Genomic DNA, 70,968 nt, shown 5'->3' with positions numbered 1-70,968 from the left:
ATTATTATTATTATTATTATTATTATTATTATTATTATTATTATACACACGTTTCCGTTCACAGAAATTGTTTCTGTTACATTTTTCATCATTATTCGTACTGTTACAATTTTACCTTCGTTACATGTTTTAATTTAGAGTTTGAGGACAGTTTTGAGCACCTGGATTTTACACACGATTATATAATTTACTGTGCGGGGTTACAATGAAATTTACTCTAAAAACACGTTTCACTTTGCACACGATAGCGGCTCATAAACCTCTCTGTATGGTTTCAGTAAGTGCTGAATTATGACCACGGAGAGCTCAGACTTCACGGAGTTGTGGTACTGTACTGTACTATGCTTTACTGTACTTCATTGCTACCGGACGAAAGCGCAAGATGGAAATTAAATACCTGCTTATTTAATTTAGTTTATGCTTTCATTTTCATGGTGTGTATATATATAATATATGTGTGTGTGTGTGTGTGTGTGTGTGTGTACAATAGTCACCTTGATGAATCAAGGTGTGTGGGCTGACAACACTTCACAGAGTTCAGTGGAAGTCGCTTTGGAGAAAAGTGTCTGCTAAATAAATAAACGTAAATAAATAAATCTAAATCTAATAGTCAGTGTGCCGATGTGCTGATATTTCTGCAGAAACATCGCCCATCCTGACCTGTTTCATCCTTTCAGTAGGAATAAACAAGCCGGTGACTTTACAGTACCGTACAAAGGCGTAAAAACAGAGTTTTTACACGTCAACTTCTTACCGCCCCCGTTCTGGTAGCAGATGTACGGGAACCTCCACACGTTTCCCAGGTCCACGGCGAAGCCGATGACGGACAGCAGGAAATCCATCTTTTTACTCCACTTGTCCCTGGAGTCCGTTTGCGTGGGAAGCGGCGCGGCGCTCGCGCTGAAGCTCGAGTTGCCCGGGGGCGCGTGGCTCTCCGTGGCGTTCGGCGGCTCCTGCTGGGACATCGCTGCTCCAGACTCGGCCAGCGCGTGGACACGGAGGGAGAGGGATAGAGGGAGGGAGGGAGGGATGGTGCTTTGGATGTGGACGGTCCTGCGTCCTCCCTTATGATGGGCAGTGGGGGGGAGGAAAGGGGGAGTGCACACACACTGAGCGCACGCTGAGAGAGCAGGTGCAGCACCTCGCTACCTGGTCTGGGAGTTGAACCCATGCACTGCCCTCCCTTCTTCTCTAGAACACAGTGAAACGCGGGCCACGTGCTCCGAACAGCAGCGCGTGCCCTCATCATAACCGTGACCCTCGATCTGTAAAAGCCTCCGTTGTTTATTCCTCCTCCAACACCCGTGTTCTTGTCCAAAGCACATTCTTAATTTGAAAAACGTTTTTTTTGTCAGCCAAGCAGTGCATAGTTTGCAAGAAAAGAATCAGAAAAACGTCTATATGAAGACCTGAAGAGGATGAGAGAAACCTGGAAAAATTAAACATCCTTTAACAAAATATTGTTTCTTTAAAAAACATTTGAAACTCAAGCCACCCTATCAAGACAGTAATAATGACTGAAGCAAAATTACATAACCGAAAAAAAATTACTACCACACACACACACATTTTCAGAGCCGCTCGTCCCATACGGGGTCGCGGGAACCGGAGCCAACCCGGTAACACAGGGCGTAAGGCCAGAGGGGGAGGGGACACACCCAGGATGGGATGCCAGTCCGTCGCAAGGCACCCCAAGCGGGACTCGAACCCCAGACCCACCAGAGAGGAGGACCCGGTCCAACCCACTGTGCCACCGCACCCCCAAATTACTACCAATTATTACCAAAAAAAAAAATCCAAACCTTTGGCAAGTGAATTTATTATTGGTGAATATGGTATGACATTCCTGCTCTGACCAAATAACAGAAAAATAAATTCCCACACCTGTGTCTGTGTATGAAATCTGTGATCTGAATCACCTCTCTCCGGTATTGTGCACAAACAGCGCAGGATAGCAGACTCCTTGGAGCACTCTCTCCAAAGGGCCAAAGCTTCATGCTGATAGCTGGAGTGTCCTAAGAGAAAAGGCCCACAGTCTGCCATGGTAACAGTTACTGGTGTAATGGCCTCCAAAGTCCAGCATTCCTTTGACAGCCATTCATCTCACACACACACACACACACACACACACACACACACACACACACACACACACACACACACACACACACACTTGTGCAGGGCATCGCAAGGAACTGAAGTCATGAGGAAAAGTGATTTGAAGGTGGCAGAACTGCACACGTCCTAAAATGGTTAGTAAAGTTCCAGCTTTTTCTTAGGAGGAGGCAAAAATATGAACTAAATAAATAAATGAATAAAATGTATATTGTAAATTTTTAGAATTCCAGTCTTTAGATGTTACATTTATGCTGTATTATTACCTTTTTTTTCCCTCTCAGTCCAGATATTTCATCTGTTCTTGATGAATTTGCATCTGAACAAGAGACCACTGAAACTCATTGAAGCACTTTCCACAGAATGTGTGTGGTTCCCATCAATTCAATTTCTGAGCTTTGGCTACATTTGGTTGTCCTAGGAGCATTTCCTTTTCATTATTAGTAATCATAATAAACTAGTATTTGGTATCTGAGCAGAACAAATAACCAAAAGCACACACTTTCAGAACCGCTCATCCCATACGGGGTCGCGGGGAACCAGAGCCTAACCGGTAACACAGGGTGTAAGGCCAGAGGGGGAGGGGACACACCCAGGACGGGACACCAGTCCGTCGCAAGGTACCCCAAGCGGGACTCGAACCCCAGACCCACTAGAGAGCAGGACAGTGGGCCAACCCACTGCGCCACCGCGCCCCCTATAACCAAAAGCTTCAGATGTAATTTGTTTCTGTTTTTTTTTCTGAGGTATTAGAATGATTGAGCTAATTAGTTGAGGGAGGGTTTAGAGTAAAAACACCCTGACAAAAAAACCTGCCAAGAACTGAGGTTGAGACCCATTCTGCATTAAGCATGGCTTTGCGATAGTGGCAGAAGCTGAAGCTCTACCATTTCACAGTTCCAAAGTTCAAGTTGGATGGAGGCAGTGTCTCGAGATCACTTGGCTTCCTGAGCCCTTCATAATGTAATTTTGGTGCAGCGAGTAGACAATAGTGCTGCTGAGGTCTAATTGTGCTCATTAGGAAATGTAATAAAATGAGCGGGTAATCGAATCCACCCTTTTAGCACAGACTGACTGAAAGAGTCTAACTGAATATACCAAACGGTCGTAATCCAGCAGGTCAATGTGTGGAGAGTGCAGGAAACAAGGTTAGGTGCGAAAGTGGATATGACAAGCGGGCAGGAAAAGCCATCCAGCCATGAACCTGTCACCTGAGACTGAGCCACTGCTCAAAGCCTCCTGAACGTGCCCTTCTTCATCCACCAGACAGCTGGCTTCCATCCTTGGCCTTCAAGGACCGCAAGGTCTATGCACTGTTAGGTTTTCAGCATCTCCCAGATTCTACCAAGAAGTTCTACCATCTGAATAGAAGATAACATCACCTGTCTTTTCACAGGAAAGTGATAGCTGTTGGCTGGAGCAATGTCTCAAGCAGAAAACAATACGCACCTCCGAATGCTGCTGAACATCACTTTCAACCCCACTAATTAATCAGTCGGGGAAACGCTAGAATATATGGAACATCTGAACGTCCAGTGGCCGTTACAACAAAAATTTGGGCATTATTGCTCTTAACCTGGAAATACTTCTTCAGCAAGCAACAGATCCTAAAGTGTGTCTTTCACTTTATCACTCTTCACTTTTAGCCCTCTGACCTGACGATAATGACGGGATGTATAAATAACATGAAGCAACGTCAATGCACTTGTTCTTACTTTTCCATCAAAAAAAAACTTTCTTAATATTTAAAGAAATTGTTCAGTTCTGAGTTGATGGGGTGTTTACATTTCAGAACAACGTTGACCATCTGTTAGTCTGGGCATCGACAAGTCATGAAAAAAAGAGCAGACCACTAATGCAGGGGTGGTGGCCTCGGGGAAAAAGGTGATCAGGCGGAGCAGTGCAGCTTCAGCAGTTCCCACAATGCAGTTCACCTCATGGGGATCTGCGGTCTTGTCAATCCAGAACAGAGACCACAGGCCAAAGAACATTGGAGTGACAGATCTCCGTGGCATCAACATACGGCCTGTGGAGCCTGTCCACTCGGATCACACAGCAGCGTAAGCACGCCCCGTTTTGTCCCACAGCGCTCAGAACTCAGCTTTTTTGCGTTGTTTAGCAAATTCCTCTTATATTGAAAGAAAAATGATAAAATGTTAAATGGTAAATCATTTTCTTAAAAGTCCATAGTTCCCTTCAGTGATTGGTTTAACCACACAGCAATGGATGTTGTGGCAAAAGTCCTGGGACATCAGGGACTCTGGACTTGCTCCTCATGGCACACCTAGAGAGTCTGCTATCATCTACAGCCAAAGGGTAGGGCGACTCAGAAGAGCCAGTGAAACTAAACCGCGGGGTTGAAGGTGATTTCTTTGGGGAGCTTCGGTATTCAGCGAAAGAATAGAGTTCTCACCACAAAACGTGGTAAAGTCCAGCATGAACCAAACCAACCAATCGATTCAGTCTGGCTAATGGAACTATTGCCCCACACTCACTTTTTCTCAGTTTCACAAAAGAACACTATTATTGGTAGTATTATTTTATTGAGAAAATTGTGGCTAGATATCGTACAAAAGGAAAGAGTTGAAACCTTCGTATCCATCTACCAGTTTCCCCACCCTATACATACAATACCTATGGGTTACTGTGTCTTCACACTCTTTCAGTTCAGTTGATTTCAGTTCAAGAATATGAAAAATTCATAAGAGGACAATAAAAGTATCAAACCATCTTCCCATATGTTGTATCACTTTGTTTCGCAATTTGAAGGTCAACATGAGAAGGAGTTTGAGTCCAGTGAGCCTGGTTGTCACATGATGCAGAAAAGAGGCTTCCAGGACATTTGGACGGCTATTTAATTTTCATAAAAATAGCTCGCTGAAAGCCTGATGCGAGTGTGCGAGGCAGTGAACAACTCCTTCTGTAAATTGTCTTTCTTGTAGCTATTTTGTTACCAAATATGTGGTGTAAATCCAATCAAATTTCAAGGTTTTCCTGAAAGAGCAGCTTCAGAAAAATCACTATCACTACCAAAGGGTAACAGGAATCCCCGCCAGCAGGTGGCATAGTGCTGCAAGCATCTATCCTTTGACTGAGGACCCAGGTTTAAATGCCACCTCTGGATGTTATCACCTTTGGGCAAGGTCCTTACCACAAATGGCTGCATGATAAGTTGCTAATACAGAGTTTCGTTTAAGCCTGATGACCCATCACATGTGGTGTCTTTAGCTAATTGCTTAACCAATGTAAAATTATGGATGAGTCAAAATTTTTTCTCTCTAAATGCTGGTCAAACAGAGGTACCTGTGGTGGGTGGTGATGCCAAAACTCTTGACACAATCTCTCCAACCTTTACCACAAATGTGGTGGGTGTCTTGTTGGATGGAAAGCTGTCATTTGTACCTCAAGTAAATGTACCTTCAATTTTCAGTTGGGAGTTTTTGTTCCTTTCCTCCGTGGCCAGTAGGCATACTTATAGTGCTATAAAAGTATTATATTATGATAGTCTGTAGTCAGCTGTTTCTTTGTTTGTCTGATGTGCTTGTTTTCCTTGCTTTATGTGTGAGAAGAGCGCTCCATAAAAATATTTTGAATTGAATTTTATGTAAAATTAGGGGGCTGCGGTGGCACGGCGGGTTTGGCTGGGTTGTGTTCTCTGGTGGATCTGGGGTTCAAGTCCTGCTTGTAGTGCCTTGCAATGGACTGGTGTCCCATCCTGGGTGTGTTCCCTCCCCCTCCAGCTTTGTGCCCGGTGTTGCCGGGTTAGGCTCCGGTTTGCCTTGAGAAAAGCAGTTTCAGCCAGTCTGTGTCTTTTTACGTAAAATTTGAGCACCCCTGGCCAAATTACATATTCAGTTAATTTTGTAAGTGAAAAGTAGTAAACAAGTGCTGCAGGAAACAGTGTTAAACATGTGCAGTTAATGCACAGTTGCTTTTCATCTCCTGAACTTCAAAACATGAGGGGGGGGTGGTAATTGTGGAATGTGAAAAAGTTTGGACACCTTGGTCAGTATTTAATAACACTCCTTCTGGAACATATCACAGCTTGTAAACACCTTTTGTATCCAGCTAAGAGTCTTTCCATTCTTCCTGGAGGGATTTTTTGCCCACTCTTCCTTGTAGATCACTTCTAATTCCAAGATATTCTAGGGCTGTTGAGGGAGGGTTTGGATCCAACATAATGGATCAGCCCCCATGTTTAATAGCTGGAAAGGTGTTTTTCCCCTCTGAAATGCTGCTCCTTTTCTCCAACCAACCATTTTTGATTGTTGCCATGTAGTTCAGTTTTTACTGAATCAGTGCACAGCACTTGATTCCAAAAGGCCTCTGTCTTTTCTACATGCTGTTGTGAATAACTCAGACACTGACTTTTGCAATAAGAGCCCAAGTAAGGCTTCCTTCTGATGACTCTTCAATGCAGATCATGTTTGCACCAGCAATGCTGCACTTATGGAATGGTGCACTACCACTCCTGTGTCAAACAGACCTTCTTGCAGGTCCTCTGCAGCCATATGAGGGTGTGCCTTTGCCTCTCTGTGTCTTTGCCTCTCATGCAATCAATCCTCTCAGAAAGTTTTCTTCATCTTCCAGATCTTGCCTTCACTTCCACAGTTCCCCTTAACTGCCATTTCTTGATGACATTACAGAGAGTGGAAATTGCAAGCTGGAAGCATTTGGCAATCTTTTTATAGCCTTCCCCTGCTTTGTAGGTATCAATTAGCTTCATATTGAGATCCTCAATCAGTTGCTGAGAGATGACCATGGTTGTCGAGTGACAGCCCAACGTTCGGAGTGTCAGGGAATTTTTTAAGCTCTGCAGTTGTCAACAGGTGACAATTCCTAATGGCTATTAAAGCCTAATGAGGTTATTATGGTCAGGGATCTTGCAGAAAAAAAGTCTTTATCACTGGACAAGTGCAAGGTTGTCTGAACTTTTGCACGTGCCACAAATACTATTTCCTGTATTCCTCTGTTTTAAAGTTTATAAAAAGTTAAAAAATAAAAACTTACTGTTCGAAAACCTTTGCAAATACGTCATTTTAAACACAGTTTCCTGCAGCAGTTGTTTGTACTTTTCACTTAGAAAATGAATTAAATAGGTCATTTGGCCAGGGTGCCCAAACTTTTGCATAAAACTGCAAATGGCTAAATCATTGTAAGAAGTTTACTGCAGTAAACCCCTTCGCAGAAGAGTGTCAGCTGAGTGAAAAGATGGGAAGATATGAAAGAGACTTCTTTAGGTACCACAGTCACCACGGGATCATACAATGAGAAAAACCACAGATGCATTACTGGAAAGCCACTGAGATATTTAATTGGCTGAACATTCCTATGAGATACAAGTTCATACATTTTTTAACTTGAAATGGAGCTGAAGGTGCATCTAAGACATTTGTGAAATCAACACTTTTAATATGTTGATGCTGTTCTGAATGTGGGACTGAACCTGAAGACACACAGTCTTTTGAGTGGTTTAGCTGAACAGGTATCAGAGAGCTCCTTTAGAGGTGATCCTCGAAGCCTCCAGAGCTCCAGGGTGGTGCGGCTGAGACGTGTTGAATAACCACTGGGAAAAGCAACATGCGTTAAGGAGGAAGGAGAACCACACTGGTTCACGCCAGGTGTGCGGACCTCTGTGCCACTGTCATCCCATGTTACCTGCCCACCTCTCGCCAGCTCATCCACCTGACAGCTCCACCCCTCGGGGCCATTGTAGTCCAAGTCTCCCCTTGCAGGAACCCAGAGGGCAACTTCCAGTTGGATCACCAGCGCTGAGCTGAACTGATCTTTGGGATTTCGGATTCCGAGTTACCCGCTATGCCCTCAGTGGTGTCACACTCAACATTGACCAGATTGTGCCATGTTTAGAACCCGCATCCTGGTCTACATTTAGCTGACACTTTTCTCAAAAGCAACTTAAAATGTTAACCCAACTACAGTGATTTACCCATTTATGCAGCTGGGTAATCTAGGGTTAGTACCTTACTCAGGGGTACTACAGCTGGAGGTAGGATTTGAACCTGCAGTCTTTAGGTCAAAAGGAACCAGCTCTAACCATTATACTACCAACTCTCCTAGATGAAACCAGAACACTTTTCAACCTAACATTCCCTTTTTATTCTCATATACATAGCCCTTACTTTGCTACATTTCCTATAGGTTATGGATCTCAGCAATTGGACAATTACTTATAACTCCCATAAGCCTTTGCAGCAGGCTCTCCTCCACCTGGCTGCAGACCTTCGAACACCAGCCATGCAGCACTACTGGGCACTAGAAGTGTTCATCACTCTGCAGTGTTGGTGAGGTGCACAAACAAAATATTCCTAATTTCACATTTCATGGTGTTGTTATTTGCAAGGAAGAGCACCGTAATGTAAATGAGATTTTTAAAGGGTTTCATAATTCAGTAGAACAGAAAAGTGTGTGACTGGGAATGTAATTAAAAAATGGGTGGCACGGTGGCCAAGCAAGAAGCATTGCTGTCTCACAGCGACTGGGTGGTGTGAGAGGACATGGGTTTGATCCCTGTTCAGTCTGTGTGGAGTTTGCATGTTCTCCCCATTGTCTGCATAGGCTTCCTCCAGGTGCTCTGGTTTCCTCCCACAGTCCAAAGACATGATGTTCAGGTTCACTCATAGTGAGTGACACAAAGAGAGTGTGTTCCACTGATGTATGGATGAGTGACCCAGTGTAAGTAGTGTATCTAGCAGTGTAAGTCACCTTGGTGAATAAAATGTTTGGGCTGATAACACTGCATAGAGTTCATTGGAAGTTGCTTTGGAGAAAAGCATCTGCTAAATAAATGTAAGTAAGCAGAACCATCACCTGCAAGCAGACTCTCTTTCCCAGTCTCTCTTCATCTGTTTTGCTACATTATATCACTATAAAAAATATAACAACATTACATTTAACACTAGTATCACACAAGTGTAAGATGAACACATGTAATTCATAGTGGGTTTCTTAATGTAGGAGCTCCTTCTCCCAAGGAGGATGAGTTTGCCCAAGGCTGGTAGTAGTGTCTTTCTTCATGTCACATAACTGCTTAAAAGGTCGAGGACGATGTCCTAAACATTAGAGCAACATCTATTAATGCAAAATAAGCCGAAAAGGTGTACAGTACAATGTAGGATAAACAAATACTTTACATCTATTGTGACAATGCTGCTCTCTTGTGGTGAAACCCCCCTTACGGCGGAACAAGTTAAAAAATCAGGAGATTAAAAACACGGACCAATGGATAATTCTCTGCTCTTATTTTTTTATTGTGTTACAAAGGTACAGAATGTCTCTTTATAAAAGAAAATAGGTCTTTAAGTTAAAATATAACAGCGGCCATGTGTTCTCGTGACATTATGGTTCCAAGTATTTTGGAAATACTTTTGGAAACAAAAGTATTAGCTTCCCAGTACGCACTGGTTTTGAAACGAATTTGAGCTGGTACGATTTAATGTTACCACAATTTTACTCTTTGTCCACTAGATGGCAAGAGAGACGGTGCATTCGCAGTCAGGGACGCAAAGGGACTACACTTTGCGTGCGATCCTCACGAGACGTCCCGTTCCGCCCACATGAACGTCGCTGGTGTCACACAGAATGAAATATTTTCAATTTTTTTGTGCATTGTGTTTAAGCCATGGTAAAAATATGTGAGCCATGGCAGCAATGAAGTTAACAGTTCCTCCAAGACTGAAATCATAAGGCTCTGAAAGAAACAGTATCAGTGGGAACAGCAAGACAAAGGCAGAAACACAGAGTTCATATCTTGTTTTCCACTTAAGAAGTCTGTTCGTAACTCGATTTCTTCCTCCAACTACTACGTCACAGTCAAAAAAATTGTTATAATACAGACGTCCCTTGATTTGTTTACATGCTATGTTCTATAAAAACCCCTTGATGAAGCTGTAACTGGTAAAAAATTTGGTGTAAGACTTTCATTATTATTATTATTATTATTATTATTATATTTTCATTAACCACTTGTCCTGTGCAGAGTCTATCCTAGAAACGTAGAAGTTGAGGATGGGAATATTATGGACATGAAGCCAGTCCAGTAAATAAGGCAAGACCTTCTTTCTAACTTTTTTTAAAACTTTAACCTACATTAAAATTAAAATGAACAAAAATAAAAATTTTCTGTCTCAATAAATTCAAACTTTCAGCTTCCTTTGTTATCCACACAATCAATTAGAGCTCGATCACAGATGTTCCCTAAATTATTGATGGGTTTGGGACTCTAAACATCTAAGATAGAACTGCAAGAAATAAAAAACAGCCAGAAAAGAAAAACCTTTAAGCTCGTATTAACTCTGAGCTATGTTGAAAAATCTCAAAAATATAAATATGTGGCAATGTTTGTCATCTCGTTACTGACCACCAGCACTCAGGAAGAGAGACAGAAGCTGTAAACACAACTGTAACAGCGTTTTATTCAGTTCCTCTTTCCAGGTCTTTTACTGCCATCTAACGGACAGACTCGGAAGCGCAGGTCGCGTCCACTCACCGACGGGCAGAAACTCCAGAACAATAGAACTATGAACAAAATAGACACAAAAATAATAAACTGAACATACGTCCGTATCTTAGAAAATTCATAACTTCATCATTTAAGACAAAGAGTCAGCGCATTTAGATATACAATATAAGATCAAACTTTAGCAAGAATTAATTTATGTCAGCAAAACACCAGCTCAAAGATATAAACTGGTGGTACAGTGAGTTATGGCGGTTTTATGGTGGCACAGCAAGTAGCGCTGCTGTCTCATAGCACCTGGGTGGTGTGAGAGGACGTGAGTTTGACCCCTGCTCAGTCTGTGTGGAGTTTGCATGTTCTCCCCGCGTCTGCGTGGGTTTCCTCTGGGTGCTCTGGTTTCCTCCCACAGTTCAAAGACATGCTCTTCAGGTTCACCCATAGTGTGTGTGAGAGAGAGTGTGTTCCACTGATGTATGGATGAGTGACCCATTGTAAGTAGTGTATCTAGCAGTGTAAGTCACCTTGGTGAATAAGGTGTGTGGGCTGGTAACACTACGACTACGAGTTCATTGGAAGTCATTTTGGAGAAAAGCGGCTGCTAAAAAAATAAATGTAAACAAACTAAATGGAACATATAATAAACTGGTTTATGATTGCAGTTGGTGTAAATATAACAACTAAATATATACATGGCTAAGAGAAACTACTCTGAAAAGCTGAAGAAACAGTTTTCAGCCAACGATCCTGCATCGGTGTGGAAAGGCATGAAAGACATCACAAATTACAAGACACCACCCCCCGGCACCGTGTCAACTCAACAACTGGCCGACGATTTGAATGAGTTTTATTGCAGGTTTGATAAACCCTGTCTCACACCCCACACCCATTCAGACCCTCTCTCCACGAATCAATTAACACCTCCAGTAACCCCCACCTTCCCCTCTCCTGCACCTTTGATCTGCGAAGAGGAGGTGCGTCGGGTCTTCGTCAAACAGAAGACAAGGAAAGCACCAGGCCCAGACGGCGTCTCACCGGCCTACCTAAAAACCTGTGCTGACCAGCTGGCCCCTATCTTCACAAAGATCTTCAACAGATCACTGGAGATGTGCGAAGTTCCTTCCTGCTTCAAACGCTCCACCATCATCCCCATCCCAAAGAAACCCAAAATCACAGGACTTAATGACTACAGACCTGTCGCCCTAACGTCTGTGCTCATGAAGTCACTTGAAAAACTGGTGTTGGACTACCTGAAAGACATCACTGGGCCCTTGCTGGACCCCCTGCAGTTTGCTTACTGAGCAAACAGGTCTGTGGATGATGCAGTCAACATGGGACTGCACTACATTCTACAACATCTGGACAAACCAGGGACTTATGCGAGAATCCTGTTCGTGGACTTCAGCTCAGCCTTCAACACCATCATCCCACACCTCCTCCTGTCCAAATTAACCCAACTCTCTGTGCCCACCTCCATCTGTCAGTGGATCACCAACTTTCTGACAGACAGGCAGCAGATAGTGAGGCTGGGAAAATTCTCATCCAATACTCACACAATCAGTACTGGAGCCCCCCAGGGATGTGTGCTCTCCCCACTGCTCTTCTCCCTGTACACCAACGACTGCACCGCAAAAGACCCCTCTGTCAAACTCCTGAAGTTTGCAGACGACACCACACTCATCGGCCTCATCCGGGATGGTGACGAGTCTGCTTACAGACAGGAGGTCCAAGAGCTGGCTGTCTGGTGCAGTCATAACAACCTGGAGCTGAACACGCTCAAAACAGTGGAGATGATCGTAGACTTCAGGAGAAACGCCTCAGCATTATCCCCACTCACCATCATGAACAGCACTGTGGCAACAGTGGAGTCATTCAGGTTCCTGGGCACTACCATCTCACAGGACCTGAAGTGGGAGCCCCACATAGACTCCATTGCGAAGACGGCCCAGCAGAGGTTGTACTTCCTTCGCCAGCTGAAGAAGTTCAACCTGCCACAGGAGCTACTGATGCAATTCTACTCCGCAGCCATCGAGTCCGTCCTCTGCACCTCTATAACTGTCTGGTTCGGCTCAGCTACGAAGTCAGACATCAGAAGACTGCAGCGGATAGTTCGGACTGCTGGAAGAATCATCGGCACATCCCCCCCAGCTCTCCAAGAACTGCACTCGTCCAGAGTCAGTAAAAGGGCTAGCAAAATCATTCTAGACCCCTCACATCCAGGCCACTTCCTCTTCGAACCCTTGCCATCTGGCCGGCGCTACAGAGCACTGAGCACCAGGACAGCCAGGCATAAGAAAAGTTTCTTTCCTCAGGCCATCTACCTCATGAACACCTAAATCTCTCCCCTAGAGAGTAAACCAGTGCAATACATAATGCTATTTATATTTATATTTATAACTATTTATCACATATCTCTTACTCACACTCCCTTGCATTTGTATCTAGTGACTATTTTTGTATATTGGGTACTTTATATTTTTAAATATTTTTTATCCCTTGCTCACATACTCTATCTTCTCACCTGTCTTGTCACTGTCATTCTGTCTGTGCTGTGGTAGTTCCTGTCACCAAGACAAATTCCTTGTATGTGCGAACATACTTGGCAATAAAGCTCGTTCTGATTCTGATTCTGATATTATCAAACTAATATCTAACAAGTAAAAAGGAAACAGTTCGCGCATTTGTTTGAAAGAGGGATAATTACGTTTCTCTCATATGCACTACTGTTTGCGACTTTGAATAGTATTCTAAGATATTCTTTAAAGGTATTTTTCATAATTTTCCCGTGTGTGTTCTTCTGCTCTGATTATAATAACTGCGCTGCAGGATGTGGCGACCGCAGAGCGCACCAGAAACTGCGCCTTCAGGATCTGCGCCATTAATTTATTGAATAGGCTCTGAGGGTTGCCTAGCAACACATCTGCTTCAAGACCGAATGTTTTTGTGTATTTCCAGCCGAATTTGTCTTTGGTTCTCGGGGTACAGCTGCACTAGGAGAGCAATTTGTCCAAGGCATCGTATGTATTATGAGGGGATGCAATTATGCTATATTCAAAAGACATGAGTTTTTATTAAAAACACTTCAAAAAGAAAATGATCCAGGTAACACAAACTGAGAGCATCGTTATTATAGACTAATAGCTGCGTTTAATAACATGGAGTCAACTTGAAACATTATTTGTATATTTCTCCCCACTGTACATGAAGTTAATTATTGAAGATTCAACGTTTGGAACACAAAATCGTAGCAGATACGTTTAACTGGCTTTTGTGTGTGTGTGTGTGTGTGTGTGTGTGTGTAAACAGCCGAGAGGTGTGGCGAAAACACCGTTATTTTGCTCCGTCCGTCCGTGTCGCTCGCGTTACCGCGCAAGTACCCAGGCGTTACTAACTGTCTTTATTTTGTGAGCGTCGTGTCGCGTTCATGACTCGAGGGACAAAACAGTCACGCGCAGTAACACAGATGCTGTGTATATTGTGGCACGCGTTACATGTTCAGTAACCTGTGAGACGGGGAAGGGGGGTGAGCCCGCGGTCGTGTGTTACCGTGTTACACTCACTCGTGTCCCTTTAAGGGCGGACCGGAGCGGCTGCGCGCGACGGCGCGAGCGCGGCAGTCGCTGCTGTCCGTGGGAGCCGCGAGGAGCCGAGCTCGAGCCTCCGAATCCATGGCAACCGCAATGGCAGGTGAGCGGGAAAAGAGCCCCATTTTTCTCGAATTATGTGCCTTCGCCGCGCGACCGCGAGCCGCGACAAGGAAGGGCAGACATTTCGCTAACCTAACGTGAATTATTATTATTTTTTTTGTCGCTCTTGCAGAAGCGGAGACGCGTCAGAAGCTGCTGCGCACCGTGAAGAAGGAGGTGGGTTCCGCTCCGCCCGGGCGCAGAAACGCGGTCCCCTCCACAAAACACACCCGCTCCCACAGCACACACCGCGAGACTCTTCAGTCCTTTCGTACCGCGCGGCTGCCCTCGCGGAGGTGTCCTGTGCAGACACAGCTTCGTGGCTGTGTGTGTGGCCCGAGCGAGCTTGTTGTTGTTGTTGGTAAACATTCACTGCGCCTACTTGGTAAGATAAGGCTTTAGGGTGATGTTGTGAGGCAATGAGAGAGAAAGAAAGAGAGAGGGCTCTTCGACGGCTGCGTTCTCTTTGTGTCACACAATCGTGCCATTGAACTGAATTGGCGGCACTCGCATGTCGCGTGTTGTGTCGCGAGCCTCCAGGAAGCGCACGGACGCGTCCCTAATAGCGGCGCGCGCACTCATCGAGACGGCGCCACCCGCAAATGCTGGAAGGCTCGTGTGAAAATAGCAGAGCGGAGGCCCGAACGTCCCAGCATCACCATCAGAACGTGTGAACATTAATTTATGTGCAGAAATTGTGTGGTGGCGCAGCAGTCACGGTGCACCAGGAGCTCTTCCAGGTTGGTATCGGCCAAAATGGAGAAAATAAATAGGGGTCCGGCTTCAGCGCGCTTACTTTCCCCGAGGCTGAGCCTTCCTCCCTGGATTGGAAGATGTTTTACCTCCGAAAGCGCAGCTTCCCTTTGCTGGCTCCTCCTCCTCCAAGATGCTGCACAGAATTTCCTTCTGCTCTGCATGGATGGAACATTTTGTTCGGCACCATCCGTGGGCTGGGTGGGGTAGGAAAGGCTAGGAAGGGGCTAGGGAGGACTAAGTAAGGAGCCTGGAGCACAGTCCAACACTGAGCGTACGACCAAAGTATAAGAAGGCTCTCCGTTCATCATAAGCGACAGTGCACAGCACCTCTCTGTTAAAGGGAGGGAGGGAATGTTGGCACTCAGAAGGTGGCACACACTCCTCTGGGTTGAGCAGCAACACAGTGCCAGAAGGACCGCGCTGTCTGGGAATCTCGCCGAATGAATGAAGAAGAGGCTTTTGGATCGGTGCTGCCTAAGAAACCTGGAGTCGAAGGGTTATGAAGCGAGCTGTGGACAGCAGTGTTAGTGCCCTGTGTGCGATGCTTGTAGGTGCTGAGTCAAAAGACCACCAGCGTCGCTACAACGGTTGTCTGTCTTGTCTCCACTGCCCCTCCACTTCCCTCGCTGGTCCTGCATTGTACCAGTGACAGATGGGGCGTCACAGGAGTCTCCACTCCCTTCTACATTAGTGTCTCTCATGGCTGCAGGGCTCGTAGCACATATGTGGGCTTGTCCGCTCAGAATGCAGGCTTGGCAGGCTCCCGTGATGGTGCCGGTGTCTATTTAACAGCCATTTGTAAATAAACAGCTGTGTTTTTTTTTCTTCATACCTACATCCTATATAGTCAATCATCCCTGTCGTAATTGTTAATGCCAGTGGGGTTTTGCTCTGTAGAAAAGCATAATCCTATGGAAGGACATCTGTTTCAACTACAATAATGTGTTTCCAGCTCAGTCTTAGTGTGTATTCTGCATAGCAAATCGCAGAATTAGTCTTCTGTATTTAAGTACTACGTCAATGATGAGTGAAGGTTTGGTTTCAGCACCGTTTTACTTCCATTTGTTGCTGCCTAAGAGTAATAAACCCAGAAAGGTGCTCATACAAATGTGTGGAGTTATTATCCATTTGTATTTTTTTCTCTCTTTATATTCAGTGCTGCAGCTGATTGTAAGAGATGATCAATGGCTTTTGCCACAGGCCTTGCTGGAAGTGTCAATATTTTTCATTGTGACTGAGAGGACCTTCTGTGCATTTAAATGTGTTATTCTTGTGTAACTTGCTCATTCTATCCATATCCATAGACTGTTCCAGTTAGTACTGAATATAACCTTCTCAGACTGTGAGTAAGAGTTAGAAGTCACTGTCGTTATAACATACATAATAATTTCTGTACATGTATAACAGTGTGATTAAAAAAAGTGATTATTCTGGTGGGCTGGTATGACTTCTTCATCATAGATGTGGTGGATGACCAAATGAGTGCTCATATGAGCTCTTGTATTGTATTTCCTGCCATTATCAACACGGGATGATATCAGCATATAATATTACAGACATAATGTCAGGCGGGAAATGAAAGTGTGTCATTGTGCACTTCCAAAAAGAGTGAGGCAGGAGATGGATGAGGTACAGTTGAAATTGTGTGTGTGTGTGTGTGTGGCTGTCTTTGCTGTGTTCCTGCCTTTCTTTCGCTGGGCAGCTTGCACACCTGTATTTACAGAAGGAGAAGGACACGGTCATGAAGGCGTAGGCTGCTTCTACCTTCCAGGGCTATAGCTGCTCTTTAGTTTGCTTTTTGTTATCAATCAGTACTTTTTTTCAGACTCTGCTTGTTCAGGATAAAGTTTCAAGGCCCAGCGAATGCGGGATTAATGAGTTGTTACCCGAAAGACCTTAAGCAGGGAGTAACTGGAAAGGGTTTGACTTTAAGATGAACAACTGATTTTGATGAGTATTTATTGTAACATATTTACTGTGATGTGAGAGAAAATGAACACAGCGTTCACATACTGTGTGCACTGTGGTGGACATTGCTTTGCAAAATGAGCTTTGAAAGGTTTTAGGTTACTCAGAGTGAATTTCTTGAGTGAATGAAACGCACTGCTTTCCTTCTAGCAAATAAACATCTACTAATTAGTGCAAGAGCTTTTGTCAGTTTAATGACCTTCCTATTAATGGGTTTGTGAAATACCTGTGATTGGAGAACAGTGAAGCGTATCTGTGCAGTTGCCGAACACTTCAGTATTTCTATTTTTGTACATCATAGATTCATTTAGAAAGAATTTATTAGTGTCTGCAGTACAAGGGTCCATATTATAATGCTGGGGACTCTGTGTTCCCTGGCATTGGTGACTCATACAGCTTTAGTTTTGTCAGCGAGCAACAGATCTCACTACTGATGTCTGACATTGGTCATATACTCAACAGGCAGTGCGCTGGTCAAGGAAGTCCTCGTCCGAAAGGCCTGTTTCAAATCCCGCAAGCGGGCCTATTATCGTAGGGTTCAGTAAAAATGCCTGTGTGTAAATGGATAAAACTGTCAGCAGAGATAAGTTTCTATGTAATTAGATAGGCCCAGCAGCAGAATAAATAATTTTGCTTCTTTTATCTAACAACTTTTACAATCTGTTTATTAATAACTGTATATTTTTAATTAGTGTCAGAGTAACTGAACCCTCAAGGAACAGCTCTGATCAAGATATCACTATTTTTGCATGTCCCGTTAATTTTCATGGCAGGTAACAGTTGTGGATCTGACTTTGGAATTATCTGGCTTTCTGGATGTATATGTTAATCCATTCCTTATTAGGTTTAAATATAATTTTTTTCTGCTTTTAAGTTTTACAAATGATCAAATTTAGGATATGTCTTAAGAATAAACCCACCCGCACCTTTTTAAAATTCTTAACTACAGTAGGTATTCCTTAACACAAATTCAGTTAAATATGATGGAAAACTTATCAAATGCGCAGTCATGCAGGCTGTAGGATGGCTGGTTCTGTAAAGGTTAATTAAGTGAAAAGGATCCCTTCAAACAAAAGCCAATGTACAGAGTGGGACTTCAAGATAAAGACAGAGAACTGCCCTTCTAAATTGCTTCTGACTGAGCTTCTGTTCCGTGCTCCTCGCTGTTACTCTATCTCTGTGGCCTTGCACTGTCTGAATGTGGTACATGCTCTGCTGCTTAGCTGGATGGAAGGCCAGACAACGTAAGCATGGAAACAAGACTTTTCAAATCATTGCCTGTCCAGCTAAATTTTCTGATCTTCTCCAAAGAAGGCTGAGAATCAGCAAGGTGGCTTTTGCAAGCTGGAGAAACCCTAAAGCATTATTACGATGCAGTGATTTCAAACATGGTGTCAATGTTCGTGTACATTCAGAATGAAAGGTGTCTTGAGGATCTGTCTTGAAAGTAAGAAGGGTGTGAGAAAGGATGTTTACATTTATTCATGTAGATCACACTTTTCTCTAAAGTGACTTACAGTGTTAAGGTGCTTACTGTTATTTACCCCTTTTACTGGAGCAATGTAGGGTAAGTGCCTTTCTCAAGGGTACAACAGCTGAAGGTGGAATTCAAAAGTGTAACCTTTGGATCCAAAAGCAGCACCTCGTAACAGCTCTAACCACAACGCTACTAGCAAACAAACATTGTCATTGTCAGTAAAAGACAATTCAGTTTATGGAGAGGAAGTAGAATGGAGCACTAGATGAAAGAGAGGAGCAGGATCTTGCAGCAGTATTTCATAACAGCAATCATCATCCTTTTACCATGGTAAAAAAGCTGCAATTTCAGAAGCATGGTTACAGTAGACGAGTTGCTTCTTGCAAACTGTTTATTTGTGCAACAGGCAAATAAAGAGCACTTATGATACGGCCTGCTGAGCTTTTCCTCACCATGCGCTCAGCGAGTGTCCTCAACTTTTTCTCAGCGTGTGCTTAACTGGAAGCAGCCAGAGAATGGTCCGATTTCACGTCTCCAACAGCATCTTGCCTTCCACATTAATACTTATCAAAATATCATTAACGTGGCAGACTATGGCAGACTGCCAGCTACTGTTGAGCACTGTGTGACCCACCACTTCTGAAGGTAGGGGGTCTCATTCTTAAGTGCATTACTTCTTATATTACTTGGCTGCTGCTTTTCTCCAAAGCCACTTACAATGTAATAATTACTACCGTATATAAAAAAGTTGTAAACTAAGTTGCTTAGAGTGAATTACCTATTTATACAGCTGGGGAATTTTAACAGTTCATGTAGAGTATTTTGATTAAGGGGGAGGTGGAACTCTTCCAGAAACTTGTTTTAAAGAAGCAGTGAGGAGAGGTTTTGATGAGTGGTTGGTTGTGTCTGAAGCTTTGGTTCAACATTGTAATTTTTGGTGTTGCTCTATATGCGCCTGTTTATTCTTTCTCTTAGTGCTGATTGAGTCAGTAGGTTTTTTCTCTTTGTAGGTATTCAGTAATATTGCTTTTTATTTAGCCATTCTGGGAACATGGGGTATAAGAAGAATAAAACTGTGGTTTCACCCATCACTGCCTCACACATGGTCATTCCCTGCATCAAACATGTCTTTATGTGTCACAAGCAGCAACAGCCCATTGTCCTGTCATGTGGCTGCTCTGGTTGGAATCAGCTAGAGAAGGAACCACACTGATCAGTCAAACTTTTTACAGCATGAATCCTGCAAAGACAAAGGCTCATTTTCAGAGGAAGGAAGCCCAGGGCTAGTCCAACACTAAATGGTATATTCTTGCATTAAAAACCCTTTGTAAGAATCCCTGTGCTTTGAGCCATGTGGTTCATGCTGTCTGGAGTAAAAATGGGAGAAGTCCCCTTGCTGAAAGTTTTACTTGCAGAACTGTGACAATAGTTGTTCAGGGTAGGCAGGTAGGCAGGCAGTCACTGTTTGTCTGGAGCAGTTGCTTTGCTGGCGTCATGGGGGCAAGAACAAGGGTAGCTTGAACAAATTTTCCTGGCTGCAGTGACCACATTGGAAATCCATGGTGGAACGTTGGATGATGCCTTTTACTGAAATATTCTGCTGCTATTAGCAGAAGTGGGTACAGCCAATCCTTGATTTAGCTTACCCCGATTTAACGGTGTCACGCCCCCAACCGCATGCCCTTCAACCGCACCTGTGAATGATTTAGGAGGCAGGGTACAAAGAGGCTGTCTGGACACCCCAGACTGTGGAACCTCATCTGAAGAAGCCGCAGCTCAAAGAACCTCGGTGCTTTGAGTATTTCCCTGTTTCCTCCTCCCCTGTTGTAGTAGATTACCCACCTCATTGACCTCTGCTTTCGTTTCCCCGACTTTGGCTTCCACGTGTTCCTCCCAACGACGCACAAAGATCAACCGACACCTGCCTGTCCCTGACCATTCTCTTGTCCGCTGCTACTTAATAAAGACGCACCAGCATTTGAGTCCGTTGGCTGGATTCTTGTGTACACGATGACATACGGTTTAATTTCTCATTTAAAAGACAAAATTCTACGCTTCATATATTGGTACTTCCCATTATTATCCTGTTGATATGTCGTATGTATATACTTTGTTAGTCGTGCTTCAAATGTAACGCATATCTAGTACATAGATTTTTCTATTGCAAATGAGGGTGGGTAATTTATGATTATTATCAGTTTCTAATGCTTGGTATGTAATGTATAGCAAAATGTGTTGTTTTTTTTTCACATAAATACAAGTGCCATTGTGCTTCACAGTATATAATTTGGTTTTTTAACCTAATTTCAGTTTCATATAGATGCTATTTTATTGACATTTGGATTTTACAGACATTTGGCGATATCGGACACCCCTACCCCAATCATTCTGTTCAGTCGAGAAGTGGAGGGTATGCTGTAACACCAACCTTGACTTGAGTACCACACAATAGGCTGTAGCTTTGCTTCAGCTCCCCGCTGAAACAACACACCCTCAGCCAGTCCTCATCCTCTTCTGACAGCAAGACCAGAGATGTAAGCCTTAAATTTATAGCTCAAGATATTGAAGGTGGCATTTATTTCTGACTGTTTCACTGGCTGTGCTCGATTAAATCTGAAGACAGAGCTGAAGGGCAATTTCTCAGTGCCGGATGAGACCTTGGCCCGCGTTTGCAAAGGTTATCACACTGACCCATTGGATCCGAACTGCTTCAGACTCCTCGCTGTGCTTCCAGTGGCAAGAAACAGAAGGGATGTTCAGGACGTGGTGTGAGCTCTGCGTTGGGCTATGCTTTAATGTGCCTGAGGCTGGGGGGGTCATGTGTGAGTCATTTCACTGAAAAAGGTCACCGCAGTGGGTGTCAGTGCCGAACTCTATATGGCGTGTCGCCGTCTTTTTTTAACTTCCATTCTCACGGGGACCAAACCGGCAGAAGTGTGAAGAAACAAACTCTACACAGCAAAAGCAGGTAAATGTAGCAGAATCCCAGTACATTTGCTCCCTCTCTGCTGAAGACTACAGCCATCTTAGTCATCCACTCGCACGCCGATGTGGCTTCAAATATGCCCGCTGGTGAGTCAGAGCAGTTGTGAAAACGTCTCCCACAGTGTTGCCCTGTGGGAGTAAATAAGGTGTTTAATTTAGCACAGCAATGCAAGATTTCAGCTTCCTGCTTTTGTGTTGATTCCGAGGACAGTAGAGCACCAGCACAGGTTCATTGTACAGGATGTTACATTATGAACGTGTCCTTGAAAGGGTCAGTCCCTGACACATGCTGCTGTGAAAACATACGATTTTTTGCCTGTCCGAATTACATATTTCTGTTGCATGGTGCTTCGACTGAAGTGCATTTCGAAAAATACCTTGTGTTGTGTATTAGCAGGCAACTTAACGGGCAAAATACTGACTGCCTTTTTGCACGAGCTCACATTGTAAGTCAAAGCCAACAAGAGTGCAAATTCTGTACATTGAGCTGGATTCAAACCTGCATTTGAAACTATGGCCCAGGAGATATACGGCACCATCACTGCTTGTTGTGCTGTTGTGCTGTTGTGCCACCCTAGAAATGAAACCTTATCTTGTGAAATTAAAGGGAGAAAAATTCTAACTTGGTTCTGACCCCCATAACCCCAAGCCAATTATTGGCTTTAGTCACTGAAGAGACAACAAAACCAACAATCACTCTCACTCCAGCAACAGTACCATGTTATATTTCTGACTACAACACTGGTTCTCTAATTGCACATCAGTAATCCTTCCTAACAAGGCAACTCTTTAAGCGTTTACCCTGTCACAAACTTTTCATAAGTAATTTCATCAGTAAGGCAATGTTATTTCAGCCATTATGAGCCACCATAATGTCTAAGAAATTCTGTAATGTTATACAGAACAAAAGTGCTAAAATGCAAATATATTTATCTTATTTATAGTATAATTCAATGGGTTTTTACACTTATGCTGAAAGTGATTGTATGTTGTGGATGGTGGAGGAGTGACATAGAGTGAGTCATTATGGAGCTGACAGTGAAGGCGCTTGAGAACTTGCAAAAGGGTCATGTGATATGATTTGATACGAGTCAATGTTATTGTCAGATTTCTATGAAATTTGTTTTGCGTCACAGCCACTGTATCCAGCAAAGGCAATGACATATCACACATCGAGGGCAAAAACGCAAAGATAACAAAAAGAAAGAAAGGAATAAATAAATAAATAACAATACACTCGTTGCACTCGCCAGCGTAAGAAAATATGACGATGAAGAGTGGGGACACAAGAGGAGTTAATTGACATAGCTTCAAAACTGTTGCTGAATTTATGAGGGGTAGATGACAGATTTGTGGGAGGATGCATGGATGGATGGATGGATGAGATTTGTGTGATCATTCTTATTTTGATTCAACGAATAATGTATTTGATAAAATTTCTTTAAATTAGTTTTAGTTTTTGGAGCTCGACAATAATTGTCCGAAAGTCTAAATTTTCACTCCTGCCAAAGGCACACATGAACGCACAGCTACAATGTCTTAAAATGAATATGTTGTGTTCGAAGCAGTATGACGAAAAGCACTCAATACTTTTTTGCCCTTCTCAACAGTAGACTTTACTTCAGTGAATCTTTACAATATTTGAACAACGATATTTGCCTGTTCCATCAAGCAGGTTATAATACCTTTTTATTTCGCTCTTGGTCAAAGGTCAAATATGAGGGATTATGCTGCCTGACGACGTGTTTATTTGCTGAACCGGTGCCATAATTAAATCTGGCTCCCAAAACTTTTGTGTCAGAGCTTGACAGAGACTGTCATGCCAGTGTACAGTATATTCTCCCTTTCACTGACTCATTTCTGTACGTGTCAGTATTTGTGCATGGAAATGTAAAAATAAGAAAATGACACTTACTGAAGGCTGCAGCGATGATGAAAAGGGAGTGGTGAGGAGACTGAATCGGGGCAGGAAATGTACTGTTGCGTGTTCATTCTCATGTTAGCACACGTTAATCAACATAAATCACAGCTTTAGCTCATGTCTTTCACTCCAGGGATATAGTAAATTAGCATGTGCTGCATATTATTTTTTCTGTAAGAAAGCAGATTGATACCTACTGACGACAGATACTAATGTCGTACGTAATCTTTGTGCATTTTACTTTCACTTCTTTCCTTAGTGGGACAGAATGATGAATACAGTTAAGTTTGCAACAATACCATCAGTCAGTACATTGTTTCTTTGTATTTCGGTGCACTTCTTTTTAGAAGTGTTTTGTTAACAAAACCGGTTCTTTTACACGAAAAAAATATTGTGTGCAATTTAGAGGACAGCCTCCCATATGTAAATATTCCTTTTATTTAGATTGGAGACTGTCTTCTAAATTGCACACAGTATTTTAAAAGAACTGGTTTTGTTTTAAAAAAAAGGGGGAAGGGGACAAAAGCCTGTGCTGTGAAGATGATGTGCCGCTACTCAAAGGCTCTGCGGATTTGCTTTGTCTCCATCATTTCCGAGGCTTGTAAAGACTCTGTGTGTGTGCGTGTGTGCGTGTGTGTCTGTGTGAGTGTTTGTGTGTGAGGCTCACGGACTTCCTCGCCCCAAACTGGGTGTGCTGTCGTCTCTGAGGAAACACTCACCAACTGCAGGAAATTACTGATTGCTCTGCTGCTTATTTTGTCAGACAAACAGCTGAATTAGAAAATATCTCTGCAGAAGCTCATTAAGCCAGAGCGCTGTGTGTGCGTGTAGCATGTGCATTTACATTTCAGTTGGGGGAGGTACTCATTTCATCATCATATCTATGGAGATGCTCTACAAGCTCACTCTGCCACCCACCTGTGTTTCCTCTGCTTAGCTCCAGCTTCACCTGCCTTCATGTAAATGTCAGCACCCCACTGGTGTCTGCAGCAGATCACCGTCAAAGAACAGGGTCTGATGGGACATTCGCCATCTTCTCTTTCCAGCCTAATTCGGAAAAGGACCATTTCAAGCCTTTTAAGTTCAGAAGCCCTCAGGAGCCCTGCAGGCAGCTGTAGCCTCTCCAGCTGAGCTTTACCAGACTGTCTCCACTGACTCATCTGCCTGAGTCACAGGGCACCATCACCCTTGCATCCCCATAACCCCCAGCGCCATAGTCGTCCAACAGATGTACGGGTCTCTTGTAAACTGCGGGTCATAGGCTAGGTCAGCCCTGAGGACTATTTGAATAACCGCTCCAGTTTGAGAACATATGGTTGCAGTCACTGGTTCACAAGAATGGTGGTGATCATTGAGATGACACTTCTGATGAGTGTGTTTGATGTGCAGCCTGCAGACACCCTGAATTCGGTGCTTTGTAACACAGTAACACATTCAGCTGTGGATCTGGAGGTCTGCTCTCAGGTATGGTGCTCCTCGGCTTTGCCTGTGCTCCTCTGAAAACTCCGACACCTGTTGTGAGTGAGATGCCCGTATGTGGGGAGGGGGTTCTGCTCTCTGTCAACTTGCTGTGTGATTACCCTTTAGACAATACCATTTAGACAGTAAAAGATCAGTACCACCCCACACAGCGACGACTCTGTATGGAGTCTATTATTTGTTAAGAGAAATGATCTCAGGTGGCTCCTTGGAACGGCAGATCTGGACCAGTGTGTTTCTCCTCCAGTGAGTCCAGCCTACATTTGACAAGCACATTTCACATTGACAATTTACTCTGTTTCTTTGGCATTAGCACTAAGCATTCAAACTGTGTAAAGAAGTTACATAAAACAGTCTTCAAAGTGTTGAGTACTTTAACTCCCTTCCTGAGGTCCCAAGATCTTGTATGAGGCAGACTAAACTGATGATGTTTCAACAATGGAGCTGTCCACACACACACACACACACACACACACACACACACACACACACACACACACATGCGCGATCCCACAAACAGCTGTGACATGTTTACACTGTTGTGTAAAGAAGAATGAAGCAAAGACCCGTCACCGTAAAGGACAGATGGTGTCACAGCTCATCTTCGTCACATGGCCTGGAGGCCTGTCATCACAGGAGGTCTCCTGTGTTTGCTTTTGTTAGTAACATCCTCCAGCATGTTTCTTCAGCATCTTCTGCTGGTCACGCACTCCTGGAGAAGTTCTGTATTGTGTGTTTTTCAGATTTTTGTCCATTATACACAAAAATGGAAACAGTGGAATTAGGTGAAGGCTATTATACATATTATATGTATAATTATGTTCATTGCACTGCTAAGAAAAACTGTTTGCCTTTTTCCCATTTTCTCTATTTGTGCAGCTTTTTGAATTTGATCCGATCTTTTTGTTAGGTCTACCTGCACAGGGCCTGGAAGAGGAGAAATGATGCCAGTATTTTTTTTTACATCATTTCCTTGGTGAGGAAGATGATGAAATGTGCAATAATTGGTGTGAAAAAGCACTTGCCATTTCACGGTCACTCAGTGTTTGAGGCACATTTAGCTGCAATGACTGCAACTGAACACTTCCTGTAGCTGTAGTAAAGTGTTCATTTCTTAAAAGCGACATTCATTCCCTATGTAGGGTGTTACTTAGGACCCCCAAATGTTCAGAAACGGGCTTGTCTCCTGCTTCCGCACTTAATTTTCAGCCGAGCTGCTCAAACTTTTTGCAATGTGCCAGCAAAGTCTTCATCATTCCCTGTTTTAATGTAGTTTTAGCTGAGATATGATGCTGTCTCTCCCTTCCAGGTGAAGCAGATCATGGAAGAGGCAGTGACCAGGAAGTTTGTGCATGAAGACAGCAGCCATATAGTATCCTTCTGTGGTAAGTCTCCGAAATGGAGCCTGTGAGATGGCGATCCACACGTCTGCAGCCAGATACTTTCACTGGGAACCAAAAGGAGTCCACAGGGAAGCAAACATGGTGCTTCTTTGCATTTTCTCCTTGGGAGCCGCATTGGATGTGACACTTTAATTTGGGCTCTCTGTAGTCTTTGTAGTAATGGTGGCATGTAAATGGATTTAGACCGCTAGTTTTGTACAAAGCACAGCCTGAAATGTACCTTAGTCACTGGCACTTTGGTGTCTTCTGGCTTGGGTTAGCAAATCCCTCTTGAAATCAGAGAGAAGAGCAGCACAGAGGTAAAGTACTTGAGTGGCAGAGGGAGTGGACGGGACACTACACACAAGTGTGCCATCAAGTCATCCTAGGAAAGTGCCAAATGGCTTAACCCCCGATGCTCAAATGTTTCAGAAGAGGAGGATAGACGTGAAGCTGCAAAGACCATCTGAGGCTGGTGTGTGTGAAGAGGTTCCAGATCATTGAGCAATAAACACAATTCAGTGTATTAAATCACTAATTGAACTGAAATTAAAGTGGAGTCTTTGGGAGGGGACCACTTCTAGATAATATAATTGATTTCTTCAAATTTAGATCCTTGCATGTTAGCTCCTGCCATACAGATAGCGCAGATGCATGAAATGAAAGCTCTGTTCTTTGCTGATAAAGGTCAATTGTGCAAACTTAGTTTTAGTATTTACATCTGGAATTTTTTTTTAGTAGTATGTTTTTTTGTCTGAACACATTCTGAGTCAAGTCTGTATGACAGGGCTGTCCAGCTTTTTTTGGTCAAATGCCACAGTCATCAGTGGTACCATACTGTAGGTCAAGGGTTCAACGTGTACAAATTTCAGTGACAGAATGAGTCTTAAAATTAAAAATTATTTTTTTTCTGTTGTATTTCGGTGTTATGTGTATTCAAGTGTGTGTCTAACTGTCACTGTTTTATCATGTTTTTCAATGGAATTTATAGTATTTATAGGAGGTATATTATATATCAATACTTTATACAATGTTCTAGCGGGCTGCATTACTTGAGCCATTGGTCCACATGGTGAATTCCCCTGCTCCATGACTTTTTGGTTTTAAAAAATACTGTCTGGCATTTTGGAGGGTTACTGTGCATTGTGGGATTTCTCTACCCATGTGGCTCTGGGTACTCTCGATACAGATGCCAAGCATTTGTTGTTGAAGTCTTCAAAACATCTACATCACATGTGGAACAAAAAAAATAATTGTTAGACTCTTTCTAGCTGCAGAAAACTGTGCTGCATGAGATCTCATTAATTCAGGAAAGAATGACCAGGATTCCTGTTTTGGTGCTGTTTTCTGTTGTCAATATCCTCTACTATGGGCGTAATGATGAGACAAAAGGAATACGCTGCCACCTGTGACTATTGTTTGGATTATGTTGCTCACTGAAATGTCTGCTTTAAAACTGAGTCCAGTATTAACCACAAAGAAACATTTATTAATATTTTATCCTTTAGTCAGTGTGTCTCTTGTCACATGGTGGTACTGTTACCCATTGTATGAAAGCAAAGAGTTTATCGATAAGGTTTTCCGATGTATAAAGGATCGTTTGTCAGTGTTAAACTTACTGTGGGTGCTTAAGCTGCCAGGATTTTAAGTGGTACTGGAGCATGTAAAAAAAATATTTCATAATGTGCTGAGACAGAGTCCATGCGAAGGTGACAGGCATCTTTCTTGTACCGAGGTCTATAGAAAAAGGCTGCTATGTTAAACATCTTCTTGCATCAGCTCCATGTTAGCCTGGTACAGATACATTCTCATGTGAGTTTGTGTTTGTCTGAGTTTGTCACGGTATAAACATATAACATCAGTGTGTTCAGGGTGTGTATGCTCACACATACACATGGGGGATGTTGCATCTCTCAGCAGAACACACAGGCTGCAGGTTAGGGGTGTTTCCATGGCTCTCCTTGGCTCTCCAGAAGCTCTTTGCTCTTGACTCTGCTGAGCTCTCCACCCCACCACATGTCTCCAGCACGTGAACATGCCAAAGGCACACAGAAAACAGGCTTCTGGAGCCTCGGATTCCTCTGAAATCTGTGATTCACACCTGCTTTCAGCTTAGTCATCATTGTAGACAAGCTGGGGAGAATTCAGGAAGGCTCCTAGTCATTACTGTTGTTCTCACTCTACTGTTCATTTTTTGCCATTTATATAGCCATTTTTACCTATTTACGCAGATAGGTGTTTCCTTGGTGCAGTTGAGGTAAAGCACCTCTCCAAGGGTCCATCAGCAGGACTCCCTCTTGCAGACCATGACTTCGACAAGTCATAAAACCGTAATACTACACTATCCTTCTTACTCATAATTTTCATGTTAATAATGCATAATTATCGTATATGGGATTCATCACTTATCATTTTTTTTCCTTTTTTTCTTTCAGTTTCTATTTCTTGTGTTTTTCCTTCCAGTTTTAACACAGAGATTGTTTTCAGTTGGTCCAAGCTAAAATGACACATACCAGAGGGTCTGTTCCAGTGCCTGCCTTGTCAGATGTGATATTTCAGATTCTTATTCACAGAAATACACTGAGAGCTTTATAGAAGACGGACAGACACAGATGACGACTTTATGAATCCCAAAGTAAACTGCATGAGGCTACAGCAGCACACATAGAACAAAATACACACAAAACAACAGGGTGAGATAAGAACAAAGTAGTGGCAGAGAGACCGCAATCACACAATTATTCCATTGTGTTTTTGCTTTGGACACCTATGGCCCACCATCCCTTATGCTGGTTCCTCACCTCTTCTTCTGTATGATACAAGTCCTTGTGTTGATGCAGATGATGTCACCACTAGTTTAGCAGAGACAGGTCCACAACTCAAACAGGAGTAATTTGCCCCGTCAATACCATGCCATCTGTAATGTGCTGGCATGTTGAGGCTCATCTCCATTGCTCCAAATGTCAAGTTTGGCCACCCTGCCCTTTCCTTGCCTTCTTTTGCTGTGTCATTTTCCCACAGCCGGGATGTCTACTTGATAGAAAGCATGGCTACTTGAGAGTGGGAGGTCAACACTGATGGCACATGAAATGAAATGTCCCTGTGCCGCTGGGATACAGGCTTATTGCATTCTTTCCTGGCAACAACTAGCACTGTTTATGGTATTCTATGTCCAAAACCTGATGGAAAAACCCGAGCCTTCCTACTGATTGCGGTCCAAACATTGAAGGTTGAAACTCATTACGTGCAAGTGTTCATAAGGAGGACTGATTGATGTCACTGTCACCACCTACGTGATTGTCTTTCTTCAATAAAACCTTTTGGTGGAAAATCCTGCCGGACTTGAGTGCCACGTGACATTTTTAATTCTGCCTCTTGATTTGTTTCCATGGAAATAACTTTGCCAACACTGCTGTAGATGACGTTTGGTCAATTGCGCTTCGCTGTTCTCGGGAGTAAAGGACCATGTCTGTTTTTCACCTTCGTGAGTGAAATACATATGTATTTTTTGCTTATTAAAGGATTTTAGAGGGTTCTCACATTGATGTGATGGGCTGACAGAGAAATTTAATCAGTTACCATTGATTACAAATCCAAGATAAGACCACCTGTGGTATTCTCAGCAACACCTGACACTGACACACGCTGACTCGACACACCACTCGCACCTAGTAACCTGTCATGGTTACAACTAACAGCTAACAAACAGCTCTAGTATGTCTGACAATATAGTTTTTTTTGTTCCTTTGCTCCAGATGAAGATATTGTAAGAAAATGATAAATGGTTTAAGGGTGAGGGGAAGGCCTGTGTGGCACAGAGGTAGATTGAGAAAAGGGGATGACAAACAGCTCAACACTCCCCTCTACCTCCAGCATCTTGCTGCCCACATACCTGTTCAGAGGTGGTCTCCAGAGTGACGACTGCCATCCTCTCAACTATGTGCGAGCTGAGTGGCAGGACTAATCTGGAGAGAGCCCTTGAATATCGGCATGGCTTGGGCACTATTATGCCACATAGGGCTGAGGACAAGAGGGTGTGACTATGGAATGGATATCTGTTTGTGTGATATATGTATTACACATAGACATAGTAGCCGTGTAGCCGTTTCAATGCTACATGGAAAGCATTGCTCAACTCCACCCACTGGGACCATGAGTGCAAAAATATGGCACGTAATCAAGCCTTGACATTAACTTTTTGGCTCACCGGCCACTGTGGCTAGTGATTTTCCAAAGTCACTAGCCACTCAGAATTTTCACTAGCCAACCCCCCCCCCCCCACACACACACACACACACACACACACACCCATAAATAAAAGGAAACTAGAGACTGTTACTGCATTTTATGATCATTTAAGAAAAGTGAGTTTAGCTGGACACAACGTTAAAATGTCTCTTGTGTGAGTGTGTGGTGGGGGTCAGTGGGAAGAAATGAGGAAGACAGAAACATGTCAAATGTCCTCCAAGCTCTCATTTTGCTAGTCTAGCCTCTCTTTTCATCTGCCCACATTGATTCTGAGATTGCCTAGCTGACGATAGTATTACCTGTAAACTAAGTTACCTTGCTTATCTTAAAATGTGTAAAATGAATGTAGTTACTAGCAATCAAGTACAGTAATGTTAGTATTGATTAATATTTCCTCGCACATCCACAAGTAACGAGTGGAAGGGTCTGCCATGCTTCCTGATCACGTGCACGTTTTGGAAAAGCAGCATCATCTTTTGAAACTGTGATGACTTTCACAGCAATGCTCTCTAAGTTCTGACTAAAAACCTGTCTTTGCCCTCTTGCAAGTTGGGCAAGTTTGGCTCTCCAGTTTGAAATTGGTAGTTCCCACAGCAAAAGATTTTCTGTAACCTTCGTTGTCGTTGCTGTGAGTGCGACACAGTCCATGCAACATACATAATGTTTTTGTCGGGATCATACTGTACATACTGTAACTGTAGCCACTCGCGACCCAATCTCCACTTTTCATTTAAAATTCTAGTTTTCTTCACCTCATCTTGATCTTGATCTACTGTCTTCTTCTTTTTTTTTTTTTCTGCTGCTCTATCCATTTGTTCACCTGATCTTTTCATGCCCTTAACATGCCGCCACAGTTTCAACTTTTCTTCTCTCCTGCCCTTGCTGGAGTCTGCTGCTGAAGTGTCCAATAGTATGCGCGCGCATACTGCGCAGCAAGTACTCATGAGGATTGTAGTATTATTTAGGATGATATTAACTTGATTTGATCGTATAAGGAAGAATTTTGTGAACTACTTTTTTTCACACCATCAAAACATCACCCGCCAAAGTGGCTAGTAGATATGATGGAGCTACCAGCCATTGCCGTTTTCTACCCACATTTGGCGGGTGGGCGGCTGTTAATGTCAAGCCCTGCACCTAATGCGTAAGTGTTCTAGGTGCCATGGAGGAGGCAGGATGCAGCAGTAATTTTATGAGTAGTGGAGTGAAGAAAACAGCTTTGATTGTGCATTGCTGACAATAGTGCTTCTCTGCCTTATAAAGGTAATTTGTTCCTGAATACCGTTTTTAAGGTGAATTCTCATAAATCAAAGATGTAATTACAGTTAGTTTCAATGGTAATATTTTTAATGTGTTCCTAAGCCCCAAAATTGACACCCATTTATTGTAAAATCTCACAGAACCCCATTAAAAAGCACACAATTGCTTCAGCTGTAAACATTAGTTATGTAACAATATGACAGTGCAGTTTCCCTTCAGTGGTTACTCCATAACACAGCAGGGCTATCTACCTGCACTCACTAAGCTCCTTCTTTGCCATCATGTACGCTACGTGTCAAACATTCACAGACAAAATTATCATACCTTGTATATTCAGTGTTTCCTGCCTTTGATGTACAAAAACTTGAGAGAACACACACACACACACACACACAGTTTCAGAACCGCTTGTCCCTTACGGGGTCACGGGGAACCGGAGCCTACCCGGCAACACAGGGCGTAAGGCCGGAGAGGGAAGGGGACACACCCAGGACGGGACGCCAGTCCGTCACAAGGCACCCCAAGCGGGACTTGAACCCCAGACCCACCGGAGAGTAGGACTGCAGTCCAACCCACTGCGCCACCGCACCCCCAACTTGAGAGAACAATAAAGACAAAAGAAATCAGTGAAAACAATGAAAATGAGTTCACACTCAGTGAACAAGCTGACATGGTCTGGACAGTCCAGATGTGGCCGTGATTACCTAAACATGAGGAAGTGTATTGTAAGGTGTGTTAAACTCCTTATAAAATAATTCAGATTCTTGTAAGTTGACTGGGTGTACGTGGGGGTAGAACAGTAATGAGCTGAAGTGAATTATAGAAAAACGAGGAATGAATAGAGATTTGATTCCACCGGTTCTGCTTTGTTGCTGGCTTTGAATATAGGTGTGATCATTTTTACACTCACACCTTTGACAACAGTTTGGTTTAAAGAACAAACAGTGTAAACAAGGTGGCACAGGGGTTCAGCGCAAGTGCTTGGAACAAATGTACGACTGTGGGAGCATGTTTCGAACCCAGAGCCTTCCATTACAGGCAAATAGTTCTAACTATTATGCAACCTGAAGTGCTTTTTTTCAAGTTGTATGTCTACATGTGTGCCCTGGTTATAGAGCTGCAGTTCATGAGTACTTGGTTCACATGGGAGGAATCTTCCAGTGTCGGTTCTTGACATGTTTGTGTGGACTTTTGAAACTGTGCTGTATGTGGTGTGTTTTTCCTTTTTCCTTCATACAGCCGCAGTAGAGGCGTGCATACTGCACGGGCTAAAGCGGCGGGCCGCAGGCTTCCTGCGCAGCAACAAGATTGCAGCCCTTTTCACCAAGGTGGGCAAGAGCTTTGCCCCAGCAGAGGAGCTGTGCCGGAAGGCCCAAGAACTGGAGCAGATTATAGAGAACAAGTGAGACACCGTCATAAACGCCACCCGTCTGCTGAGCTCGTAGATCGAAAGATACCACCAGTCCCAGATGCGAATGTGCATTGCTGTCCTTGGTGCGTTGCCCCATACCGGAGACCCGTTTATTCCTGTATTCATGTTTATTGTTATTAGGAGGTATGTACCGTTGATTTAATTTCACCATGAGATGAGATGAGATAAGATACTTTATTGTCATTGTATGCAATGCAATACAACAAAACGTTGTGTGGCAGCCCTCAGAACAACAGCAGCAGAAAGAAAGAACACTTAAAATAAGTAAATAAAGAAATAGATAAGTAAATAAATAAGTAAGAATGAGACTGAAACTTTGAAGTCCTTTCATGTAGCTTTTCTAATGCTAACATAGCCTCGGCTTGTGGTGGAATGTATAGCCTCCTGCATCAGCTGTTGTTCACATAGACGCACAGTCCTCCTCCTCTGCTCTTTCCGGAGTCCCTCATCCGATCCGCTTCTGATCTCGTCCATCTTGTTGGTAATAGACCTGGAGTTGGTGAGGAGCGGGCTCAGAAGTGCTAGTCTGTACGAGTTAGCCTTTAGCCGAGTACATGGCCCAGGCTCATGTCCCTGCTTCTGTTTCCTCTCCCTCCGCCGCCTGTGCAGCATCGCTGGTGGGTTGGAAGTTTCAATGGGCTCTGGGGGGTATAGGGTCTCCAAGGGGATGAAAGTGTTATCTCTGATCAAAAGTAACTGAGATCGGTAATATGGGGTGTTGGTAGTATCGGTATATTGATAATATATGTTGAAAGCTACTGCTGTTCTGAGGGAGAGCCCAGCCACTGCGTCTGCATGTGCTGCCATCTTGCCCCCGCTATGTACCCCAGGAAGCCTGCTGCACTCCATTTCGTGGAAACACTTTGATTTATTCATTTAGCTGATGCTTTTCTCCAAAGCGGCTTATAATGTTCAGGTTACAGTTATTTGCCCATTTATATAGCTGGGTAATTTTACTAGAGCAATTCAGGATAAGTACCTTGCTCAAGGGTACTAAGACAGAGCTGGGCATCAGACCTGCAACTCTTGGGTCCAAAAGCAGTAGCTCCAACTACTATGCTACCAACTGTCTCTTTATAATGTCAAGCTTTTCTTCAAGTGTTAAAACCTTTCTTTTACACCTACCACCTGAATTTTTATCACCGGCACTTAGGCAATTTCTTGTCACCTTGCTTATGCATTTTGTTGTTAATAAAAAAGATTTTTTGAAAATGACAGGAACCTAGAGGAGAACCTCCCAGGCAGCGCTTCCACAACAAAGCATGGAGAGTGGAGTGTCATGCAAGTTCCCCCATGGGCCGTGGCGTTCCGCTTTCACTTTGCTTTTCAGCTGATTTACTCAGTAACACAAGATGCAAACGTATTGGGGATGAAACTGCATATAAACTAACGCGACTTTTGTGTTTTACTGAAACCGTTCCTCTTTTTAGTGATGGCATGATGAAAACTTGTGTAGTAGCACAAAGGACTGTGTTTTTCTGTTTTTGCTTTAGTGCCCCAAGCTGACCAAAGCATTAGTGTTTCGTGCTGGAAACAAGATGAATGAAAATGGCTTACAGTGTATATGTACCAATGACTTTTCATTTTTCTGTTGTCCCAAATGCTTAATTATAATTGTGATTTAGGCAGGCATGTTCACATTAGGAACTGGTCAATAACACCATCAAAAAGTTAATATTTATTAGTGCATGTTCCGTCATCCAGCCTCTAGATACTGTATTTACTCTTTGCACTGAGCAGGTAGTCAGACAAATATGCAAAGTAAGTCTATTGTTGGGTCTTAAGGTAGGTTGTCATGTTCCTCCTCTGCCATCTGCAAACTGCTCATACAGGCGGAACCAGGTACCACTGAATCATGAGAGCTCCAGGAAACTGCCAAAGGTGCCTAACATCCCACCACAGGCCATCAAGCACCTGTGGGTACGCACTGCTCTCATGGAGAAGGTCCTGGACAAGATCGTACTGTACCTGGTGGAGAACAGTAGGTGAGGGGTGGGCCTCATGGGCATCTGCTGAACGAAATGGGGCAAGGTGCATGAAATGTCCCGGTCTGTCCCTCTCTGAGATATCAATCCTCTTTCTGTTTTTTGTTTGTTTGCTCACTTTTTTACTTGTACTCCTACATAATTGTCTAAATGAGATGCTTGTTTACTCTAGCATTGTTGCACTGTCTACTGCCAATGTGTTGCTGTATGTGTGCTGCTGCGGTCTTGTTCAACTTCCCTTTGGGTTGATAAAGTTCTTATCTCTCTATCTGTCCTGCTTTTCTTTGCAGCAAATTCTATGAAAAGGAGGCAGTTCTAATGGATCCAGTTGATGGACCTATCCTGGCATCTTTGCTAGGTACCACTGAACAATTGTTAACCTTAAAAGTGTACTGAGACAGACTGTGAGCATTGTTCAGCTTCTGTCTTTTGCCCTCATTGCAGTTGGCCCCTGTGCACTGGAGTACACCAAGATGAAGACAGCCGACCACTTCTGGACAGACCCCTCAGCTGATGAGCTGGTCCAGAGACACCGCATTCATAGCAGTCACTGCCGGCAAGATTCACCCACGAAACGCCCTGCCTTGTGTGTGAGTGGGCCGGCCCGGTGCCCATTGCCACGTGTCCACTATGACGTGGAATGGCGACGATCTTCTCTAATAACTCTTCCAGTTGTTTCTGATTATGCCCACCTTTTGAAACAGTGTGTGTTTTCATGTGCTAGTGTCTGGATACGTGATTGCTTTAAACACTTAGTAGCAGAGACCATGCAGTGTGGGGGATTAGGACACGCTCAAAACACAAGGGCACATTCTTTTGGTGGCAGCTGTTCTGCTTTGTTTGATTGCTTCATTGTCTGCCATAAAGCATGGAACTGCTGTCAAAGAGATCACTTTGGAGAATGTAACCCAGCCCTATACTGAATACGTGGCCAAATGCATTAATCTGCCATTAATCTGAGATTCTGGGACCAGTGATGGAAGTGGGCGAGGTATCTTTCCATTTGAACTCTGAACTGGCACAACAATCATGTTGAAAAATTGGCTGAAAACACAAGTCACTTTGCTCTCTCTCTGCACACAGATCCAGAAGAGGCACTCCAGCAGCAGCATGGATGAGCGGCCCTCTCCCTCGCCATCTGCCCGAGACTATGTAGAGTCGCTCCACCAGAACTCCAGGGCCACACTGCTGTTCGGCAAGAACAACGTCCTTGTGCAGCCGGTACTTCTCCGTTTGCTGACTGTGAAATGGGGATTTAGCTTCACCGCAGCTTTCAGAAAGATGTATTTGAAAAATCATTTAATCATGATCAGTTTCACAGCTTGTTAGTGATTTCACTAAGTCCCACGCACAAGGAGTCCAAAGTCCAAATCACAAAAGTTTTTGGTTCTAGCTCTGATGTGGTGGAATCATCTCCCCCCCGTCATGCATAACTGCATGAATCCCGCTCAAAATTCAAGAAGAGTTGTGGGCCCTGTTCTCCCCTGATGGCCTATGTACTTGACAAAAGTGTCTACTATGGTGCCGGTTTAATAATTTTTTAAAAATCCAGCTACTCCTATAATGTACACTGCTTTGTAATGTGATATGTGACAAATTGACTGTACTGAAGAATCACGTCTGCATCCACATCTCATCTTCTGTTATTGTGCGGTACTTTTTGTATTGTTCCCAGAGATGTACATCACTTTGGATAAAAGTGTCAACTAAACGAATAAATGTAAGCGTAAAAGTAATTTCTTCCTACACAGAAAGAGATGCTGATGTGATGGTTCTGTTCTCCATGTTCCTTCCCATCTCCAGAGGGATGATATGGAGGCTATCCCAGGCTACTTGTCTCTCCATCAAACGGCCGATGTCATGACCCTGAAGTGGACTCCTAATCAGCTGATGAATGGCTCTGTGGGAGACCTGGACTATGAGAGGAGGTGAGAGTGCCCCGGCTTGTGAAACGAATGGGCAGCATCCTGGGAAGCAAGGAAATTTATGCTATGGGTCAAACAGGTTTTTACACTTTTAGGTCCAGTGAGTTAGTGGAGTATAACATATGTAAAATACCCTTTAGCAGGCTGCGCACTGAGTTGGGTATTATGACCAAACATGACCACGAGGGGAGCCCTCAGTGGCATGAATATTCGTAAAAATTTAGCATGAGGGAACAGGGAATGGTCACCTAATCATAATGAAAATAAATAATAGTATAATATGCTGAGTGAGTGAATATAGTGAGTACTCGAGTTCACTGCTTGTCCTCATTAGGGTCATGGCCTGTCCATCGGACTAATATAGTAAAGTATTACAGAGAATACTGCACAGAACTCTCTTGAAGTTGATGTCTGAGAGTCCTGGAGCACCTCATCTCTGAAGAGAACCGATGCTGTATTTCCATTTCTATATATATTTGTTTTGTGCTGATGGCTGGCATTCTGCTTCATTAATCCAGTGAAATGGAAATGCAAACCCAACAGTGTGTTCTTGGTCCAGCAGGGCAACTGGATTAAACAATGAAATTCAGCAGAGAGGAAGAGCGTGATATAAACTCTCAGTTCATCCTTTAATCGTGTGTGTGATGAAGATGGGAGCACCAGACAGCCCCCACTAATTGGTCCTGGTGGTCCTATAATGGTGTGGCCTATATGTTCCACGCACAGCCCGAGTCCACTCATCACGTTATCAGACAGAGTAAATGTCACTCAATGCATTTTTAGCCCTGTGTAATCATGTGCATCCCATGAATCAGTATTTACTCACCGCTGGGAAAGGTTTTACTTTTCAGGACTGAAGTGTTGCAACCCGTAGAAATAATTTTTTGAATTATCTGCTACCTACATCAGTGGAAATGAGCATGTTTGTCAGCGTTCACTTTGGGGGGGTATTGCGCGATGCGCACTAATTTAGCAGATATCAAAATGCTTTAGAAAGTTTGACAAAATCAAGTGGCTGGCAGCATATCGTTGTGACATGCTTCCTCATGCGTGAAACAGACGCTAATGTGGTCTCTTGCAGTGTTTACTGGGACTACGCCATGACCATCCGCCTGGAGGAGATTGTGTATTTGCACTGCCACCAACAAGGTAGGCTGCCCGATCCCTGCTGTTGTCTTCACACATCCCTCAAAATACAGCTCGCTGGCTGCAAATCAATACTATGCTTTTAATCCATGTTAAATACACAGAAAACTGAGCAGTTCCAGCTGTGTCTTCTTACCCTTAAGAGGGAACCTTGTTAAATATCTAACTAAGCTCTGTAATATTACTGATGCTGACATCCTGCTATTTTAACAGCTTTGGTCACCAGCTAGTCCCTAGGTGCCCACTTTTCTGCTCCAGCTCATCTTAAGGACCTAGCTTTGAATGACCCGTTGACTAAGGTCTAGGGAACATAGGACTGAACCCAAGTTGAGAGTATCAACTAAAGGATCTGGAGACAAGGCAGCATTAAGAAGGCAAAGGGACAGAACCAGAGTGTCAGAAGAGATATTTGACAACTTGTTTAAGGCAATACTACCAATGGAGCCAGAAGGAAATGAATTGAACTAGACTGCACTGGCCTGAAGTAGGCAAGAAAAGGCAAACGACCAGCAAAGACATTAAGTCAGGACCCCAGCATGAATCGGGAGCCCAAGGGAGGGAGGTAGCAAAGGGTTGTACTTGAACTCATGAAGCATCAAGGTCAGTGAGCAGTGCACTGCAGACTGTTTAAGGAGAGATTTAGCTGAGTATTAGTTCATGTCCATGTCCCAGTTTTGGATGGACTTGGGTTAGGGTTACGGATAGGGTTAGGGTGGGATTAGCCACATGAAAGCCACTGTTATGTAGACATGGATGTTTCGCCAAACAGATTTTTCTGTATAATACATTCTTTACATGATGCACTTTGAGTTGTACAATAGCCATGGTTTTCATGTGACATTTTTATGATATATGACTTAAATAATTATTCATTCTTGACAAGTTTTAATTAATTACTGAAAACTGATTGTTTTACGTAGGGGGTGCAGTGGTGCAGTGGGTTGGACCACAGTCCTGCTCTCCGGTGGGTCTGGGGTTCGAGTCCCGCTTGGGGTGCCTTGCGATGGACTGGCGTCCCGTCCTGGGTATGTCCCCTCCCCCTCCGGCCTTACGCCCTGTGTCACCGGGTAGGCTCCGGTTCACCGCGACCTCGTATGGGACAAGCGGTTCTGCAAATGTGTGTGTGTGTGTGTGTGTGATTGTTTTACATCCTAGTCTCTGTTTTCAAGGCACAGGGATGCAGTTGTGGAGGAGAAATAGTGAACTCCCTCTTTTATATATCTGAACATTTTGAGGGTGTCTAGCTTTAGTTCTTGAGATTTGCAGTCCATTCACTCTTATGTGTAACTCAGAAGTCAGTTTAATTCTCTGCAGAACTACATCCATGTGTTCATCACTTGCAAGTCATTCTTCAAAGGCAAATCCATGGACTTTGGCCAGTAGTTAATGTGGCTTGTGGTTTGTGTTTGGAACTTTCTTTCCCTCTGTGTCTTCCTCCAGTGGACAGTGGGGGTACAGTGGTGCTGGTAAGCCAAGATGGGATCCAGCGACCCCCACTGCGTTTCCCCAAGGGTGGGCACCTGCTGCAGTTTCTTTCCTGCTTGGAGAATGGACTTCTGCCTCATGGACAGCTGGACCCACCCCTCTGGTCCCAGAGAGGAAAGGTCAGTCTGTGACAGACTAATAGCGTCACATGTCAGCCCATGTGTATCATCTGCAGGTGTGTGATCTCACATGCAATCAGGTAAGAAGAATATTTACCAAGGGTCAAAGCATGCTCTCTGTGGGCCTAGTGAGTGAAAACTTCTCAGTAATGTACGTGTCATTAAAGGTAGAAAGATTCATAATTAGTATGTTCTCCTGAGAGCATAAATTCTGAATCAACCGCTTTCTTTTACACCCCAGCTAGTCAAGCTACTTTAAATTAAGCGACATGCATACACTTGCCACTGATACAGTATATTTTGTGTGTTTTTGATTAAATGCCTTTAACTTCCATGCAGCTAGAAGCCTTTTTCGTAATATATTGTTAAAGATTTTATGAATAGCTTTTTACATTCAGGGGGCAGAGGGGGTTTGGCCCTTGCTCGCTGTGTGGCGTGTCTGGGCTCAAGCCTTGTTTGGGGTGCCTTGCAGCGGACTGGCATCCCATGCAGGGTGTGTCGCCTCCCTCTTAAGCCTTGTGCCTTTTGTTGGCGAGTATGTTCCAGCTCGCCGCGACCTCGCTCGGAACAAGCGGTTGTAGACATTGGTTGGTTTTTACCTTTACATTTAAGTTTATTAGACACTTTGCTCCAAAGTTACCTGTAACTCCAGGTAAACAAAAGTGCATTCAGCAAGGCCAGTACTGCCCATCTGAACTGGAGGGTTTAATAGTGGAATCAGTGAAAAAAAACTAATTACAGCAAAAGCACTGACGAAAATAATCAGATAATGGAGTTGATATGAAGGCATCTTTTCAAAACATGATTTTACTTGACAACATCATTTCTCGAGCAGCTTTTCTCTCCCACATTGGACTGCATAAATGTTTTATGGGCCATCATTAACGAACCTTTCCCACCGCTTCTGGGCGACAAGGAATGACTCGTGCAGTTTTATTACTGATCGTCTCCTCTCTCTGCTTTAAGCACCTCGCAGAGCAAAGCAGCTGTTTTATAAGTATGTCTAAATCCATTTGCCGTGATGGCATTTGAGCAGCCAGCGGGGCAAACCGAAACCTATGGTTTAACTTTATATCTTAATAATGGCAAGTTCGCAGATTAGTGTCACAAGAAGGGATTTTGTGTTGTACGCAAGGGGAGTGCATGTAGCCGAAATTGCATCAGTTATTGTCCAGCTAAGTTAATGGATATGCTGTAGATCCATTTTCAAATGTACAGGTTATATGTCACCCACTGCATAGCATCTTCTTTAATATCTTTGTAGGGTTATTGCTAATGTCAGCCGTCATAATCTTTATTCATAGTGTCATGGTGTCACTCCGGAAGGAAGCCGTTGGACCCAAGCGCAGAGCGTCGGGGTTCAAAGGGGAATCCAAAAATCGTGGTCACAAGACAAAACGAGGGTCGCCGATGCACAAATGTTAACAAAGGGACAAACTGAAATCCGTAATCTGTGAGTCAAGCAGGAGATCGTGAAAACCGTAGGATCTTAACAAGAGAAGGGAAAGGAGAAGGGAGAACAGGGCTAAGGACGGGTGGAACAGGAGAGGTAAGAACTCGGGAAGCACACTCGCTATGATAAAGGTTGAACAAGGTTCCTCGTTTTGAGTGTGCTCCGGACCGCCCTTTTATGCAGTCATTCCCTGATCCGCCGCCGGTGATCCTCGTTGCGCTGAGGGGGGCGTGACACAGACAGTTACTCTAGTTTTTACACTGAGCCTGTAGTCCACTTTTCAACACCATTTACACATACTGTGTGAGATTGTCTTGAATGTAACATCTGGAATATCAAGCATAATATGTTGCAATCCCCTGATCATGTGAACTATGTATTACTGTTCCCATGTGTTCAGCAGTGATTATTCTACAACCCCAATTCCGAAAAAGCTGAAAAACTTTTTTGGGGTGTGTTGCAGGCATCAATTTCAGAATAAGCATCTATCTTGAAAAAACAATGCAGCTGATCCCTTGTCTTTATACTGTTTTTGTTTCAATACAAGTGAAAGTAAATTTACAAATCACTCCTTTTTGTTTTCATTAGCATTTTTCATACTGTCCTGACTTTTTTGGATCTGGGGTTGTAGGTGAAAATACCAGTTGGTATTTGACTTTAGAAGAATTTTGTGTACCGTGAAATTATTTACCTTCAAGAGTCTGGCCTTAACTTAATTTAGTGATGTTACTGTAATTTAACTCAATGATGGAAACAGATAAGAAAAGGTGTAGGACACTAACCCTGCATGAATTGTAATCTAAGCAGCCTTTGAGCCGTTTATGTTTATGTTTATGTTACATGTTTATGCGCTAAATTCCATATCTGTCTTGCGCTGAACAAGCTCCATGTCTCAGTGGAAACGACTGACTGACCATAAAGACTAATTATAGTGACTGCCTGAGACTGAAGCTTTAATAGCTGTTAGTTCATTGTATTTGATTGATAAGTTGATGGAGAGGGATCATTTCTCTTTGAGAGGGATGCAGTAAATTGCAGATGTAATTTTGAGTATGAAATCAGCTGCTTTTTACTGGCACCATAAAACCTCCAAGTTCGATTTTCTTGCATGAAATCAGCAACTTTGCATGTAGAGATGTAGCTGGACTATAAATAGTAAACTGGTGGGTGAAGATGTAGAGTAACTTGAATAAAGAAGCATCTTCGCGGTGAATCAGTGACAATGAAGGACGGATTGAGCTCATGTGTGCCTGACTGTGGTGGCAGCATAATAAATAACCACAGGAGTAAATAACAATGTCACTCATGTAATTCACTGTCTGAAAGGCTCCTGTCTTCCATTACTGCCCTGAATGAGATTCTTCCTATTCTTTTTCATGATTGTGGAAAACACGCAGTGAATAAATGTTTACATGCTTACTCTTCTTGTTGATTGATGTTACCGTGAATTCAGGGTGGTGCCACCTGCAGAGATGAGACTTCTTTGTGCGCAGCTTACATGTGTGTGTGTTTCCCATTCCAAAGATGTGATAGACCGGTGTCCCAAAGAAACCACGCGCAGCCTTGTACTGTATGGTCCCAGGACAGGTTCTGACCACTTGACTGTGCGCGTGCATTTATTACCTTTTTCCTTATTTCACATGTCTAATCAGTGGAGGACAATGAGGAGAAATGCATGGTCTTTTTTATTTTCTTTACAGGGAAAGGTTTTCCCAAAATTGCGTAAAAGGTGTCTGCAGGGGTCCTCAGAGTCAACGTCGGACAAGGAGGAAGACGAGGCCACAGACTATGTCTTTCGCATCCTATTCCCCGGAAGCCAGTCAGAGTTTGGTAAGCACTTGCACGCTTCTCGGTCATCAAGGCACGTGAGTTGCTTCTGTCCTTGTCCTTACTTTTCTGTTTATCTGCCGTCTCTTGTACTCATCAACTTTTCATTTCACGTGTTTGTTGCCATGTTTTTACGTTTGAGTTCTTCTCATCACAGTCCTCATATAGTTTTGTGTTTTTACCGACCTGCTCATCATTGTTTGTTACAGTGACTGTAACTCAGGCTCCCCGTTGCTCCCCTGTGTCCCCCTTGTCCCGCTCCCTCTCACTGAACATATGGAGAAGCTCTCCCTGGAGGTCCCGCACCCTGGTGGTCCCCAAATGCTTCTGTAGCTGCCCAGGACCTCCTCCTGATTCGACCGCACACAGCTGTAATACTCCCTTTCTCCTGCATCCGCCTGCCAGCCTGCTCTTTCTCTGAGCTCCTCAAGCCACAACCTCTGGTCCAAAAGCCCCCTCTTTTACATCTCTGGGTGTGTCCTTTGGTCCAACTTCTGCCTCATACACCTATTGTATTCTCCCCACTACCACTCTGGTAAAGCTTCCGCTTCCTCTCTCAAGCTCATGTCTGAAAACCACCTTGGCTCTGAGTGACTGCAAATTATGGGACGTTCGGACAAATGTTGCCATGAAAGACACGTGTCGCTGTCATCTGAGACGTCCTCACATGAAATTGCATCCTTTAGTTTGGTCACTTAAAAGTGTGCATACACTGGAAGTCCTCAGCTTATGAATCTATAGCTTCCAAGTTTTTGTGACAGTATTGGACTAAGCTATACAGCATGTCTGGAAAGCACTGATAGTGTTCTCAGGAAAAAGCACACAGGTAACTATAAAATGTAAACCAGAAAAAATTAAGTTGAGAACATATCAAAAATCTGTGCTTTTCGCATGCGTTCATGGCTTCTTCTGTTTTGCACTTTGCAAATGAGGTGAGCAAATATTGACCAATGAGCAAATGAAACTATTAACAGATCTCAGGTTCAAAAACTGAGGTATGAGAAAGAGGAAAAAAGACCTTATTTCCTCACCAACTGGTATTGTGACAATGTTGAGTGGTGGTTGTCATGTCCCTGGCAGACCTTTGTCCGTGTCTGAAAGATTTACTTTGATTCAAATGGGGAAACTGGTTTGATTTATGCTTCTCTGGGCTCAGCTTGTAACTCCAGCCAGTTTCCGGGGTAGATGAGTTCCTCACTTCACGTTTTCTGTTATTATCTGCCTTTGGTTTGTAGCTGGTGACTCCTTTCATATGACTAATGATCTAAGCACTGGTGTTTGATTTCTACGTTGTGGCCGCTGTCTCTACAGCTTACAGCTCCAGCACAGCAAGTCAGGGCTGGACACCTCAGTTGACCATGATTGTATTGTGTCACACAGTGACCCCGGATCTGATGGACCAGGGGGCAACAATGTGGCACCCAACACCCAGGAAGTCCTCCTGCTCTTCTTGCTCACAGAGCGGTTCCTCAGATGGGGGCCCCCCTAACGGCTGCAACCAGGAGAGGTCCGGAGGCCAAATACTGCTCCCTAATGACATGTTTACATAGCTGTAGTCCCATGTACTGCAGAACCGTTCCTATCTGGTCATGTAGATATACAGGTGTTCCTCCGCTTGTGAAGGGGTTCCATTGGGTAAAGCTGTCAGCTAATTAATGTAGTAATAAAGGAATAACTAATTTAGGGGACACATGGCTGAGTAGTAGGGCTGTTGCCTTAAAATCTGAAGGTTCCTGATCTGAATCCCACTCCAACTGTTAAGGTAATCACTATCAATTCATAGAATAAAAATATCCCACTGTTTAAATGGATATATCATTTTAAGCTTCTTGAGCATAAAGCAGCACAAAGGCACAGCAGGTAATGTTGGTGACAGTTGGTCACAGTGCCTGGGCTGCACATCCAGACATACGGTTGAATCCCACTCAGGATGTGTGGACTTTGCATGTTCTCCCCGTGTCAACAGTCCAAAGGCATACATAGAAGTAGGCAGCTGTAAACCATGTCGATACCCTCCTTTACCCCAAAAATACACACATGGGTTCCATGAGTCAAATTAATCAGACCACACAATCCATAAACAACTTTACTGTTGTAATTGAAATCAGCAGGAGGAAATGACAAACGGCATGTATGTCGATCCCTTCTAGTGGCTTGGGACATAACCCAATTGTGGGCAGGAGGCACTGAGTCTGTGCTGTGGTCTGTGCTTTCACCTCCACAGAGCACCCCTGAAGCTGCTCTGCGACAACATGAAGTACCAGATCATCTCCCGCGCCTTCTACGGCTGTATGTATCTGCTGAATACCCATCTATTGCATGGTGTGACTTGAATGCCGTAGTTCTCCCATCCTCTGTAATCATCCTTTAAGAATGAAGTGCAGAACTATAACTGTCCACAACATGACTGAATCCACTTTGGAAATAATACTGACTGCAGTTTTCGTGTTTGTTTTTTCTCCCCAAAAATGATCTTCTTAATTGAGCTGCCTTAACAGCACTAACTGGTGATTGATTTAGAAGTCTTTGGACTCTCTAGGTCAAGGTTACTTAATCTTCCTGTCCAACATGTGCCTATGTTTACATTTACATTTACATGTATTCATTTAGCAGAGGCTTTTGTCCAAAGCAACGTACATCTCAGCAAAAGTACAATTTATGCATTACATTAAGAGAATGTTAAGACCTGTTACGTTGCCAAGAGAGCACAGAATTACCCCCAGAGCTTAAATACTAAAACTTGCTTAAGAGAGTCCCATGTGGTGACCAGGGCTGGCGTACTGCCGTCACCTGTCCACCGTGCGCACGCACCTGTCTGCCCTGGTAAACCACACCATTGTGGAGCCCGATGTGCCCTGTGATGCCAGCAGCGGTCTCTCCCTGGACGTGTGGCAGCAGTTCCTGCAAGACTCCACCGTGAGTAACACCCCGGAAGCTGCATCATTGCGGTGCTTCCGCCCCCTGAACATTGGAGATCATGAATATTCATACTGCTATTTGTTACCCTGATGAGTCACACAATCAAATGCAGGCATGACTGATGCTCTCACAGAATGCCAGTAAGGTTACTTAATATTGTTAAATTGTCTGAGGTGGAGATTTTTTACCCTGTTTTGTGACCTCATCCTGTTCTGTATTCAGTTACACTGCTGTGCATTACGCAGGAATATTACCAGCTTCATGAATTAGTCCTCAAAACTAACAACTGCTTGTTAAAAATTTTCATCATCTTGGTTTGTCGGACTTATTCAGACAGAACATAATTTGTGCCATTTGCTCTCTTACTGGAAACATAACAAGCAAAGTAAAGGCTGTGTGATGTCTATTGCTGTATATACACTGTACACACACCATACACACATTTATCATACTCTAAGGACTGAGAGCAGTAACAGTTTTTGTGCCACACTGTTGCCATGGCTGTGTGCTAGCGTGTGTGTGTTAACAAGCTTCTCTTCCAGAATGCTTAACGCCACCTTCCACCAGCAGGCTTATGAGGAGCAGGAACTGCTGCGCCTGGTCTATTTTGGTGGGGTGGACCCCTCCCTGCGCAAGGAGGTCTGGCCCTTCCTGCTGGGTCACTACCAGTTTGGGATGTCGGAGGCTGAGAGGAAAGAGGTGCGTTGTGCCAGCCGTCCTCCCGTCCTCTTATGAGGCGGCCTGTCCCCTGGCACCGAGAGCGGCGTCCTCCCCATTCCTTCCTGTCCCTTGCAGGTGGACGACCAGGTGCGGGCCTGCTACGAGCAAACCATGAGCGAATGGCTGGGCTGCGAAGCTATCGTGCGGCAGAGGGAGAAGGAGCAGCATGCTGTGGCGCTGGCCAAGTGCTCCTCGGGGGCCAGTGTGGACAGCAGTGTGCAGCGCATGATGCACCGTGACTCCACCGTCAGCAACGAGGTAAGGCATGGCCACCCCACCGTCCTTCTGATGCAACAGCAAACCATCTTTGAAAAGATGTTTTGATAGAGCCGACGTGTCTGTTTCTCTCCCTGTCATGCCCCACTTGACCCCCACCCTTCGTGTCACCATTGTGCCCTCTGCATGGCCCCCACCTGCCCATATCCCAGTCCTCCCAGAGCTGCAGCTCAGACAGGCAAAGCCATGCAAGACTGCAGAGTGACTCCAGCAGCAGCACACAGGTACCCCCTGCCCACACACACACTTAAATGTACACACAGGTACCTGCTGCTAACACCAGCTCACACAAAAACTCAAAGTACTTTCTGCACAGGTAAATACACACTGTCACACACATGTTGACTGTCACGCATGGTCACGTGCAAACGCACATTCGACCAGAAGTCACACACACATACACTTCAACAGCTGCGCATAGATACTTACTGTAAGTAAAATACAGCCAGGTGCTGCTGCAGGATCCATGTAATGATTCATGTGTATTTTCCATGTATGAGGGAAAACACAGCGGTCAGTAAGAAACAGTGATCGTTGTTCCTTAGGCACCTTTCAGTGTGTAACAAATTGATGTGCTTGATTTCTCTACTTTGAGTGTAATGCAACAAATCTGACTTGGTCACATTGTCGCAACATGATGCATAAACTCAAATGGTTCCTTCATAAAACCTACACTGTCTTTGGCATGTACTAGGTGTCCTCGTTGTACCAGTTTTGTCCCAAATCCCAAGAAAAGATCCTCCATTTTCTGCCCTTGGTCTGTTTGATGGCATATTTCATGTTTTGTTGCCATGACACCAATGGATTGTTTTAAACCCTTTGAATAAGACACAAATTCTCTAACTGAGTTCATACATATTTACCATATTTAAAGGAAAGTTCAAGGCAAAGTATACTAATATTATAATGTATGTGTTTTTCCAGACTGTTCCAGCTCGTACTGTTATTTACTCAGTCTGGATCCCCAGTGTTGCTCATATGTCTTCTTGTAGCAGGTGTTCCTATGGTTTGTTGGTGCAGGTGTTTGAGTCCGTGGAAGAGGTAGATCAGATTGAGACGGAGCCCAAGGCTGACGAGACTAAACAAGTTCCCAAAATCCCCAATGGCACCCTCCCGAATGGCACGAGCTCACCGGATTCAGGACACCCTTCATCCCGCAATTTCTCGGTTACCTCTGGGCTCTCGGACCGCTCGCTGAGCACCGAGGACAGTGTGGCCCTGCAGCAGCCTGGCCCAGGCAAGCCAGAGCAGCCAGCAGATGATAATCCCGCTGCTGGCACTGGTTCCAAACCTCAGGCTCAGCTGCTCACGCGCAAACAGGAAGCTAAAGCCATCAAAGGCAATGGAACTAAGGCTGTGAAAAAAGAGGAGGTCAAAGCTCCAGAAACAGATTCTAAGGATACAGAAACGGAGGTCAAAGCTCCGGAAAGACAGGATGGTGCAGGTCCAGATACAGCAGATGCCGCAGTCTCAGAAACAGCGGAGTCAAAAAGTTCTAAAACAGAGGAGACCGGAGCTCCAGAGACACAAATGGCCAAGGAAACTGTATATTCAGAACCGAAGGAACCAGACAAAGCTTCCCAAGTTCAAGAAGACGAAGAAGAAAACAAAGCTGCAGAATTGAAGGAACTTAAGGCCGTAGAAGAAACCAAAGCTCAAGGCATTAAAGAGGTCGATAAAAAAGAGAAAGGCAGTGTTTCAGAAATGAAGGAAAATGAAATGAAGTTTCTGGAAATTAACATTACTCAAGGTTTTGGAACAGGAGCAACCAGGGGCCTAAGTACCACTGAAACTTGTACTGTTCTAGCAGCCGAGGAGGCCCTCCTTGCCACAGACTCAGATGAGTCTCCTTCTGCCATCGAAATGGAGGAGATACCTGTTGCCAAAGTGTCTATGAGCCCCTGGGACAAGAAGGCTCCGTCGGAGAGTACGGGAGACTCGCTCTCAGCCTTGGCGGATAGCGTGGGGGCCAGTCCGGTCCTGGAGGAGGTAGCCGTGGGGCCAGCAGGGTTACCTGTGCTGGAGCTGCGACTCGAAGAAGAAGGAGGGAAGCCCAACTCAGAAGGTAGTGGGTCAGCGCACTCTGAAGAGCCTGAGATGGAGAGTCTCTTTCCCCAGTTTGACTCACTGGCCGTGGGTGGGGAGGCGAAGAATGAAGCCGCATCTCCGGTGTCCTCCATCGGCACCACCTATTCTGTAAGACTCCCGTCTCTGGTGGCAACCTGTGTGTGAAACACTAGTGATAGAGCTGACAGTGAAACTTATCATTCGTGTCGCTTGTGGTGCGTTTCAGCAAGAGCTACTGGACATGTACACAATCAATCTTCATCGTATTGAGAAGGACGTCCAACGCTGCGACAGGAACTACTGGTATTTCACCCCTGCTAACCTGGAGAAACTGCGCAACATCATGTGCAGGTACCCAGCAAAGTAGCACTGCACCTTCACCTTTGTTTCAGTTTGTCGATTAACCCTGCTCTCAAGGGTACACTTCACCTGTGAAATGTTTCCATCAACTTCTGTTTGCAGTTATGTGTGGCAACACCTTGAGATTGGTTACGTACAGGGCATGTGCGACTTACTGGCGCCTCTGCTGGTCATCCTGGATGATGGTGAGTGTTCATGTCGACTGTGAGCTGTACATATCTCTCCTCTTCTGAACTGACTCTCTCTTTCCGTGTGGCCCATCTCAGAGGCCATGGCGTTCAGCTGCTTCACAGAACTCATGAAAAGGATGAATCAGAACTTCCCCCATGGGGGGGCAATGGACACCCACTTTGCCAACATGCGTTCCCTCATCCAGGTGCGTAGTGTTTGGGGGAGGAGTGTTACCTGGAAAAAGTAGAGAGTTTGATATCGAGCTCTTGGTGTGACGCCAGCACTCTGTAGAGAGGTGCTGTGAAACAGATGGTTGAGAAAAGTGCTTGATAAATGAAGTAACACAACTGTAAACATAGGCTTGATCGTTTGCAGAAGCTTCATCACCTGCTGTACCTCCCCACCCCCCCATATGCTGTTTGTTTCTTTGTTTAGATCCTGGATTCTGAGCTGTTTGAGCTCATGCACCAGAACGGAGACTACACCCATTTCTACTTCTGTTACCGCTGGTTCCTGCTGGATTTCAAGCGAGGTAACGTCCCCTCAAAGGCAACGAAACACTGTCCAGATACACTCTACCTGCACTCTTTACTTCCTAATAACATGTCTGATGGACACCTTAGAAGGGTTTCTCATCATCAGCCTTTTCAGCAAGAGATTTCATGGAGCTACTGAGTAAGAACAGAGATTAAGGATGTATCAGACATCTGTGAGTACACTGAAAACTGTAGTTAAACCTTTTTTATTACACTACAGTTCAAAATAAGAAAATCTGTGCTATCATCTCATTGTTTTCAGTTCTTTGTTTAACTAGCACCATTATCCAGAGGTGGGTGGTCAGCAGCAGTACTCAAGTTCTCATCAAAGAGTCTGCTTAAGTAAAAGTAAAAAGAAAGTGTTCAGTTAATTATTGCCAAGTATCATCGGTTCCAATTATGCTTTTTAATTTTCTGAACCACTGTCAGTGTTAACAGCTTGATAATACAGCTTTACAGCTCTACATGTAGTTTTATATCAATGTATTTTCTCTACATAGAATTAGGTATTGTCAGTAAGACTAATAAAATGGATAGAAAAGAAACTGCACTGCACAGCCTGCTAAAGAAAACAGCTAGTTAGTCACACTCCCTGAACTTTATTTATTCTGTAGGTTTAGCTGATTTGATCATTATGTGGTTGTGCAACAGTTCATGTAGCACAACACAATTCGACTAACAGGCGGTGGCTTGAAAACATTTTATTGCTACTTTATTGTGGCAAGATAAATGTTGTCTAACAGCTATTAAAGTGATATTCCATTGCACTGAAGCTCTGGTTCATCCAAAGACATGCAGTTCAGCTGGATTGGTCACTAAATCACTCATCGTGTGAGAGAAAGTGTCTTTCACTGGCAGATGGGTGAGTGATGCATCCAGCACTGTAAATCACCTTTGGGGATTGTGCTGTGGGCTGACGCCACTACACAGTGGAGAAAAGCGTCTGCAAAGTGAATAAATGTAAATGTGAAAGTGTGCGGTTAGTGCTTCAGACAACCATCCTGGGTCATTATTGCGTCCACCCCTACAGAGCTGGTGTATGACGATGTGTTCTCTGTATGGGAGACTATCTGGGCGGCGCGGTTTGTCTCCTCCAGCCACTTTGTGCTCTTCATCGCCCTGGCGCTCGTGGAACTCTACAGAGACATCATACTGGAGAACAATATGGACTTCACAGACATTATCAAATTCTTCAACGGTAAGGAAATATGTGATCCGCCATCCTTGCCAAGATCTGTTTGCCACGTGAAATAATCGGAAAGCAGTTACAGTTTGCGTTCATTAGTTCTTCTTCATACTGCTTCTATCTTGTGCCTGAAACCTGGAGCCGATGCCGTTTGGAGAATGAAAATGGAGTCTGGTGCACTTCCACACATCTTATTTCTTTAACAGTACCGCACTCACATAGCCATCCTGGTAACAATCTGCCGATGTTAAAGCTGGAATTTGTATCCCCTGGCCTTACAGAAATGGCAGAACACCACAATGTCCAGCAGGTGTTGACACTGGCCAGAGACCTCGTGTGCAAAGTTCAGAGACTCATCGAGAACAAGTGACCGTGAGGAAGCCGCCTTCTCTTGTGATCACTTTCCCTCCCAGGCTTCTTGGTGTTCTGCTTGTCCCAGCCATCTCATACAAGGAGTTCCGACACCCTGTATACCAGTCTAGTTCTAATTGCCACCCCGCTCTGCCCTACACCTGCCACCCTACACGTGCACTGCTGTATTGACAAAGAAACTGTATGAAGCTGTGTTCTCCTTCTGGAACAAAGCACATAGGCAAATGGAACTGTTTGGTATTTGGTGTTTTTTTTTTTTTTCCCTGTTCAACATCAGGAACTATTTACAGTAAAACCTCTGAACATTTTTCTTTAGTGAAACTACCAGTTTTGATGTCAAACATTCAGTCATTAACGTAAACACGGTGCGTAGGATCCATGTGACCATGTGCCAAGGTATCAAGGTGTAAGCAGCGTGAGCACTGTGGTAACTCCTCCCGGAATTCATATTCCATTGCTGCAGACCCCACTGAGGTAGCTGTCTGCTTTTTACCATACTACATGTTACTGTGCTTAGTAAGTTAAAATGGTATTTTCGTAATGAATCATCCAGGCTCAGTCGTGCTCTGCTGGGTGTTCTCTTTTTGCGTCTATATACGCTTCGCAGAGCACAGTGTGCTGTGTGCAGTGTTGTGTACAGGTAGTCGGGACAGGACACAGCAAGGGAGAACGTGTTGGGACCACAAGAGAGGAACAGCCTCATGCCGCGACTGATTTACCGAGCTCTGCCAGTATGATATTCTACATGCGATAAAGTTTCACGCCAAAATGTACTAGGTTTTACTGTCTTTTTCCATAATGTTGGGCACTTGAGTCATAATTTCACAAAGTAAAACAAATTTGCCATAATGCCGCACTGTCTGTATTCTACCTGTGAAGAGATTTCCCTAAAAGACCTCATCATTTATATTTGTTTGCCTTAATACATACTTCTGTGAACAGTGGATTTTCATACCTCTGGTTATGGTCAGTCCTCTGTGCTTTTGCAGATCATTTTTTTTTAAAAAATGAGATAAGTATTTGTCTGTGGGTCATTACTTTTTAACTGAGAAAATTGAAGAAATGGACAACAAACCAGTGTCTTCGGTATGCTGCGTTTGTGGAACAAAACTAATCAGAACAGAAGGTGCATACTGTGATGATTTGTGCTTTTGCCAAATGAGTTTTAAAATATAATAGTACATACCTCTTGTTTTCAGGGGAACATGTCTGAGTGAGGAACTTCAGACCAACTAGTAGCTCTTTTGTGACACTCTATAAGTGTTTCTTACTCTAGAAGACAAAAGTAGCCAGTTTTGTTGTAATGCCTAAAAATGAATCACCTTGACTCATAATCTATTAGTAAGGCTTTGATAATTGGGCATGATCCATTGTGAAATATGGTACACTGTCTACTAGCATCAGTTTTACGCTCCGTGTTTGGTACACTGTCCAAAATGATTGTATTCACCATTAGATTAGCTATTAGTTTGTCAGCCTGTGTGTATGGAAGTGTGGGACATACTGCATTCTGGGATGAAACACAAGCACAGGGACCTGCGGAACGCCGAAGCAAGTCATGTAGTGTTATTGCGAATGTTTTCGATGAAATGTTACTTTTCCCCTCATCTGACATTTGTGTCTAAGATAAATCTATATATTGCTGTCTGTGTACTGTAGTGTAACAAGGGGAAATTAACAGATGTAAAAGCGGTATTATATATAATATATATTATATATATACTTCAAAAGTGTCTGTGCATTTAAATAAAATAAATATATATAATATATAAAGAAAAGTATATGATGTACATGTGAATTATGGTTTTCTGAACTAAAAAACAACGAAAGAAATACAAAGAATATTACAATGCTTATTTATTTTTTCATTATTCTTCTGTGAATCACTGTATATTATGTAAATTCTGTGATGCTTATTCAACATTTTCTATTGTCATTCTGTAAGCACACTCATCTCATGTAAAGTGTACTTTATTTTCAGACATTATGAGTATATTCAAATATGGCACCAGTGCTGTGTTGTAGAAGGTTGACCAATAGAGATGGGGTCCAATTTAACACTTATAATAAACATCTAGCTGCCACAGACACCATATCACAATGTAACTCGATTCTCAGAGGAGTAGTAATGAAAGTGTCCAAATGAAGATGCTTTTCACAAATAGCAGAACTATTTGACTGTAAGCCCTTGCGTATGGGATTTCTGAGCCAGTGATTTGCCACTTTGACAGTCAGTTACACTAAATTAATGACATGCTTTACAAATGAGTTACATGGTACTCGAAGGCAGGACCAGCAGCCATTCAGCATTGTGTTAACAGAGATAATGTGCAAGGCTGTCATGTGTCAGTCATTTAACAGTTGTGACATTTTCCTTTTCTCAAGAACCATTACAAGTATGGGAATTACACTATGTGATTACAATGTGCATTCACTTCAGTTGTAAGAATGTAACCTCAGATATATTTTTCTCTAATGTTTACAGATGTGTATTTGAAATAGATTTTAATCAGCGATTGCGATTTCTGTCTGGAAGGTTTTGCCCATGTTCATGAAGCAAACTGTAGCCCTGAGCTTTTCCCGCACCATATTAATGCTGCAGGAGACATCTTGCGAGACATCTTGCAAACATCAAAATAAAGGACTTTTCTGCATTTTTACTGTCCACCCCACATCATAGAATAAGTACTCCTTGGACTGCCATTCCTATTCTTCAACTTCCTGAGTTCATCAGTTTGGATGTGGTTTTTTTAAATGTATGGAATATTCTTGTATTGAGCATAATGGTAACTCTTTGTGAATGCAAATTACTGTTGTTACAGCAAATAAGGAAATTTATATATTTTGTTTTATTTGTTCATTTTTTTGGATTTGCTTTTTCTAAGCTGATATATTTGTTATTTTGTGGTTGGTCAAACTCGATATTATGCACAGAAAATCAAAAAAAATATTAGATGGTCTATGTATTTATTAAAAAAATAATAAAATGGAATTGTTCTTATTTTTCCAACTACTGTTCTAAAACACTTGTACTTAAATATTTAATATTTCTTAATGAAGTATAATAACTATTAGAAGCATATTACTTATTACATATTACTTTATGATTTACAGTTACAGTATTATATACTAGTTGTCTAGATTTTCTCTGACTCCTACAACGGAGCATTTGTCGATTCCACAGCACCACTGAAACAATGCTCACATGGGGCAGAGGGATCAAATCTTCGCATAACGATACAACATTGTCTGTTAAAATGTTAAATACATTCATTGAAAAGTGTTTGCGTATTAATTTTTTCACTTCTGTCCACAACTTCGGTTCCCTGACTTTCCGGTTTACGTCATCATAAAGCGCCGTTGTCCGTTTTGTGTATCATTAAAATTCGTCCCTCTGCAAACAAAAGTGAAGAAGAAAGTGATTTAAAGATAGTTCTGTTTTTAGTTATACGTTACTGTCGGCATTTCTGATGTCTTCTATTAGGTAAAATGTGTAGTCTTGGCTGGACTCGTTCTGTGCTTCTAATTAAAGCCCCGAGGCGGATAGTGCGCCGTCGCCAGTGAAGATGAACAGCGTGGGCGAGGGGTGTACGGAGCTCAAGCACGAATAGGACCTGTGCTTCAGCCGCTGGTTCGCCGAAGGGCGACCGCGACAGAGACCCGTAACGAGGTGTTTAAAAAATATCAGCTGTGCATTCGGTAACACGTCACGAGTCCTCTGGAATTTAAATAATACAGAGACATGCAAATCACACGTCCGTTTATGTCGGTAGCAATTTATAATAATAATAAGAAGAAGAAGAAATCAGTTACTGTCCTAAAAGCCCAATAATTTCGGCTGAATTCCATAGCGGTGGCGCAGCGCCGCTGTAATGAAGATTCGGTGTGCGCATGCGTGAAAGGAGAGCCGGTGAACGGTTGACTTTGTGCGGTCGGGGTCGGAAACCTTCGTTTTTATCTTGGTTTCGTTGATATCAGTATATTCTTATTGTTAATTCTGATTTTGCGCCGCTTATAGCGAACGCGTTTAGAAATACGAAAAGTGTAATAATCTTGTTTCTCTCACGGTTCTTTAATGATGTGCATTTTTTATTATTTTATTTGCACCTATGACGTCATGTAGAACAGTGACGTTTCGCGCCACACATCCAGTTTGATATACGATATGTACAGTACTCATATGTCATATATATACAGTACAGTACACGTGTCCAGGAGCAGTGTAGATGTTCCTGAAACATGCTCTTGTTGGCTTCCTTCATGTTCACAGAAACCCATCAAGCCAAGGATAAAGAAATTCCAGTGGACGGTATGGAATTCATGGGACCCAACAAGCCAGGAAGCCAGAGAGCTGATAAATGTAATATGATCAGAATATTCAATATGATGCTGATGCTGATGAGAATGCTGGATACTGAACACTCGTCTGTGTCTCTGCTACACAAAGGCTTTCCATTGTGGCTTTCACAGTTATTATGGATCCAGTAGTAACAATTTTTGGGGAATTTGTGTGATATTTGCAATAAAAACGTGTTTTAAATATGAAATATGTACGTGTTTGATTCCATATCCTCTAAAACTCCAGTCATTCCACCTAGTGCTTTATTATAATTTTATAAAAGCTTTTGAATTCTTTAAATCGGTATTAATTGAATCCTTTAATACAGTCATCTGAAGGCTCGGAACTTTATGTACTGTTCACTGATATTTGTCATTCGAATTTACCCTGTTTTATGGAGTTTCTTTTTGTGTTTTTTCTTTGTTTTTATAACAATACTGGACAGCTCGCAGTGTAGTGGTTGGCGCTACTGCCTTTGAACCCCAGGGTCGCGCCTCAACTCCGGCTGTAGTACCCTTGAGCAAGGTAATTACCCAAAATTTCTCCAGTAAAATTACCTCTGGAATTTAAATAATACAGCGACATGCAAATCACACGTCCGTTTATGTCGGTAGCAATTTATAATAATAATAAGAAATCAGTTGTCCTTAAAAGCCCAATAATTTCGGCTTTACTGTTTATTTACCCAGCTGTATAAATGGGTAAATAATTGTAACCAATAGAGAAACGCGTAAGCTAAATGAATCAATGTAACAATACACAGAAAAACTAAAGTATCACATACATAGTGAACAAAAGCCGTGCCTGCTACAGAGTTCTAACGAAAATTTGATTTTTTTTCATTCTTTATAAACTTTTACAAATCAAAGAAATAGAACGCACTAAAGATGCTGACCAAACATGTAAAAAACATAGTTGCTCTGATCATGCACCACGAGGAGAAAATATTGTGTATTTCGATGTGACCCTCGCTGTGTGAGAAAATGTGACGTACAGAAGAAATTATAGAAAAAAAGTGTTCGCAAAGCAAATGTCTTCGGTGGGAACATAAATCTTTTGTCCATTTAATGCGGTGACATAATCGAAAACTATCCATTGTAGTACATGTTTACAGCGCAACACTGCTGTGAACACACACACATCTTCTGAACCGCTTGTCGTGTGGTGAAAATGGTGGCTTTTAGGTTTCTTCTAAAGCACTAAAACTTCATATTTCAAATGTCAAAGTGTGACCATAAAAATGTGGTGACAAAGGGGGGGAAAAATAACTGCGCCCGAACAGGGACTTGAACCCTGGACCCTCAGATTAAAAGTCTGATGCTCTACCGACTGAGCTATCCGGGCTCTTAGTAAAAACTCCAACTGCACCTATTTAGTACGTCATGAAGCAACTGTTCCTTTTCTGTTATGAATATGTAATTATTATAAATTGTATTTGTAACATGGATAGTTCTTTTTGTAATACATTCTACCACAACCGGGTGCTAAAACAGTAAATACACGGGCTAAACAATTCCCTTTGTAAAACAAGACCTGGCGGAGGCCGTATTACGACGAGCTTGAAATGGCGGAGGGTTGTGATCCGGCGACGTCGCACAATTTACAGGTTTCTTCTGTGCGTCAAAGTGAGCAGTGGGACGCTTTCGGTCGCGTGCGCGAGGATGTTCCCTATCACGCACAACACGTTCACTTCGGGCCTCCGGATCCTCGTGCTGCAGTGGCGCGCGGGAGCAGAACGTGTCACCTGGTGCCGTCGCAGACACGCGATAGCAGGCAGCAGTGGTTGCGCTTCTAAGGTACGGTTCCTGTTACTTTCGCTAATTAGTTGTGCGCGTACAACGCAATTGTCAGGTTTTCTGTAGTCTAGAGCTTAAGTTTAGTTACTAGTTCTTCTGAAAAGTCTTTCTGTGGAAAATTGTTCCCGACGTACATGATGATGGGACACTGCTACACCTTCGAAAATACCTTACTAAATGAAAGAGAGGCAGTTACGATACAGGAGCTGTTTGATTAAGAGTTGCAGCGCAGTGTGTGCTTGTGAGCTATATGGCTTTGCTTGTCTGCAGTTTTACGTTTACATGTTAACTTTTTTGTATTCGCGTGGGTGCGGTGGCGCAGTGGGTTGGTCCGCAGTCCTGCTCTCTCCGGTGGGTCTGGGGTTCGAGTCTCGCTTGGGGTGCCTTGCGACGGACTGGCGTCCCGTCCTGGGTGTGTCCCCTCCCCCTCCGGCCTTACGCCCTGTGTTACCGGGTAGGCTCCGGTTCCCCGTGACCCCGTATGGGACAAGCGGTTCTGAAAATGTGTGTGTGTGTGTGTGTGTGTGTGTGTGTGTGTGAACTACATGTGTTGTGCGATGACGTCATTAGTTTGTTTTAGGTTTCGGTTACCAGGTGCTGTGGTCAGACTGTTAATAGTTACGCATGTTTGTTTGCTTGCTTTGAGTTGTACGTCACTTGGAGAAAGGCGAAAAAAATAAATCTAAATTGATTTTATTAACTTCGGTTTTTGTGCCCGTGTAACCGTCCGTTGAGCCTGTTTTAATCACTGCACTTCATTCGAGATAATGTGATTGCTTCCCTGTACTCTCAACAGCACTTGTGGATCTTAACAATTTTGAAGTGATCTTGGGCACCACTGTGACAATAATAATAATACATTCAATTTCAGGTGCCACAGAAACCAACCTGGGAATCAGTGGGAGAGGATCATCTTCCCCCAGTATGTGCCTAAAACTGTCCTCCACGTGTCGGCTGCTACGACTTCAATCTATGCAAGTTAACCAGTTTTAGCCTGTGCACAGATGAATGGTATTACATGAATGCAGTTAAACGTGTTAGTCTCAAGCGTAAGTGCTCCACCAAGGAAATAAAAACCTAAAATTAAGCAATTGTGATATGACATGGTACTTTCTCATCTTCAGCCAACAAAGGTTCCTCCAGACCTTGTGGACAAGCTGGAGCGACTGGCTTTGCTGGACTTCCGAAATCAGGATGGAGTAGACTGCTTGGAGAAAGCCATACGATTTGCCGATCAGCTGCACGTTGTGAACACAAATGGAGTCGAGCCAATGGACTCTGTTCTTGAAGACCGGTAAGGGCTCAATATTCCTTCTTGACCGTCCTGTATATATGCATTTTGCACATAAAGCCTTTAATGGCTTGAGTTAAACCAGTAAACTTTTGTGTTAATGAAATACCAGATTACACCTGTCTCTTTGGTGTAGCGAAAAAACATAACCAAAGGGGCTATGAGGGTTTAGTGTTGATAGCACAGCTCAGGGACCGTCACATTCCATGTACCCCATGAAGAAGGCATGTCCTTGTGGAAAACCAAAGGAATTTGGTGTATTTAACATTCTTTCTTTACTCTTTAGTCTTTCTCCTTTGTTGTTCTGAAAATTTAACTTACTTTAGGTAACACAAAGCTTAAATCATTACTGATTTGCTTCATATCTTTCTTGTGATGTCAGGATTTTAATTGTCTCAAATATTTATCTCCAAATATAGGGTGCATCTCAGAATTGAGTGAATAGGGTAATCTTAGAGATCAACTGAAATGGTTAATTTCTCCTGCCTTGCAGAGCACTGTTCCTAAGAGAGGACCATGTAGAGGAAGGGGACTGTGCAGAAGCACTACTCCGGCTCTCCAAAAACACTCTAGAGGGTTACTTTGTGGCACCACCAGGTAAGAAAAACCTATGAGCACAGTGCTTATGAGTGAGGGGCTGCTTTTTAGAGCTACAAATCTGCACTTTCCTGAAAACCTTTACACTGCATGGTTCCACATACAGATGCTATACAACTGTCCGTGTAAGTTTCTTGTCTGGTGCATTTCTCCAAAGCAATTGGAAGTTACAGAAATTTTTAAAGTTGGATATTTCAGTAGAAAAAATTAGTCGGCACAGAATAATTTCAGCATACTTGAGCCATACTTTTATAGTCAAGCTTAGCTAAATGTTAGAACATGTATCAACTGTCACATTCCATGTCCTTGTGGAAAAATATACTGATTTCAGTGCATCTAACTCCTCATCTCGTTGCTTTTTTATTTCCACTTCATTGTGTCACATGAAGGAGTGGTGGAAGAGAGCAAAGGATAGGCAGATTTAAGTTTCCAGGGTTCAGTATTGAGTGTACTTTCATAGCCCAGGTGCATTGTGGTTACCCTGCATTTTAAACCACTGGAAGAGTCAAGGCATTGCAGTCTACATATAAGTAAGAATGCTGACACTTTTATTTTTTATAAAACAAACCACTAATATATTTCATTTCTCCACCACAACAGGTAACATCCCACTCCCAGAGAGAGAGGATCGTGCTGCATTACTAAAACATTCAGAGTTTTGATTTTTAGAACTGCTGCTTTTCATACAGTACAGATTTCAACACACAAACCGGAGATGTATGGTTTAGACCATTCAAACTAAACCATAACTTAACAAATTAATGGAAATTGCCTATATTTTATTCATAATCACAGGTATTCAAATTTTTGGCACTTCAGGAATACAGTGGTTTACAATGTATTTAATGTAATTGAAATCATGGAGTGGAGTATCTGGAAGTCCTGGGACTAATCATACTTAAAATATATTCCAATAAAGACTGAAAACTGAATATTTAAATGTAACATTTGGTTTTCTGATGCTCATTTTGTGTCATTCCATATATCCATTACATAAATTCAGATTTTTCTGAGGGAGTGAAAATATCATTGCACCCCTTTCACAAATCATTGTCATGTGGAGGCATTTAGTTTTACAGGTGCCGTACTACAAAAAGTTGGCTTTTTGATGTTGGGACACATGAATGTACCACTGAACAGGGTAAAACATCTGAAATGGGAAAGTCCTGGTTCCACCTTTTAAGTGAGGGGGGAAATAATTCCTTCATGCACATCCAGTACGAGACACAAAAGACAACTGCAGAAGAGGGCGTGTAGACTAGTTAAAATGTTTCTGATCGGGGGTTGGAGGAAGGACAAACTGTCCAGAATCAAAAACTATAACATGGTGCGAGATTCAGTGCAGTACCAATTTAAGAACAGAAAGGCTATGGTGGGTCAGTGTCCACGACATGGGGTTCCCCCACACTGCGTCATGACTGTTAGAGAATGTGACCGCAGCTGACAGTGAAGTGATGGGTCGGGCTACCCTTCCACATGGATACAGCCTGAAGGTCCCCTCCTCTCTTCTGCCACTGCCTCTATCTGCCGTGAACACCTCAGCAGAGACGAGAGGCTCAGGACAGAGCTGGTTATGGAATGTTACACGCTAAATCAAAAATAATGGGGGGGGGGATACCACACACACGTGCACATACACACAGGGAGAAAAAAGTCACCAAAAAAACTGGTTGTTGCCGGTCCTTGGGCAGGTTTACCGATAGTGGCGGGGGGGTGGGCTGTGAGCCTGTGGTGGGAGTCGACGGGGGGGTGGACTATGATGAGACATTGAATGGCGGTGCAGGGGTGGAGACTGGTAGCGCGGTGGTGGGGAACCCCGGCTTTGGTACAGGGGACTATACCGCCCCTGGGATCTGGATCGGGACCTTGAGCGACCCCAGCTGGCCCCCCTGTCTTCGTGAACTCGAATGAACGATGTCTCCCCCTGAAGGACAAACAGTCATCTCTTACAACAGGCTCCACCACTGTCCATATTTAACCAAAACCTTTGACCAAGATGACATATGGTAATGATTTACTGATCTCTACAGCAGGGTACTCTTACTGCATTGATACAGGGTAACTTTATTAAGTACACAGTCCCCGAGTTACGAACGTCCGACTTATGTGCAACCCGTACTTAATGAACCACCCCCTTACTGACCGGAAGTTGATTTTGTCATCCTTAAGTAACAATCGAATGAAAACTTCATAATTAAGCCTATTATATTAAAAATTAGTTATTGTATATGTCCATCGCTGCAGTTCGTGGTGTTTCAGGTAAGTGCAGTAGTGTTGCTACCGCTTTTCCCGACGCGCTTTCATGTTGTGTAGCTGTGCGGATAGACAAACGGTTGTGTGTCTGTGTAGTTGTGGGTGGTATTTTTTTTGTTTGTTAAATTGTGTTTTGTGGTTCATTGCGGCGCACGTTCTCCCGAACAATTGTTCCCGTAGCGGGGAGTGGGCATGACTCTGTCAATTGATTAATTGCATCTGTTTGGTTGTTTGTTTTGGTCACCATTGTTGGAGTAGTTTCGATTTCGATTAGGCATCTCAGCTGACACGAATCAGCCCAGTTTAAATAGCGGCTGGTGACCCGTAGCGGCAGCAGCAGCCTCTTGGCGCAAAGACGAGGGAGTCTACCTGTGGGACTCCACCGAAGAAGGCCACCGGTACCGTGTTCCGCAAGGGATCATGTGTCAAACGTCAACCATCAAAGTCGCCTACGGCAACCGAGCCGTGCGATGTCGCCACCACCGGACACCTGGACACTCTTGCGCTACAATAACCTGGTTTATCCTCGCCTGTCAAACCCTCCATCCTGCTTTCATTTCTCCATGGTACTCTGGAACTGCCAGTCTGCTGTGAGAAAAGCTGACTTCATGCCAGCCTACGCCTCCTATCTCTCACTGGACCTCCTGGCCCTAACTGGAACCTGGATCACCCCAGACAACTTAGCCACACCCGCAGCTCTCTCCACTAACTATTCCTTCTCTCACACCCTTCATCCCTCCGGCAGAGGTGGAGGCACAGGCCTGCTCATCTCTCCCTGGTGGGAATATTCTGTTCTCCCTCTTCACCTGCATGATCTGTCCTCCTCTGAATGGCATGCTGTCTCTATCACTGCCCCAATCACTCTTCTTGTGGTTGTTCTTTATTGCTCTCCTGGCTCTCTCAGCTGCTTCTTCGATGACCTTGACATCTTGCTGAGCTCTCTGCCAGGGGACAATGCTCCGTTGATTCTCCTGGTTGACTTCACCTGCATGTTGACGACATTCATGCAAGCAGCCTTCTGTTGCTCCTACAGTTCTTCAATCTCTCCCTGTCCCAATCCCCTGCTACTCACAAAGCAGGCAATTGTCTTGACCTTGTTTTTTCCCGCAACTGTGGCTGTCCCATCCTCTCTCTCACTCCGCTGCATGTCTCTGATCACTTCTTTATTTCCTTTCAACCCTGCCTCACCACTAATTCCCTGCCTCTTTCTGCACCCGTTGTCGCCTTCCGCCACAACTTAAAATCTCTCTCACCTTCCTGCTTTGCCTCTGCTACGCTGTCCACTCTCCCTTCTGCTGCACAATTCTCAGATCTATCAACAGACAATGCCACTAAGATTTTTCTCTCTGCCCTATCTTCCACCCTTGACCCTCTCTGTCCACTGTCTTCTAGACAAGCACACCCCAATGCCACCTCAGGGCTGTCCGATACGTTACGAGCCAACAGGACTAAACTCTGGGCTGCAGAGCGAAGATGGCGAAAATCCAAGACTCACTCAGACCTGGATGCCTACCAGTCACTCTTGGCTACTTTTCACTCTGCTGTCTCTTCAGCTAAAACCTCCTTCTACCACAACAAAATACAGTCTTCATCTAAAAAACCACACAGACTCTTTGCCACCTTCTTATCCCTTCTGTGTCCTCCACTGCCTCCTCCTCCTCTCATTGCTGATGACTTTGTTTTGACTTTATCTCTGAAAAACAAAGCAATCACTGACAAGTTCTCAGCATCACCCTGCCCGGTTCGCGTTGGACCTCCCTGCAAAGCTACACTCTCCAAATTCAAGCCGCTCTCCAAATCTGAAATCTCCGACCTCCTCTGATATCACACAGAGCCACCACCTGCTCACTTGATCCAATCCCATCGACACTCCTATAGAACATTTCTCCGGAACTCTCCACCTTCATCTCTAAGATCATCAACTCCTCGCTCTCCTCTGGCTGTTTCCCAGCTGCCTTCAAAACCACTTTCATTTCATCTCTGTTAAAGAAACTCTCCCTGGATCCCAATTCAGTCCAAAACTACAGACCGGTCTCCCTCCTCTCCTTCCTGTCTAAAACTCTATAGAGCAGGCGGCCTATGATCAACTATCTGATTTCCTCACCCAGAACCATCTCCTCGATGGATATCGGTCTGGTTTCAGATTTAGTCACTCCACGGAGACAGTACTTCTGACAGCGTCTGATGCTCTCCAGTCGGCTAGAGCCGCCTCCCTCTCCTCAGTCCTCATCCTCCTCAGTCTGTCTGCAGCATTCAACACTGTCAACTACTGGATTCTACTCTCCTCTCTTAGTCAGCTTGGGATCAAAGGAGCGGCACTAAGATGGTTTGAGTCCTACCTATCTGACAGATCCTATCAAGCGGTCTGGCAGAGCTCTCATTCTTCTCCTCTGCCTCTCTCAATCGGTGTCCCACAGGGCTCGGCACTGGGTCCTCTTCTCTTCTTGATCTACACCTCCTCCCTCGGCCCGGTCATAGCCTCCCATGGATTTAAATACCACTACTATGCTGATGATACCCAGCTCTCCCTCTCCTTTCCACCTGGATCGTCAGACATTTCCGCACACATAGCTCTGCCTGTCGGACATCTCTGCATGGATGTCTGATCACCACCTCCAACTCAACCTCTCCAAAACAAAGATTCTTCACCTCTCAGCTGGCCTGTCCTCCTGTCACAATCTATTGATCAAACTGGACAACTCAGTCATATATACAGACAATATATATGGATATTTATGAATAAATACAGATATATGAATATATATTTTTGGATATAAATGAATAAATATATATGGACTGCCAAAAGTTAATTTTTTTCTAATTCCCTGTCCTGGGAGTTCATTTATTTTCCTTTTCTCAGTTTTCAGATGGTCTATCTCAGAGTAATTCCTGACAAACTGCCATTGTTTTCTGTGCATTTTTAACACTTTTTTACTTATGTGTGCTGTCTAACTTTGTTGGAAAGATCACTATATCAAGAATGTGTTGTATTGTTAAAATGTTTGTTTCTTTCCACGGTAGGCTGATATACTGATTATTTCCTCGCAACCTTGTAAGCTTTTTTGTCTTTCGCAAAACTATGCCTTGTAAGTCACCTTTGGCAAAGGCGTGCACTAAAATAATAATGATAATAAAATGCATATTATTACAGTATACAGAGTAAGTACATTGTAATGCATATAACAGAAGTCATCAACACAAATGTAGACATGGCACAATAAAAGCACCCACTGAGCTTCTTATTGCACCATTTAAGGATTCTCTCTCAGTTCTAAAGATGTAACCTGTTCTAAGAGAGGTGAACCTGAGCCATGCCTGGTACAACAGAAAGTTCCTCCATACCTGGTGTGAACGGAACTCTGTCCTATCCAGCCTGCGCAGAGCATACTCCATGTCTTCTCTCCGCAGGAACTCGACGACTCCCTCACCGTCCCGTTGAACATCAGCAAAGCACACATCTCCTGCTTCCCTCATGTGATCCTTTAGGTCCTGCCAGCTTCCGGTTGGGGGCAATCCTAAGCAGGATTCAGAACAATGGCCTCAATACCGCTGACATATTATAAAGGTGTGCTGTTCACTGTCAAGAAATATGAGCCACAAAAGCATTAAAGAAAAGGCACAGTTGGTTTACTATACTGAAAAAGACCAGTCTGCAGTTTTAAACCATTGCGCTTTGTTTTATTTCTATGTATTTGACCAGTCCCTCTTAAGAGTTTGGAGAGATAAACCATTCAAGATTCCAGTGTTCCTGTCTGCTTTACCCAGACAGTAAGAGTGGTAGATAAAACACACAGGTAGTTTAACTGGATTATGTAAATCTTGATAAATGTGTCATTTTTACTGAATAAACAAAATATTGTGTTCCAAATTTTCTTCATGCAGACTAGTGTTTGCAACTTTTGGAACTGAAATGCAAAATCTTATATTGAGAATTGTTTTCGTAATAAACCTTGATAATGCAAGGTGCTCCTTAAGGAAATACTTCAGCCAAATATACGTTGTAGAAAAAACTGAAAAATAGCAACTATTTCAACTTCAGTGCAGTTCATTTCATTTCAGTATAGCACCCTTTGCAACTCGTTGCTTCATGAACTAATGCACTGCCTTCTTCATGCCCTAATGGCCTCATCCAAGTTCAAAACACAGCCATCAGTAGTCCAAACAAAAAAGTTACAATACTGTTAAAATTATCTCCCTCCCCACTTATTTTTGACCAAAAAATGAAATTCCTTGGTTTTTCTGATAGGTGGTTTTAGGAAAACCCTACTACATTTGAAACAGACAGGCGTTTTAAAGAGGTCCCCCAACTACTATCTAAAACACCTAAAAATAAACAAGCTTTACTTACCAGTCACTATTACTCTGAACTCAGACCTCCTAGTGGGTGGTCCAAACCTCCCTCGAGGACCCAGTCCCATGGGGCCGTTGAATTTGGACGCAGAGGAACGGGGATACTCCACACGCAGCTTGCAGTCTCCAAAGCCATAGCCATTCCTCCCATACACAGCATCTTCAGCATCCCTAGAAAGGATTTTTTAAATGATGTTTTAACAAAAATGTAAAACATCCTAGCACCAGTGTGATACTGAAGACTATAGATGCTTTTCTACTAGATGTCTAGAAGAACTAACCGTGGATCCTCAAAGCGAACAAAGGCAAAGGGAATTGTTCCCCTGTTGTTCTTCAGCTCGATCTCCCGAATTTTGCCATATTTGTAGAAGAGATCCTCAATATCCCTCTCCTGCACATCAGGTGGAAGGTTCCCTACATAAATCCTTCCATCAGCCATGGCTTTGCTGTAACTGGCCCTATGAAAATCAACCAGAAACAATTATGTGGAAATCTAAGCACGAGGCTGTATTTTGACTCACAACGAGAGGATTTTTCTCTGGGTAATTCATTGGCACAAGGAAACACCTGAAATGACCACAACAAACAAAAGTGCTTTCATAATTGTGTTTATATCTAAAGCTGTTCAGCAATTGCAGAGAGCACTTCTGTATACCCAGAGTTGTCAAATGAAAAAATGGCAACATACTGACTGTATTACAAAACAAATTCATGTAAAAACATGAACTAGTCACTTTAAACACAGCAGTAAAACACCTGATGTAGCTATGCTAAAACATGTACCTAATGTGAGGTAGGCATTATGTGAAACACTATACAGTTGACTCTTGAACAACGCAGGGAATAGGGGCACCAACCTCCCGCGCAGTTGAAAATCCACATATGACTTTTGACTCCCCAAAAACTTAACCACTAACAGCTTACTGTTAACCAGAAGCCTTACCGATAACATAAAAAGTCGACTGACGCATAATTTGTATATGTATTATATATTGTATTCTTACAAGTAAGCTAGAGAAAATGTTAAGAAAATCATAAGGAAGAGAAAATACATTTATGGTACCGTACTGTATTTATCAATACTGTAAGTTTACATCACCTGTCTGTCAATACCTACATCAATATTGTTACATGATAGACAACACCATAGATGTTATATGTATTACATGTATATTTTATGGTAGTAAATGATAAACTAGTATCTACATATATTTTATGCATTCATGACATACCTTTTTCTTAATTTTTTTTAATATTTCTAGGACACACAGATCATCTGTGGGTTTTTTCAAATTGTCGCAAATCTCCAAAAAATTTTCCAATATATTTATTGAAAAAAATACACATATAAGTGGACTCACACAGCCCAAACCCGTGTTGTTCAAGGGTCAACTGTCCTTTGATGATGCCTTTGACAGCGAATGCCTTTGTCCAAGGTGACTTACATGGAAATACAGTGCTTTACACCACACTACTTGAAAAGAGTTTATATTGTCAATTTCAGTGTTTCCTTGTTACCCGGTGAATTAAATTGAACAGTGTTTCGGTGCATTTCAGTACAGATGTTTCTGTGGCTTCCTCAGTCAAAGATGCTGGACTAGTCTGATTTCACAACAAACTGTGGAAATCAAACAAGACACTCAGCTTTAAGGGTGAGCCACAACCTTCAGGAAGATCCTCAGGATCTCAAAGCTTTTAAATATATGTTGTATTTACCTAAAACACCCACAACTGATTAACTGCGCTTAACTTAACTCTATCATAAATAAAAGCAGGAACATTGACTTGTGGAAAAACTGTAGTAATAAACAAAAAGGACCAGGCAGCTATGATCCAATTTCCTTCGCCCCTGGTTTGTCTCCAGTACAACAGCACATGATGGACATGTTCAGGGACAGATACTAACTATAACAATTAGTCACTAATTTCGTGGTAAACTCCATCTGACAGTGATACAAGCCCTTAGAACTGCAGCCTTTTTGCATGCATGATGAAATCACGTAGAAATTCGTCAAGAACTGCATCCCTGTGCTGTGGAGCTCTGCTGGGTCAGCCCTGTTATCTCTAGTCTAGACGACTAGTTTAGCACTGGTCTGGTTAGCACTGGTTAACTGAGCTTCGACGACGCCTGCAGCTCTGCACAGCCTTCTTGGTCACTCATTAACATTCAGCATAAGCACATCGTTTCCTAACGTGGCTTTCATGGTGGTCGCCGTACGGTAAGATCACCCATCGGTCACTTTTCCATGTACAGTAAAATGGTCCATTCGGCATGTTAGTCCCCGCGCTCTTAGTCTTGCGTTAGCGCACACCAACTCAACTGGCCACACAGCTCGTGCTCTCCAGCTCTCTCATCTTCTTCTCTTTCCCCCATCTAAATCATTCACGAAAAACTGCCTTTCTCCGACATCTGACATTCAGAATCGTGTTACTTCGGTTAGAGGAAAAACCGCTTGAATTAGACGTTTCTCACATACCTGTGCCTATTATTGTGAAGCCTAGCTATGTGTGTGTTTTTGAAAACCCGTCTTTGCTCTCTAACCTGGAAGAGGAAATAGGTTCGTGTCTATGTGTAGCCCCGCCTCTAAAAAGGTCATGTAGGAGACGTCACTTCATGTAATTTTCAAACAGTAAAACTTCTGTGTTTTTAACAAATAAATGTTCGTGCGACAGTGGAGAAGTTATCCCCACGACTTCGATAAACAAGCAAGCAAACAAACATTAATTTAATCCGGGTAAAACAGCAAAAGTTTTCCCTTCTTTCAGGAAATGTCCTTTTGATACCTGTCAATTTCATGGTGTGGATACTCACTATTTTTCTATGCTATGATACAACAGAAAATTAACTACAAACCACAATCTTGTGACCACAAATTATGTGGGTCCATCATGCTCTTTTACTAATTTGAATTCACTCACACACTGTAAGTGCAGTTCAGAGTCATGAATTGACCTGGAACACTTGACTTGGCACCACTGGGAGTTTCACAGCTGAAGTGTGTGCATTGCCTTCGTGTCAACAGTCATAAACTTTTCACACAATCCTGTCATTGAAAGGGTAATAATGTAAGGAAAAATGATAGCCTGTTCTGGTCAGTCTTTCCTTTAACAATATTTTTCCACCATCTTCCATTTTGAGTATCATATAATAAAGACTGATGTGAAGATACATGTTTACTAGCCAGAGACAGCTAATTTCATTGTAAAGTACTGCAAGCACTGAAAGGCCATTTTTAAATTTTAACATCAGTATTGCTCAGACCAAGTATTGGATGCAGCAAAGAATGTGTCTTCTCTCAATTTTTGTTTGTTACTTTCGTGGCCAGGTAAAGGTGTGGTGTGCACTGCATTTAAAGGGTGTTTTGGTTGGGTACAGCAAGGTTGTATGTGGCCTTGTGCCTCCTGGAGGTCCTGGTCGGATGAGGCTGACTACACTGATCTGCATCTGAAAACAACACAGGATCAAGGTCAGCACCTCCAAATTGCATGAGGAATAAAGTAGATTGTCCTCTTAGCCCCAGCGCAAGGAGTTTAATTACATCTGATTCTCACAGACCTTTTAAATGACCTCCATTTAAGTATTGAGGTGTAATATATTTGCATATATAGCTGCAATACATACACTGATCAGCCAAAACATTAAAACCACGTGCCTAATATTGTGTAGGCCTCTCTCATGCCACCAAAACAGCTCTGACCCGTCGAGGCCTGGACTCCACAAGACCTCTGAAGGTTTCCTGTGGTATCTGGCACTAAGATGTTAGCAGCAGATCCTTTAAGTCCTGTAAGTTGCAAGGTGGGGCCTCCATGGATTGGACTTGTTTTTCCAGCACAACCCATAGATGCTCGATCTGACTGAGACCTTGGAATTTGGAGGCCAAGTCAACACCTTGAACTTTTTAACAATTTTGCAGTGTGGCAGGGTGCATTATCCTGCTGAAAGAGACCACTGCCATCAGGGAATACCGTTGCCGTAAGGGGGTATATGTGTTCTGCAACAATCTTTAGTTAGGTGGTACATGTCAAAATAACATCCACATGAATGCCAGGACCCAAGGTTTCCCAGCAGAACATTGGCCAGAGCATCACACTGCCTCTGCCGGCTTACCTTTTTCCCATAGTGCATTCTGCTGCCATCTCTTCCCCAGGTAAATGACGTACATGCATTCAGCCGTCCACATGATCTAAAAGAAAGCATGATTCCTCAGACCAGGGCACCTTTTTCTATTGTTCCATTGTCCAGTTCTGACGCTCACGTGCCCATTACAGGCGCTTTCGGTGGCAGACGGGGGTCAGCATGAGCACTCAGACCAGTCCGCGTCTACGCAGCCCCATACGCAGCAAGCTGTGATGCACTGTGTGTTCTGACACCTTTCTATCATGGCCAGCATTGTTTTCAGCAATTTATGCTACAGTAGCTCTTCTGAGGGATCGGACCACACAGACTAGCCTTCGTTCCCCACGCACATCAGTGAGCCTTGGGCGCCCATGACCCTGTCACCGGTCCACCGTTTGTCCTTCATTGGACCACTTTTGGTAGGTACTAACCACTGCATACCGGGAACACCCCGCAAGACCTGCTGTTTTGGAGATGCGGTGACCCAGTCGTCTAG

The 70,968-nt window shown here is 43.4% G+C and overlaps 4 protein-coding genes and 1 non-coding gene across 8 annotated transcripts in view; 2 read left to right on the top strand and 3 right to left on the bottom strand.

The window, feature by feature from the left end:
* The window catches only part of slc6a4b (solute carrier family 6 member 4b), a 17,772-nt gene extending 16,807 nt beyond the window's left edge, over nt 1–965 (bottom strand). The window contains exon 1 of the mRNA XM_018748972.2: nt 755–965. Within this exon, the coding sequence (XP_018604488.2) occupies nt 755–965 (211 nt within the window). The remainder of the gene's footprint in view (nt 1–754) is intronic.
* A 12,619-nt stretch (nt 966–13,584) lies between these two features.
* sgsm1a (small G protein signaling modulator 1a) lies at nt 13,585–53,468 on the top strand. Of its 4 annotated transcripts, XM_018749124.2 has the most exons (27): nt 13,585–13,605; nt 14,164–14,275; nt 14,408–14,451; nt 26,170–26,245; nt 32,990–33,152; nt 35,015–35,167; nt 35,458–35,525; nt 35,612–35,757; nt 36,251–36,388; nt 36,971–37,095; nt 38,174–38,241; nt 39,679–39,842; nt 42,996–43,125; nt 43,332–43,493; nt 44,503–44,629; nt 45,347–45,411; nt 45,893–46,038; nt 46,609–46,740; nt 46,837–47,019; nt 47,190–47,261; nt 48,058–49,233; nt 49,331–49,455; nt 49,567–49,649; nt 49,731–49,840; nt 50,071–50,167; nt 51,202–51,369; nt 51,639–53,468. In XM_018749124.2, exons 2-27 carry the CDS (start codon nt 14,257–14,259, stop codon nt 51,725–51,727), a joined length of 4,029 nt encoding a protein of 1,342 aa, XP_018604640.2. In that variant the 5' UTR covers nt 13,585–13,605; nt 14,164–14,256; the 3' UTR covers nt 51,728–53,468. The 4 variants fall into 4 exon arrangements, with proteins under 4 accessions (XP_018604640.2, XP_018604641.2, XP_018604643.2 ...); XM_018749125.2 differs by lacking the exon at nt 13,585–13,605 and having other exon boundaries at nt 14,012–14,275; nt 46,612–46,740; nt 51,639–53,467; XM_018749127.2 differs by lacking the exons at nt 13,585–13,605; nt 43,332–43,493 and having other exon boundaries at nt 14,012–14,275; nt 46,612–46,740; nt 51,639–53,466.
* A 3,871-nt stretch (nt 53,469–57,339) lies between these two features.
* trnak-uuu (transfer RNA lysine (anticodon UUU)) lies at nt 57,340–57,412 on the bottom strand. The gene has a single exon. It is a non-coding gene; the product is annotated as a tRNA-Lys (tRNA).
* A 166-nt stretch (nt 57,413–57,578) lies between these two features.
* Nucleotides 57,579–61,325, top strand: gatc (glutamyl-tRNA amidotransferase subunit C). The gene is made up of 5 exons (XM_018748933.1): nt 57,579–57,864; nt 58,736–58,786; nt 58,989–59,158; nt 59,649–59,752; nt 60,353–61,325. The coding sequence occupies exons 1-5, from the start codon at nt 57,730–57,732 to the stop codon at nt 60,412–60,414; spliced, it is 522 nt and encodes a 173-aa protein (XP_018604449.1). The 5' UTR covers nt 57,579–57,729; the 3' UTR covers nt 60,415–61,325.
* A 108-nt stretch (nt 61,326–61,433) lies between these two features.
* On the bottom strand, nt 61,434–68,895 carry LOC108932495 (serine/arginine-rich splicing factor 9-like). Its single transcript, XM_018748932.1, has 5 exons — nt 68,833–68,895; nt 66,637–66,813; nt 66,354–66,526; nt 65,348–65,520; nt 61,434–61,676 (listed from the first exon to the last, which is right to left on the bottom strand). The coding sequence occupies exons 2-5, from the start codon at nt 66,792–66,794 to the stop codon at nt 61,446–61,448; spliced, it is 735 nt and encodes a 244-aa protein (XP_018604448.1). The 5' UTR covers nt 66,795–66,813; nt 68,833–68,895; the 3' UTR covers nt 61,434–61,445.
* Between the last annotated feature and the right edge of the window lie 2,073 nt (nt 68,896–70,968).

Source organism: Scleropages formosus, chromosome 19, assembly GCF_900964775.1.
Source record: "Scleropages formosus chromosome 19, fSclFor1.1, whole genome shotgun sequence".
NCBI lineage: Eukaryota > Metazoa > Chordata > Actinopteri > Osteoglossiformes > Osteoglossidae > Scleropages > Scleropages formosus.
Note: the sequence above shows the minus strand (reverse complement) of the source record. Positions and strands in the feature narration are given on the sequence as shown.

Coding starts and splice junctions, on each gene's coding strand:
- sgsm1a (XM_018749124.2), top strand. Junction 26,246..32,989: donor CCATATAGTATCCTTCTGTG/GTAAGTCTCCGA, acceptor TCCTTCATACAG/CCGCAGTAGAGGCGTGCATA. Junction 49,456..49,566: donor CTGCGCAACATCATGTGCAG/GTACCCAGCAAA, acceptor TTCTGTTTGCAG/TTATGTGTGGCAACACCTTG.
- gatc (XM_018748933.1), top strand. CDS start 57,730: ATGTTCCCTATCACGCACAACACGTTCACTTCGGGCCTCCGGATCCTC. Junction 57,865..58,735: donor GCAGTGGTTGCGCTTCTAAG/GTACGGTTCCTG, acceptor ATTCAATTTCAG/GTGCCACAGAAACCAACCTG. Junction 58,787..58,988: donor GAGAGGATCATCTTCCCCCA/GTATGTGCCTAA, acceptor TCTCATCTTCAG/CCAACAAAGGTTCCTCCAGA.
- LOC108932495 (XM_018748932.1), bottom strand. CDS start 66,794: ATGGCTGATGGAAGGATTTATGTAGGGAACCTTCCACCTGATGTGCAG. Junction 66,527..66,636: donor GTTCGCTTTGAGGATCCACG/GTTAGTTCTTCT, acceptor AATCCTTTCTAG/GGATGCTGAAGATGCTGTGT. Junction 61,677..65,347: donor CAGAGTTCCGTTCACACCAG/GTATGGAGGAAC, acceptor TTTGTCCTTCAG/GGGGAGACATCGTTCATTCG.